The following is a 72,089-nucleotide window of genomic DNA, read 5'->3' as shown; positions in this document are numbered from 1 at the left end:
TTATTATATTTATATTATTATATAATATAATATAATATATACTTAAAATAAATATATATCTATAAAATATATATATATATATATATATATATATAAACATAAGATATCCACACATATAATATATATACATAGTAATAATAATATAATATATAATATAATATAATATATATAAATAATTATATATATATAAACATAAGATATCCACACATATAATATATATATACATAGTAATATAATATATAATATAATATATATAATATAATATATATATATATATATATATATATATATATATATATATATATACATATTTCTCATTCTCTTTGTTTTTTGTTATATAACATATTGGCAATTGCTTCAGTTTTAGATCCAAGGTACAAGATGGACATGTTAGAATATTATTTTTATAAATTGTATGGTAATGATTTTGATCTGAAACTTAGTAGGATTCGTCAAATGTGCTATGATTTGGTTTTGGAATATCAATCAAAAAAGAATGAAACTTCTTCTTATAGAGCTACATCATTGGAGTTGGGAAAGGATGTTGATAATGATGCGAATGAATTTTTAGAGTTTATGGCAAAAAAGAAAAAATCTAGAACTACAGTTATGAAAACAGAGTTGGATTATTACTTGGAAGAAGATAATTTGCCGGTTACACAAGAATTTGATATCCTATCATGGTGGAAAACAAATGGGTTAAAGTTTCCAACCCTTCAAGCAATTGCAAGGGATGTTTTAGCTATTCCAATAACAACTGTAGCTTCTGAATCTGCTTTTAGTACTGGTGGTCAGATATTAACTTCTCACCGTAGTCGACTTCATCATATTACTATAGAGGCTTTGATGTGTACAAGAAGTTGGATATGGAACTCAAACCATCTAGGTAAGTTACTCAAATTTATTAATATTTTTTGTTAGTATTTTTTGTGAATTCTCATCTAATATTCTACATTTGGTGTTTGTAGGTGTTAAAAAATTAAAAGGAAAAGATGTTCTCATGAGTGAAAATGAATCTGATGAAGAAGGTACATTATATTCTAGTAATTAAAATTTTCAATTTCAATTATTATATCATATCTAATTTTTCATTTTTTTTCTATGTGTAGGTGGATCGAATGCAAATGAAACCACTGATCATTTGTAAAATTAATAAATATTTTGGTTATTATAAAATTTTAGTAATGTGTAATTTTTTAGCTTTTATATAATTATTTGAATTTTATTTAGTTGTTATTTGATACTTTAATTTGAGATTTATACTATTATAATATTTTTCTTAATATTTGACATCATGAAAATCAAAAAGAGTATGTTATTTTAATATTGAATATTTTGATAGTATCATGATTCCGTTGGTGTGATTTTTAAATTTTTTTTATAAAAAATATTTAATTGATATATGGAACAATAAAAAAATGGGTATGGGTATGGGTATAAGAAAATACCCGTTACCCGGTGGGGATGGGGATGGGTCAAAAGTTGTATACCCGTTGGGTTTGGGGATGGGGATGGGGATGAATTTTTATTATGGGGATGGGGATGGGATCATGATACCCGTACCCGCCCCGCCCCGTTGCCATCCCTAGTTGTCGCTCCATCTGAACGATCTCCGTCGTGGGCACGACTTGTCATGACAGATAGGGATGGCAACGGGGCGGGGCGGGTACGGGTATCATGATCCCATCCCCATCCCCATAATAAAAATTCATCCCCATCCCCATCCCCAAACCCAACGGGTATACAACTTTTGACCCATCCCCATCCCCACCGGGTAACGGGTATTTTCTTATACCCATACCCATACCCATTTTTTTATTGTTCCATATATCAATTAAATATTTTTTATAAAAAAAATTTAAAAATCACACCAACGGAATCATGATACTATCAAAATATTCACTATTAAAATAACATACTCTTTTTGATTTTCATGATGTCAAATATTAAGAAAAATATTATAATAGTATAAATCTCAAATTAAAGTATCAAAAAACAACTAAATAAAATTCAAATAATTATATAAAAGCTAAAAAATTACACATTACTAAAATTTTATAATAACCAAAATATTTATTAATTTTACAAATGATCAGTGGTTTCATTTGCATTCGATCCACCTACACATAGAAAAAAATGAAAAATTAGATATGATATCCATTTGAACATAACATAACGGAAAAAAAAATGTATAATTAAGATTATGATAAAAGGAAAAGTACCTTGAAGATCTGCTTAAACCTTAAAGAACAAGCCAAACAATTAAAAGAGAGTAAAAAAGTGTATAACTAAAGTAACAAAAAGAAGAGCTACAAAATAAGAGTCAAACATTTTCATGAAAATAAATAAATAAATAAAGATAATCAAATGTGTAACCTAAAAATTATTTCATAGAGTGAAATTGAGGAACACCTATTTGAACATAACCATGTACAGAGAGTAAAAATTATGTAATAAGAAGAAGAAAAATTACCTTCAAAATTAAATCTTGAAAAACAAACCAGATAATTGAGAGAGTAAACAAAGTGTATAACAAAAAACAAAGAGAATGAGAAATATGTTATATATATATATATATATATATATATATATATATATATATATATATATTATATTATATTATATTATATTATATATTATATATTACTATGTATATATATATTATATGTGTGGATATCTTATGTTTATATATATATATAATTATTTATATATATTATATTATATTATATATTATATTATTATTACTATGTATATATATTATATGTGTGGATATCTTATGTTTATATATATATATATATATATATATATATATATATATATATATATATATATATATATATTTATAGATATATATTTATTTTAAGTATATATTATATTATATTATATAATAATATAAATATAATAATATATATTATATTATTATGTATATATATTATATGTATATGCGTAGATATTTTATGCTTTTATATATATATATATATATATATATTTTTTTTAAATTTTTATAAATTTGTAATGTTATAAATTTGTTTATAAAAGATCTCACTGTTAAATGATTAATTTGTTTTATACGTATATATTATATATATTATATTATATTATTATGTATATATATTATATGTATATTATATTATATTATATTATATTATATTACATGTATATGTGTAAATATATATATATATATATATATATATATATATATAGTATATTTTATTTATATGTATATATACTATATTATATTATATTATATTATATTATATTTTATGTGTAAATATATTATTTATTTATATATATTTTTTAGATTATTTAATAAATTATAAATAGTTTAGTAATTTAAGCGGGGACGGGTATTTGGGTGGGTATATATATATCCCCATCCCCATCCCCATCACCAGTTGAAAATTTCGGGTATTACCCATACCCATACCCATACCCAGTCAAAGCGGGGATTCCCCGTCAAAACGGGGACGGGTTCGGGTGATACCCACGGGCACGGGTTTATTTGCCATGACAAAGGACTTGGGCCAACCCCTCTCAAAAAATGAAGGGTCTTTCTTCCTACACCTCCAAGCATTTCTTCTGCACCTCCAATTTTTTTTTAAATTCCCCAAATACCCTTTGACCATTTAAGGAAACTCACGGACATCACACCCCTAAAAATACTTTCGGAAGTCAAAATATATGACTTTCGAAAATCAAAATATATCACCGGAAGTCAACTTCTGAAATCAAAATATATCACCGGAAGTCGACTTCCAAAAATAAAAAATCATTACCGGAAGTCGACTTCCGAAAATAAAAAAATATTACGAAAGTCGACTTTCATAAGTAAAATTAAAACAACTTTAAACATTTTTTATTTTTTTTTAAATTTATATTTTCTAACTTATTTTATTTCAATTTTTAAAAAACACATATTAAAAATTATAAAACATATAAATTAAAAAAATTAATTCAAAAAATAATAAATAAATAAAAATAATTGAAAAATAATTCAATTAAAAAAAAAAAAAAAAAAAAAAAAAATTATATATAAATATATATATATATATGACTTCCATATATATATATATATATATATAAACGGATGTCAAAATCCGTTTATATATATACGAAAGTCGACTTATATATATATATATATTTCTTTTTTCATTTTTTTAACTTTAAAGTTTTGTTATTTTAAATATTTTAAAACTTTTTCAATTATGTATTTTTGTTTATTTTTAAATTTAAATTTATTTTTATATAATTTATTTAAAATTTAATAAAAATAAAAAATAATTAAAAAATCATATTTAAAATAATATATATAAATAATGAAATTTAAAATAAAAAAAACGAATATATATATATATATATATATATATATATATATATATATATATATATATATATATTTGTATATATATTTTCTTTTCTATTTTTTTTAATTTAAAGTTTTATTATTTTAAAATGAATTTAAATATTAAATAAAATTAAATGAAGCAGAATTTTTTTATTTTTTTGTTTTTTTAATTTAAAGTTTAATATTATTTTAATTTTACTTATTTTTATTTTTATATTTATATTTATTTTTTATTATATTAAATAAAAATAAAATTATATATATAGATATTAATATTTTTTATATTTTAAGAAATATGAAAACATAAAAAATAAATATAATAATAAACTAAAAAAATCATTAAAAGTTAAAAAATATAAATTCTAAAATAAATTAAAAATATTGAAAAAAAAATTTTTTTACCTTACGGTTGACTTCCCGGAAGTCAAATATTTTTTTGACTTCCGAAAGTTGACTTCCGGAAATTTTTTTTACTTCCGGAAGTCGACTTCCGGTGATACTTTTTGACTTCCGAAAGTCATTTTTGGCTTCCGAAAATCGACTTCCAGTGATATATTTTTACTTCCGGAAGTCGACATAATTTTGGGGTGTGGTGTTTGCGGATTTTCTTAAATGGTCAAAGGGTTTTTTGGAAATTTAAAAAAGGTTTGGAGGTGTAGAAGAAATTTTGGAGGTGCAGGAAGAAAGACCCAAAAATGAATTAGAGATGATATGTCTCAGCCGGGAACAGATCGTAAACGCAAACTAAATTGTTTCGACCGTCAATTTGGACCGACCCGTCTTAACCGTCGATCCAGACCGTGTCAACTGTTTCCACGGATTAGACCGTCTCTATCCCTTAATTCTAGGACCGGTTGTATTTACTTCCTGTACCGTGTCACAATGCACACCCCATCTTCCTTATTTTATCTTTGGGCCTGTTTATATCTTCTTCGTTGCACCTCCGTGCTCACTACACACACCATACATATATTGCTCACTACACCACTCATTTACTATCGTTCATAACTTTTATGAATTATTGTTTCTGGATTGATTTATTTCATGCACCCATGCACTTACATGTTGCATCCCCATAATTTGTATTCTATTTTTATCCCTATTTTAAATTAAATTATTTTCACATATACACCATTTTCTCTTAAAAATAATAAAATATTTAAAATAAAAAAATTTAAAAATGGTTTTTCATTATTTTAACTTTTACATGCAGTGATTGCTTGCGGTTTTCATGTATCTGTACTTTTAAATGTATTTTAGACTCTAAAATTTTGGAGGCAAAAAACTAATATAAAATGAAATATGCTTGACCAAAATATTTATTTCTAGGAAAAAGGATTGAAATGTAGAATTTGTGTTCAAATAAAGATTAAATAACTAATAAAATATATTATTTTATAGTTTAAACTTGGCTTAATACTAAATTTGGTCCTCTAATCTTATTTAAATTTCTAAAAAGATTTTTAATTTTTTATTTGTTCAATTTCTTAAATATGTTCAATTTAGTCATTGTTAAATTGATGTTAACGCCGTGTCCGTACAGTGTCACATGTCATGTTATTGTCACATGACGGTGTTTGTTTTCAATTTAGTGTCCTTATTTATAATTTTGATCACTTTTTTTTTAAATGAAACAATTTGGTCCTTCTCCAATTTAAGATTAAATTACTAATTAAACTTAATTACAACTTATATAAACATGTTAAAATATTTTTTAAATATTTATATATCAAAATTTCCACCTAAATATTCAAATTATTTTTTTTACATTTTTACATAAAAAAAAATCTCTATTTAAACTTATATTTTTTTAAATATTAAAAATGTAAATGTAAAGTGACAATTGTAATTTTTAAACGTTCAATGTGACAAATATTTTTAAAATATTATAAGTTTAAGTAGGGATTATTTTGATGTAAAAATGTAAAAGTATAATAATTTGAATATTTAGATGGAGTGATTTGATATATAATTTTTTTTTAAATTTAACATGTATATATAAGTTGTAATTAAGTTTATTACTAATTTTGTGTCAAATTTGAGAGGAACCAAATTACTTTATTATAAGAAAAAAGGATGACCAAATTGGATAAAATTATAAATAAGGAGACAAAATTAAAAACAAACATTGTTAGGTGACAATAATATGACACGTGACACTGTATGGACACGACGTTAATGTTAATTTAATAGAAAGAACTAAATTAAACATTTTTTAAAAACTAGAAAACTAAATTGAAGAAATAAAAAAATTAGAGATCTTTCAAACATTCAAATAAAATTAGTGGAGCAATTAAGCCTTTATACTTTTATTTAATTTCTTGTATTTATTGTATTATAGAAACATTTAGGGTCTGTTCGTTTCCCACGATTTGCGAGCAGAGATAGAATTTATACGGAGATTTGCAGAATTTGTCTTTGTTCGTTTTGAAAGATGTAAAATGATATAGAAATATGTGTTTTGGAATGATCATCTCTCCTAAAAAAGAAGATTTGGGGATGGTGATTTAACTTTAACTTTTACATATAATAATAATTATTATTATATATTAAATAAATAATAATATATGAATAATTATATTATTTAAATAATAATATATGAATAATTATATTATTTAAATAATAATATATAATAATTATATTATTTAAATAATAATATATAATAATTACATTATTTAATTAATAATATATAATAATTATTATAATAAATAATGATAATAATAAATAAATATAATACTATATTAATTTTATCTATTATATTAATTAATTTATTTTTAATTTTTTACAAATTTAACTTTTAAATCCATTTTCTTTACCTCCAAATTTATTAAAAGAAATAACTAAAATTAATCGACTCAGATCCATGGACATTCACTCAAATTCATTAGCTTAGTCTCTCTCAATTCGGTATTTCAAGTGAACAAACCCATAAGCTTTGTTATAACTTGTATGATATAAGAGCGCGTTGGGACGTGGACTAGTTGCAGTTCCATGCGTTCAATCTCTCATAACTGGTCTTCTTCTTCTGTTGGTCTTGGTTCAGGCGCGAGCATCACCACCCTTCTTAAGGCGTGCAAGAGCAGTGAACAGCTGAAGCAAGTGCACGCTTCCATCATCTACCGAGGCCTCGAGCAAGACCACTTCCTCATCTCCCTTTTCATTCCCCTCTCACACACCCTCTCCACTCTCTCCTACACCTCCTCCGTCTTCCTCCGTGTCCTCACCCCTTCCACCTTCCTCTGGAACACTCTCATCAAATCCCATTGCCACAACAGCTGCTTCTCCCAAACCCTCTCCTCCTTCACTCGCATGAAGGCGCACGGGGTCCTTCCCGACACCTTCACCTACCCTTCTGTCATTAAGGCCTGTTCCGCCACGTGCAAGCCGCGGGAAGGAAAATCGCTTCATGGGTCCGCGTTCAGGTGTGGAGTCCATCGGGACCTCTACGTGGCCACCAGTTTGGTCGACATGTATGGCAAATGCGGGCTGATTGCTGATGCTCGCAGGGTGTTTGATGGAATGTCTAAGAGGAGTGTCGTTTCCTGGACTGCTATGCTTGTTGGGTACGTTGCCGTTGGGGATGTTATGGAGGCCGAGAAGCTGTTTGGTGAGATGCCGCAGAGAAATGTGGCTTCTTGGAATGCGATGTTGCGGGGTTTTATCAAGGCGGGGGATTTGAGTGGTGCTAGAGACGTGTTTGACGCTATGCCGGAGAAGAATGTTGTTTCTTTCACCACCATGATTGATGGGTATGCTAAAGTGGGTGACATGGTGGCCGCGAGGTTCTTGTTTGATCGTGCTACGGGAAAGGATGTTGTTGCTTGGTCTGCTTTGATATCGGGTTATGTCCAAAATGGGCAGCCTAATCAGGCGTTGAAAGTGTTTTTTGAGATGGAATCGATGAATGTGAAGCCTGATGAGTTCATACTGGTTAGCTTAATGTCCGCCTCGGCGCAGTTGGGACATTTAGAACTCGCTCAATGGGTTGATTCTTACGTAAGCAAGAGCTGTATTGATGTTCAGCAGGACCATGTAATTGCGGCGCTTCTGGATATGAATGCAAAATGTGGAAACATGGATAGAGCTTCGAAATTGTTTGAGGAAAGACCTAAACGAGATCTAGTCTTGTATTGTTCGATGATACAAGGGTTGTCGATTCATGGGCGTGGGGAACAGGCCGTGAATCTGTTTAACAGGATGCTGATGGAAGGGCTGTATCCGGATGAGGTGGCCTTCACAGTCATTCTCACAGCCTGTAGTCATGCTGGGCTTGTTGATGAGGGCTGGAACTACTTCCAATCCATGAAACAAAAATACTACATTAGTCCTTCGCCTGATCACTACGCGTGTATGGTTGATCTTCTAAGCCGGTCAGGACACATAAGGGATGCTTATGAACTTATAAAATTAATGCCTGAGCCTCATGCCGGTGCCTGGGGTGCACTTCTTGGGGCATGTAAACTATATGGTGATTCAAAGCTGGGAGAGATTGTTGCCAATCGACTTTTGCAGATTGATCATCTGAATGCAGCTAACTACGTGCTGTTGTCTGACATCTATGCGACATCAGAGCGATGGATTGATGTTTCCCTTGTGAGAAGTAAGATGAGGGAAAGGAGAGTGCGTAAGATACCTGGTTGCAGTAAAATTTAGTCCAGGGCCGAGTTGTTCTGGTATATGAATTTCTGAAATGGGAAATTTGGTTGCAGAACATGGAAGCCGATATGAATTCATTTTCAGATGATCTGGAAGCTTTAGCTGTTGCCCCATGGTTGTTAAACTGTCAGTGGAGAAATATGAACTGACCCTTCTTTCTTCATACGCTAAACACCAAACCGTATACTGCTTTCTCTCCTCAGTACACTTCACTGCACTATTATTCTAAAGGTTTTCCTCCTTTCTATGCTGTGCATTTTCCGTTTGATGTTTTGCAGTAAATAACACCATTATTTCGTAGATAAGTTTTGTCCTCACTGTAAATTCTGAATTCCTTTGGTAATCTGTTATTTTCTGAACAGAGGGAAGGGTCTATTTATTCATTTATTTTTTCTGATTTTGTACGTATTGTGTTGTGCTTGTAAATTAGTGAAAGTTGATATGTTGGTTGATTAGTGCAATTTCTAATGCAAGTAACTTATGGTTGTCGTTTGGTGATATATTTTTTATGGAATTATCTATTCCTGAAAAAGTTTGGTAATAAACTTCAAATTTTGAAAAAAAGTTTCATTTCATTTGGCCTCCAGTTAGTGCACATTTTAGTTTTTTAAGGCCTAATCTGCATTTTCAATTGCTTAATTAGAGGTTATTGTGCATGGGTACCCAAAGTCTTAAAGCTCAAGAGATTTATTGGTGGCCTGGGAATGGTTTTATGCTTCTCAAGTATCCAGTAGGCATGTGGCTATGTAGGTGTGCTGAATAATACTCCTATATATGTATTATTCAGCAGGTTAAACATCAAATTAATAGGCTGTGCAACAAAATTAATGTATTTGTGTTTAAATCTATGTAGTTTTGATTTCCTACCACTTGAGAAAGTTGTAAATTTTTTCACTAATATGTTAGTATTCGTTATTATTTTGTTTATCTGTTTCCTAGGTAAGTTATGAGACAACTTGCATATAGTTCCTGTCCTTGGTATTCGTGTAGGAGTAGGGGTAGGTAAAGAATGTAAAAATTTAGTTATGTTGTTTGATATATGGTTATATTAGCTGTTTTGTTACACTTTATTCAATTGATTGACAAACACAATTGCAAACTTACAAATAAATGCACGAAGAATCTATTACAGAAAAAAATCTGATGTTAATCCTTTTCAGTTCCCTGGAGCCTCTCAGAAAATGCAAAATATATTCATACAATTTTCTCCTTTAATATTGACTGCCATGAGACTCTTTATATGATCAATTTTCCAGTATCAAATGCAGTCTACTTATGTGCCTCGTTTTGCAATAATTTCACGTATGTTAATTTTCTCGTGCAGTGAGTTATCCTGGTACTAAATGAAGATAGAATGGGTTGGTGATCGATAAAAAAGGTTAGAGAAGCCGCGAAAAGTTTCAACTACAAGGTAATATATACACAGTACCAATATTCACACATTCTTGCAATATGATTGAAAAAATAAGTGTGGGATTGGTGAGTCTCCTTGGACGTGTTGGTTGGAATGAGGAGCTCCATGGAGTGTTTGAGCAGGAGCAAATGAAGGTTGGAGACTTAGATGGTGGCGAATTGATTGGTGATGAAGAAATTCTAAAAATGTGAGACCAACTTTAGAAGAGGAAGGCTAGAGGAGATTCTAAATGAATGTTCTAGCTAGGTGACTCCGAAAGAATATTCGTAGAGTAATCTCAACAGCATATCATTGCACATTCAAGAGTGTCTTACAAGAGGGGAGACCTTCATTTATAGTAGAAAGCAGACTTTCAAATGCAAACGAAATGCTACTTGAAATGAAATGCAAATGTAGCTATGCAATGTGAAACATGTGCGCTTAGATCTAGATCTAAGATCCATGAATTGCGGATCACAATAAGATCCATGAAACATCGGCCTTGGATTTTGGAATTGGGCTTGAGCGAACCCAATTTCAAAAGCTAGGTGAGTTATGATCCAACTACTCTTAGGAATTTTCCAATTTTTTTGGAAAGCATGACCTAAACACTTAACCCTCTTTAAATCTATACTATTGGACCAGGACAAACCCATCATATCTTGGTATCTTCCTTGACCCATGAAAATAACATTTGAAGCCCATGAAGCCCATTGGGCTCATGAAGATCCAGCTCTTCCTGTATCCTTCTGATTGGGCCTATGGTTGGGCTTAGCCATGCATTGCACATTGAACACATGTTGTAGATGAGGGAGGCGTGACCAAACCAGGTGGCATGTGATCCGAAATCCATGGATCTTAGATCTAGATGTTTCACATTGCATAGCCACATTTGCATTCCATTTCAAGTTGCATTTAGCTTGCATTTGGGAGCTTGCTTTCTACTAAAAACAAAGGTTTTTCCTTCCTTGTAAGACACTCTTGAATGTGCAATAGTATGCTGTTGAGATTACTCCGCAAAGTTCACTTAGTTAGAGCATTCTGGTAGAATCTCCTCTATCCTTCCTCTCTAAGTTGGCCTCACCTCTTTAGAGTTTTTTCACCACCACTCAATCTCCCACCACCTAAGCCTCTAATCTTCAATTGTTTCCGCTCAAACACTTCATGGAGCCTCTAATTCCAGCCAACACGTTTAAGGAGGGAGACTCATCAAGTGGTATCAATATGATTGAAAAATAAGTGGGGATGCTTAGTCAATGGTGTAGTTATACTTTTTCCTTCGTTTAGAAGAGAAAAATACTCATTATTTAGTTAGGTTAGACTGGATCATGTAAGTTGTTTATGAAATTAACATAAGTATAGGCGCCAAATAAATATAAGCACATTCAAGATTGCTTTGGACAAATTTATTGAACACCTAGTTTATTCTTCGTATTAAAAAACGAAAGGCTAGTCTTATTGCCGTGTTTTCATTTGCGTGTTATACTCATACATTATGCTAATTATCGGACTCTCTTGCTAGAGGTGCTGTGAATTTTCAATTTCAGTAAGCCTAGATAAATATGGCCAATAAATATGGCCTAGATAAAATGGGAGGTCCAATATCACCTTTATTGTTTATGCCTTTGTAACTCATCCTAAGGATTTTGGAACCATTATCCATTTCATGTTGCCAAACATATCTAAGACATCTTGCAGCATGACAGACTTACGAGGATGTGCTTCTATGTAAAGAACTTTCCAACAACCATAATTTTATTATGAGTATGTTCTTTTAAGATACATTCCTTCCATATCAAATTCCGGGGAATACTTATGGTAAGATGACATGCTGGGTTCTGCATGAGGATTGTAAGTTTTGAAGTTAAAATTTGGCACGAGGAAGGTCTCTATGATTAGAAGGAAGATAATTCTACTTCAATTTTAGTTGAGAATCTCACAGTTTTTTTTTTTTTATGTCTAGATTCCACGGAATCAAGTTGTTTATCTTAGCAGCAATAGTTTTATTTATGAATGAAAGTATAATTAGTTCTCTTAGCTGCACAAATAAACTTCAATAGCAGTTTATGTCTTCAACACTTAAATTTGTTAGGAATTATATGATTGATCTAGTGGTAAAAGTTGAAAGGGAGAGTGAAAGAGGTTTTGAGTTCAATTTTCTCACTAACATTTGAAGATATAAGATTGATTTGAAAGATTTGGAAGATTGGAAAGGTTATGGGTTCAATCCCTAACAAAACTAACTAACGGCTAACATTTGTGGATAAAAAAAAAAATGTCTTAGATTTGTTGGTCAAATTTTAGCTGCTGCAGCAAACATTCATCCGACGAGTTACATTTAACTATTGGAATGCACATCTCACTCAAATTTGTAATAAATTTGGAAAGAAAACGCATTTGTCTTCGAATTGTTCAACAGCTTTCTCGTGTAGTATTGCGAGTTTGAGAAAAAATCGAACTGAGAGATCATTCTGAACCAAACCATAAACTGAATCATTTGTCAAAAATCAAAACCTAACTGTTCTGTAACCGTTCGATTGGATTTAAACTATTTTATAAAGTGGTCTGGTTTGATTTTGTTTCGTATATATGAAAATGCCTGAATCATAAATGAGCTGCATTCATAGAAACCAAACATGTTTTTTAATGAGAAGGAACTCTGTTAATTGTATGATTTGAAATGTATAACTTGTATTATAGATTGTACAATTTAAAATATATTTTAAAATTTATATTTTGGATTGTATGATTTGGAATGTACTGTAAAATTTATATTTTGGAACGTGCATTTATACTTTAGATCGTACAATTTGAAATATATAAATATAACATGTCGCGTTTTAAGTGGTGTAATTTGAGAGATCTACGAATTGCATCAAGTGAAAAGCAAAAAATAATTCACCCACAATGCACCAAAACCACCTTACACTGTCACCACCATGACCATCATTGAACACCACATCTACCTACAAACCACCACCAACACACTGGCATCTGGCCACAACGTTCACACTAGAGGTATTAAAGTGAGTCAATTTGGTTAATCACAAATTGAACTAAAAAATATCAACTCAACTCGATTCATAATTTGGAAAGTCAAAAATTTTGTAACTTGACTTAACTATAATGAATTAGTGGATTAATGGATTGATTCACTTACAAATATTTTGTCTTTATAATTTATTTTATATTTTTATTATAGTACATTAAAAATAGATTGACTCAATTTATTTTGTTTATAGTAGTGGAATAAAGGTGTTTACTTAATTCTCCAAATACTATTATAAAAATAGTAATTGAAAATTAAAATATCAACATATATATTTTAACAAACAAAAAAATTAAATATCTAAACTATTTAAATATTATGGAACAATATTCTAGTACTTAAAAAGATCAAAATGTGGACTTATATAATTAGAAATAGTAAAAGTACTTATAAAAAATGGTAAAAAAAAATACTAATATAGTTTTGTTTTTGATAGACTATCGGTCAACCCAACTTGAATCCATTTATGGATGGATTAAGTGAGTTAGATTCATTTCAACCCACATTAAGAAAAAAGAAAATATAAAATTTCTCAACCCAATCTGATTCGAACTTGTGGTGAGCTAAATTAACTCAGGAATTATAATCCATTTTGACATTTCTATTTCACACCAAACCAAAAAAATATTCAAGAAACTAAACACACTCCATATTTTTATTTCCAGAAGGGTATAATTATTATTTCAAAGAATATGGGGTGCAGGAAAAAAGCATGGGGCTGGAAGCATTGCCCAAATCTTGACCGTGTCTAACCAACTGCAGTTTTGGGCTTGAGAAAGTCCAAATTGTAAAATTGCAATTTTACTATTCGTAATGGGTCCGAAATGCCCAAAATGACATTGATGTTATGCAATAAGAGTGTGTAAGTAAATCAATCCAACTTACATGAATTCTATTATTTCAGGTTGAGCTAAAAATAATCGGTTCAATCTAATTTATTTTTTACGAATAAAAAATTTTGTAACATAATTCAATTTATCACATGTTAATGGGTTATGGTTTAACTTGTTTTTAACTCGATTTAATTAACTTGTGAATTGAGTGAATTAAGTTCAATTTGATTCATATTTTAAAAAATTATATTTTTATTTTCAATTCAATCAGAACATGTGATTAACTAGGTTGATTCAGGAATTAAAATCCATTTTACCATCTCTATTACACAATTATAACTACTGATGTCTTCTGTTACCACTTACCATTTTCCATTGTCAGGAAAAAGCTACAAAGTCATATTTGAGCTTGCATTTTCGGACTGTCTTTTAGTAACGAAAGAATTTAAGTTTTATTAGGTTTTATTACTTGGATTATTTAAATTAAAATAAAGAAACCAACGAGTTTAGTTTAATACAGATTCTTCCAATATTTTTTTATGTCTCTTTATTTTAGGAGTGTTAAATTAATTCTCGCTTTATCTTTCTCTATATCATAAAAATAATAAGTAATATTTTGTCTCACTTATCACCATTAATTTTTCGTTAATCTTCTAACTTGGACATTCGAATATTCTTTGAGCTTTCACAAATCAACGTAGCAATTTAATTGGTCAAATTGCCGTGTGGAATGTCTCGTTGTTTTCCGTATATTCCACCTTTCTCCCCTTTTCCTTGTTTTTGTTTCCCCTTTTCCTTGTGCACCTTTTTTACGACTTGATATAACACTCAAACCTGATTCATTATAATATTTTTCTATTTACTAGGTTGAAAATACTTTTGTTCAACAAAACAAACGAATATGCATATAAGTATATTATGCATGCATTTCCTGTGCATCCGAAAATTGTTCTTAACAGTGTCAAGTAAATTTTACGTAGAAAGAAATTATAAAGCTGTTTTAGGATCAAATAACGGAAAAATATTGATTCTAAATTTTCTACTGATTTTTTGAATACTTATATTAAAAATACATTGTATTAGTATTTTAAATTTTTTTTAATATATTTTAAACATTAAAATTAATCATAATCAATGTGTTATAATAACACAGCAGATGAACAACATAAAAAAAAATTTCTGAGAGAATCCAAATTCAAATATATTAGAAGTTAATACACACAAAATGCGTAAATGTAAGTTATTCATAAAGGAAGAGAAAGAGTATATGAAACACATGTAATAGTTAATAGTTTTACTAAACAAATAAGACAATTAATTGAACTATATTTAAGTTATAAAATATGAGTTTACATCAATGAAAGATGTAAACAAACTTAAATTGTTATAATAAGAAAACCACATACATATGTAAGCTACATTAATTGATTAATTTGTTGTTTTCTTACTTCAAACATTCACTTTAATGTATCAAATATTTTACATGGCGTTATCTTATTTTCTTTGCATATATGTTGACATTTTATTTTTTTTGTTATTAATTGCGAATGTTTTTATTATTAACAACGATGAAACGACAACATTCCGTGTATTTCCTTACGATATAGAAAGGAATATGCCTGATAATAGTAAGAAAAATAAATAAATAAAATATTTCCATTTTTTTGACTAATACTTACAAATATCTTTCCATATTTCATGATCTTTTCCATGACTTGCTTGACAAGAAAAATATTTGCAAATCTCAGTGGTATAATAGAATATTATCCATAGACACGTTTTTTTTTTTACAAAATTCATAGTGATTTGACATTTATAAAGAAATCAAGTACTTGTTTAATTAACACTTATAATTAATTTTGTATCTTTTCTTTCAGTATAAAAGGTGAAAACGTGTAAACTATTCAAACTTCTATTATTAGGTCCAATTTAGAGCATAAAATAAATCTTACAAAACAATTATGGGACAATTCATCAACGCGGGTTACTAAATTAATTTTATAGATATATAAGGGTAAAAATCTCCATCAATAATATAGTTTTTTATACCGGTATTTGTTATCGGATTAAATATGTTTTTTCTTTAAATTTAAGTAAATTTTAGAATTAGTTTCTCTTTAAAAATTTTAACCAATTTATTCATTTATTTATAGACGTGAATTTAGTCTTTTTAACCAAATTTTGTTAAATTTATGTGACGTTTCAAAACATATTTTATGATAATATTTAAATTGTTTACACCGTTTGACACATTTTACTTCAATGTTAACTCAAATATTATCATAAAATGTGTTTAAAATATCAAATAAAAATAAAATTTAGTAAAAAAAATTAAATTCACGTATTTATAAAAATGAAAAATTAAATTTGTATAAAATTTTAAAAATAGACTAATTTTAAGATTTATCGAGAATTGAAGACAAAAACATATTTAACTCTTTATTATTTAATTACAAATTAATGTATAGTTGATTCATTTCTAAAATAATTTTCTCCCTGCAGTTTGAAGAAGAAAAAAAACAAAACAAAAAACTTGGGCTTTAATTGGGGAATATCTTTGCTTTTTTTTTTTTTTTTTGGCAGAAGAGTGTGACTCTGGATCCAGTTCTTGAATTTCGTGGGAGCAGCTACTACTTTTTCCTGCGCTGCGCTGCGCTGAGACAACACAACACACATAGATAAGAAAGAATCCATCCATCGTTGTTTCTGTTTTGTTGTTTTGTTGTATTGAGATTGTGTAGGCTGTTACATCATTCTCACATATCACATAACCAACCAACTAACAGCATTCTGCCAATTCCTCCAAAATATCTCTCATCTCTCACTCCAATCCAACCCTTTTTTGAGAACGCCACAATCGTTCGTTCAATCACTTCTCACCCTTTTCAACTTTCTTCACTCTCGCTCCACCCCTTCTCCAATTCGCTTCAAGGTATCATTTTGACGACAACCCACGTTTGCTTCTCAGAAGACATGTCCATTTTCCTATTTTTTCGGAACCCTTTTGTTCTGATTCAGCTTTGATTGATATTCTCAGGTTTTTCAATATGGAGATCGATAGAGCAATCAGAGAGTGTGACGATCGAAGACTTCAGACCAAGTACAAGAACGCCACCTATGTTGTTCAGAGAGCTTTGACTCTGTATTCGTAAGTTGTTCTTTGTCTCCTCTGAGAAGGGACATGCAATTTGTGGGGTCGATATCTTAAACCTTTGCATGAGATGGGTTTGGATTTTTGTGAAGGATTGGATTCTTTAGTCCCTTTTCTGTTGGTTAGTATGAATCAGAAGAGGAGAAAGTGTTATGTGCTGTTGACTTGATTTTTGTTACTCGGGGCTCATTGCTGAATTGTTGATTTATGTTTGATCTATTTAACGAGAGCATGGGTGTATTGAATTTCCTTCCTTGATTATTATTGTCTTAGGGGCAAACTTTTATAGGTCTGTTCACCTGAAAATGTTGCTGGAAATGTGTTATCTGGAAAGAATGATGTAAAGAGTGACAGTCTGTGGCGATTTGGTCTAAGTTACCCGTGAATACTGAGGATAGAAAACTAGAAATATTGTTTTTTTCTTTTTTCTTTTTATATATATTTGTATCTGAATGAAAGTTTATGAAGAAAGGACGATATGTGGTCGCTGAAATTCGAAACAACTTACTGACTCTTGTAGCTTTAAAGGAAGAACATTGCATTGGATGATGTCGGAATTTGGGATTTGAAATTTGATTTTTAAGGATGAGTCATACATTATAGAGTGATGCCCCCTACATTTTTTCTCTTTTTGCTCATCATTTGCTTTAAGTCATACCTGTTTTAAATTTTGAATTAAAAAATATGATTTTCGGTGACTATCTATCTTTTCAATGCTGATTGTCTGATGTCTGTACTTACAATGTTTTTCTTCCTACAGTATTGAAGAGGTTGCATTCAGCTTCAATGGAGGAAAAGATTCAACAGTATGTTCTAATATTTATTATCTTTTATTACTCATCAGAATCTATGGCCTCATTAATGATGACAGTGAGCTTTGGCATGCAGGTTTTGTTGCACATACTCAGGGCTGGCTATTTCTTGCATAAAAAGGGGCAAAATAGTGTCAATGGGGATTTAAAAGATTTTCCAATTCGAACAATATATTTCGAGAGCCCTTGTGCATTCCCAGAAATAAACTCATTTACCTATGATACTGCCGCTACGTGAGTGAAACTTCTTTCTTCGGACTTTATATATATATATATATATATATATATATATATATATTAATTCGTCACTGCAGTTTAGATATTATGCTGAAGTGATATTGTCCTATATTAATTTTTATAGTTGTTTGTAATTTTCTACGTGGAGACTTGTCCTTTAAAGGTTGAACAATTAATGGTTTTTTCTTGTGCAGATATGGGTTGCAAATTGACACCATTAGCTTAGATTTCAAATCTGGTTTGGAGGCTTTGCTAAAGGAAAAGCCAATTCGGGCTATCTTCCTTGGAGTTCGAATTGGAGACCCTACTGCGGTATCCTTATTTCTTAACCATGAGACAGTTTTTTGTTTTAAATTACATATTCTCTGATCTCCTGTTTGTCCAAAACTCAATGCTGTTTTCTGAATGTGCTTGAGGCTATGTTAAAATCCACTTTTAAAAGCAATACACAATATATGAACATCTTTCTTAAAACTGCACATGTATATAATTATTGATATGTAGATTTTATAAAGTAAAAAGCTAAGCTACATACTCATTACTCAGTAAGTTGCAATCTAGTAAAGATAAAATGGCTTAAACCATCACAAGAATGATGCTTATTATACCATTAAGTTGCACTTGCATTAGCTCATAACTTCCAGTGTTCCTAGAATACCTCAGCATTGTTATTAGTCTCATTATAAATGACCGTTATACATATTATGCATACTTTATGATGTGCCAATACTACAATCATTGAACATTTTTAGCATGCATTAAATATCTAAATGTTAAACCTTCAATTTTCCATGCTATAGCGAGCTCAAAATCACTGGAATTTGCGCATAGAGCAAATTCAACCTAGATTTTGGTTCCTCAATTTCTGTATAATCTTGCTTTTAGTTTGAAAATCACCAGAATTCTACCTACTAGTAATCAGAATATTTATAAAAAGATCACCTCTAAGCTTTTGAGGAAAGGATAATTAGGGCACTTGTGCAAAATCATTTTTTGTTTTGAAGATCTTCTAATGCATGTGAATATTGAAATTAATCAAGAAGTTCGGCAGTGTGCATTGTTTTTTTATTTTTATTGAGGTTCTCTTAATTATTAGTTCTTACAAAATATATCTTTCATATATTGGGCCAAACCTGAAGATGTTTTCAAAAGCCTAACACTAACACATTCCTTAAAAAATGATTCAAATTTCTATTCAATTCAATATGTAAATATGCGTCAAAGTCAAATTACTTACCAGAATCTTGATTGACCACTTTTAGTTCCTCAAGGCTATTCTCAAACATGTCCATTCAGAGTCAATTTTTAACAAAACGTCAAGTGTATGGCCTAAGTAAAAAGTAAAAGCTTAACATGTATGCTTGATTTCAACGAATTTTTTATTACAATATTTTTACAAAAACTGGAATATTAACGTATTATATTCTTACATGTGTGCTCCTACCTTACAGGTTGGTCAAGAACAATTCTCCCCAAGTTCACCTGGGTGGCCACCTTTCATGAGGGTGAATCCCATTTTAGATTGGTCATACAGGTTTGATTCTTTTTTCTCTGCAGTTTCTTCATGCTTTTAATTAAGTATTAAAACCAGTGCTTATATTTAGTGCTTTTCTTTTAAATTCTTACCTGAATGACCAAGCAATATAAAGATCTGAAGGAATAATATTCTCTTGTAAGCTCATTTTGGTTGGAGTCAACTTTGTTATAAATTATTTCTTTTTGTTGTAAATTCCACACTTACAAGGTGACTGGATCTAGGGTCAAGATCATCCCCATCGTATCCATGCTTTTGTCACACTCTTCATGCTCGGCTCACATTGACCTTGCCTTGTCTTTCATATGGGCAAAGGGCTTTTGTTGGGCATGAATTTTACATCACGCTCCTTGCTTCATTGCAACTATTTGGTTGCATCTCCTCGTTCCATTTTGGCTGGATAGGCCCAAGTACAACCTAGGTTAAAATTACTATTTGCATTTGTTCCATAAAGAAAAATAAAGGAAAAGTCATACAATTAATGAGGCCAAGGAATACAAAATAAAGAAACTAACAAACTATTTTGGTGAGCAAGAATATCTTCTCTTGTTATGCTCCTAGTTATCTTCCTCGAAATGATGTGTTATTGTTCTTTTTCTTTTCTTTATCTCCATTTGTGTACTCATCACAAGGCTGCCATCACATATTTGGTAGGGTTGGATGTTTATGTTTATTTTCCCTTAAACATTAGTGAGAAAAAAAAAATGTGTTTATTAGTTGTGTGAGCAGTTGCACCAAGAGATAGACTACCTCATTACCAAATTGATTTATTCTTTTCCTCAGTTATATATCTAAGCTCTCCCCTTTTGTATACAGTCATATCAGTATTGTCCTTAGTACACCATATCTTAGATTTATAGTCTTTTGGAAATACACAGACTTTCGTATTTGGTTAGCCATGTGGATGAATAGTTAGAGAAAACTAGAAAGCCTCTTGTAAACCCTGAGGGTAGCTTGTTAAAACCAGAAAAAGACTTTACTCTAAATGGATTTTCTTGAAAATTAGTACCCATTTTCTTTGTTTTCATTCTCCGTCTTCACTTTCTAATGAATAAATTGAAAACAATGTGACAATTTTGTACTGAAAAGGTCAAACAGAAGAAAAAAACATGAAACCAACACCCAAGTGAAGAGACCCTTATTTTCTTGATATAACTCAATGACATTGCTTGATCCTTGTAGTCAGTCCCATCTAATGGGACAATAATGGTTGTTGTTATAGTTTATAACTTGAAATATAATTTTATTTTAGTAATCTGAATTTTTTGAAAGCGCAATTTTCTTAGCCAAACAACTTGGATATTATTTGGTTTCCTTCCATCTATTGACATATTAATTTAGTAGCACTATCACTTGGAAAATGTACTGTTCGTTTTTTTCCATGATTATTTATGTTGGCGCTTTTGGAATGTGATAATATTAATTGCTTCATTTACTTATGGTGGCTATATTTCTATACAGAGATGTGTGGGCCTTCCTTTTAACTTGCAAGGTGAACTATTGCAGCCTTTACGATCAAGGGTAATACTCAATAAATATGATGAACCTTATTGTTGGATTTTATTATGTCTGCTTGCCATATTTTTCTTTCTTTTTGTTTAATATTTCCCTCCCAAATAGGGGACAATAGGAATATAATTTGATGAATATCTGATAATTTTTCTTTTACATCATTTGTGAACAATTTAAAAGGCTTCAGTAAACATGGTTGACATTTATTGCTGAACGTAATAATTGGTCCGTGATGGTTGACATTAAGTTGTAGTTGTTTGTGATTATTCAGGGAATTTAGGTGTGCAATTTTTCTTTATTATTTGTGCAGTTATACTTCAATTGGGAGTATACACGATACAGTTCCCAACTCATTATTGTCCGTCAGCAATTCTTCCTACAAATTCAAGCCTGCATATTTACTTGCTGATGGAAGATTAGAGAGAGCTGGGAGGGCTAAAAGGCCATCTTCTACTGGTGGACAACTTCCTGTCGATAGCAATGGTTTGACTAGCCTGGATTCACATAAAAATAGCATGCTCACAGCATCGATCATTGCTGTGGGAGATGAGATTTTGTAAGTACCTCGATGTCACATGGATAATTGGATTTTGTGGAATATATTGGAAACTCTATCCTGTAGGAACTGGTATGACCTGCTTTATAATTTTCCATTGGGAGATTTCTTTATTCTATCAGACTATTTAGCCTGTTTTCAAGCTTTGGTGAAAGGATTTGCAAGCGGTTAACCTACTGTTGAATCTCTTGATTGTGTGCCTGATAGGTTCACGAAAACAGAGACAATAATAACACTCAGAGATAAATTAAAGTAGGGAAGGATTTTATTAGGAGCTGAATTTCTAAAGAAAACGAAAGAAAAACACTAAGGGTGTAGTGAATTTTATTAAATTTTTAAAATATATCATGCTGTGTAGTGAATTTTTTTATGATCCTTTTTGCTGTATTGGTGATGTTCTCTTTCTTTACTCTGTTCCATAGCTCAGGTTTGGCATTGTTGAAGATCAGTTGGGCCCTTATTTGTGTAGGAAGCTGCATTCGATTGGTTGGTCTGTGTTTAAACTTTCTGTTGTGCACAACAATGTGAGTTCATTTCTGCAGAAGTCCTACACGATTTTGTATGAATTTTTCTTTGCAGACATCATCACTTAAAGGTGTTATTATGGGTCTGTTGTTAATGACCCATATGCAAACTCTAAGTCAGGCATTCTTCATCTAATATTATAATTTCATGGTTTGTGACTTGTGTCTTCTGTACCAGATAGATTCTGTAGCTGAAGAAGTTGAGCGACAAAAATCTAAGAGTGATATGGTACTATACGCTCACTTGGGAAGTTATATACGTGAATTTCTTGATGATAAATGATGATGCAGCATATTTACCTGTCCTACTTATTGTAGGTATTTATATATGGAGGTGTAGGTCCACTGCATTCAGATGTTACCATAGCAGGCATTGCAAAAGCTTTTGGTGTTCGTTTGGTGCGTTATTTCCTGCAATTGCTGTATTTTTAAATTTGAGGCTACTATAATCATTCCCTAAATATGCCATGTCCATCAATATCTATTAGAGTTATTAATACTTCTTTTGCTAGAAGTTGTAGAAATTGCCTATCATATTGCTGTAAACAGGATTCGGTTATGGGTACTGTTATATTGTAATTGTCATTATATCAGAAAATGAGCAAATAATAACACAATCAGTTCAGATGGCATCTCAATTTCTTTGTTATCTCATCTTCCAAGAATCTCTATATCATTGTCAATTGATTATTTGCGTTTCATGTAGGCTCCTGATGAAGAATTTGAAGAGTATCTCAGGCATATAATCGGTGACCAGTGTACTGGTGACCGGAATGAGGTATGGGACTAATCCTCATTTTCGAAACTGAGACAATCACTCCCCACAATTTCTCTTTATTGGCTCAAGTGCTACATTGTCAGTTCCCTCAACCACTGGTTAATTATTACTTACCAAAATAAGCTAATTATCTATCACAGGTTTAAGTTTCTAATTCTAATTTATGTTGGTCTGGTTGAATTAAGCGCTTGTTTGATTTCAGTTGTCTGGTAAATGGGAGGCGAGGGTGAGACAAAGTGTTTTTTTTAGTAGTTGTACCGTAAGTTAGCAATGTACCCAACAATTACTTCTTTGGTAGGAACATTTGAACCGTGACTTCGTTAGTATGATTTGCATGCTCATGCGTATACAAATGCCAAGATCGTTAACTTTTTAAGGTCTAATCCGTAACAATGCCTCAGCCTAGATCAAGTCTCTCAGGGCTGTTCATTGTTTCCGGCATGTTTTCTGGAAACTCCTTTATTGTGCTTTGCTTTATAAGAGTTGGGTGGGAGGAAACAATGAGAATACACTAAAAGAATCTAAAGGTATAGCCATATATATTTCGATTGCTATATTTCCAACAAGACGTCAATATGCTTTTCATAATGCCCCGCACATTATACTGTCATGATGTTTTTAGTATGTAATTCATTCGTATTGATTTTTCCTTGCCTTTCACCTTTCAGATGGCTCAATTGCCTGAGGGCATAACTGAATTATGGCATCATGACAAATTGTCTGTGCCCTTGGTATGTTTTCAGAACATCGTTAATGAAAATTGTGTCCTTATGTCATTCACCAGAAATTTACTTTCACATTAAGGAAGAACTGAAGGAAAACTTTTGTACTTCTTCTCTTACTTTTGACCACCTCCTATATTGTATATGATGAAAATTTTGAAGTATTACTGGTTTTAATTGTGAGAGATAATTAATGTTTTTTGCAGATCAAGTGCCAAAATGTAATAATTCTTAGTGCAACAAATGTTTCGGAGCTGGAAAAGCAGTGGGACTGTTGGATTGAATTAGCAAAATCTAGTGACCTACTAGCATTGCTGGAACCATATGTATCAAAGAACGCGGCAACCAATTTGTCAGATGTATGTACTCGTACTAACTTTCCTATATAATGATGCATCCGCATGATTTCATTCCCTTGTGCTTTGAAGATTATTTGGAATTTTGTTTTTATTTTCCGTGTGTTGGACACAATTACTACCTTCATTTATATTTCAGTTATAACGTGTTCTGCAGTCTTTGTCTATGCTGCGAGACTCATCATTATGTATAACATCCTTTTTTTTACTTTTTGTGCTGATTGGCCCATGTAAATGCAAGTACGCAACATTCGATTTTGCTTCCTTGCAATAAAAAGATCAGAGATGCATTTGACGTGTACTCATATATCATTGATGAAATTCTTAAAGCATGAGACAATTTATTCTGATGAGTCTTGTTTCTCTGCTACTTTTCTTTCCCGAGCTCATCTGATTTTACGAAACTGCAGGTTGAAATTGCTCAACCTCTGTCAAAGCTTTGCCTTGAATTTCCTGACCTTTATATTGGTATGAAGTTTGTAAGTTGTTGTTGACGTTTACCAGTTATGACTTATTATCTATCTATATTTTTTTATTTTCTTCTTTGTAACATTTAGGTTGTTACCGCAAAGCCAGATATGGATCTCTTATTGTTAGCTTCAAAGGAAAGGTAGAACAAAACTTCCCTATTCTAGTATCTGTTTTAAGAAAACAAGTTTGCCTGCATATTTACCAGTTCTAATTTTATGACAGGACCTAGCTCGCATTGATTCAGCTATAAAAGCATTGCACAAGAAGTTTCAGCCTGGTGCATTCATTGAGATGAACTAAGATGATATTGTAAATGCTATGGTTCATATCTTTTGGATGCCAACAGAATGAAAACCTTTCATGGGATTGAATCTTATCATTCTGATATACTAAGATGCATTGGGATACAGATGGAGCGGGAAGAAAATCAAGGGTGCTGCTGTGTTGGTAGAAGAAAGAACAATGGTACAAGCAGGTGGCTGGAGATTCAATTCTATTGCCATTCACAGCACTTTTAACTTCTTCATGGGGGCATGGACAACCTATTGATTATTGTAGAATTATTATTAAATTATCTCAACTTACAGCACCACCTTTTACAAATATAAAGTTTTCTTCATTGAAAATCCAGCGATTAAACCTTTAAACTAGCAGCTCGAATTGCATGTTAGCTTTGGCTGCTATATACCTGATTTTTATGCTGATTTAAACTACACTTTCTCTATCTGGTGTATGAACCATTTTGATTATTTTAACCATTCAACAGAGGCATAATTTGCCCAATGCTCCAAGGTATATTTAGTGGGAAAGTCAACGTACACTTTTCGTTTTTTGGACATTTTGTTGTGTGCAAGTATACACCTCTCACCAATTCTAGTGTTGTTCAACAGTTAAAATCCCAAGGAGTCGATTTAGATCCTCTCACTGTGGAGGAACATAATATCATTATATTTGATAAACAAAATTGTTGTTTGGTTCATGGGTAATGAGTAATTTAATCCTAATATTTGTAGAGTTTATTTAACCTGGTCACTTAATTTATTTTGTCCTGAATTTAGTTCTAATTTTGTTTAAGGATTCGATGTGGTAGTTAAATTGACATTGTTTGCAAATTACAAAAATCAAAACCGAGGAAGATTATAATTTACTATCTTTTGCAAACCATCCGTCACTAATGATTAAAATTTTTTTGGTTTGTCATAAATATTCATATAAATATTTATAATAAGGCAATGTTTTAGCAAGATCTTGATTATTCACCATATACCAAATAATTTAACTAAGAATGATATGGCATTTTTATGTAAATTTTTTGAACATAACCAAGTTAATTTATTCCAACTGACGTGTTTGAGAAAACATTATCCAATAATTGAGAATATTATTTTTTGAAACTAGAAAAAAAAATCCATATTTCAAATTTCTAGAAATTGGTTACTTCGACTTTTTCGTACGCCTCCTCCTAGTTACCAAAATTAACATATTGTTAAATTTCTTGACCATTAACTTCCATCTTTAAAATATGAGTTTGCGCGATTGTGAAACACATATTTCGTTGGATTGGAAAAGAACCAACAATGGAGGGAAGCTCAAGCATGGTGAGCAACCAGCATGATAAGGCAAAGAAAGGGTTGGAAGGCACTGCCTTAGATATACCCATCAACCGTTATGCCAATTTGAAAAGCGCTACCAGCGACGACGACTTCACCAATGTTCTCGCACACATCAAATCCTCCAAAACCCCCGTAAGCAACAGAATCCCTTTTGTTTCCAACTTTTCAACTTCACTGCATAAATCTGATTCTTCTGTTCTGTCACAAAATTCATTGCAGGCTGTTATCAATTATGGCGCTTCTTGGTATGTTACTGCTTCTCCCTAATAATATGTGGATTCTAATTGTTTTGAGCACCAGGTGTTTGATGTTGGAACTCTCGAAATCATTGGAAAGTCCAAACCTTGTGGTTAAAATTTTGTTTGCATGATATTTGGAAGTTTGTTTTGTTTGGGTTTGGAATAATGAAATTGAACATGATACATAGCACAGGGGATGCGGTTATGACCCAGGTGGCATGCGTTAGTTGTTGCAAATGCTAAAAACTCTGCTTAAAAAGTATAAAATGGAATTTTTTTTATTTGATCGTGTAAAAATGCGTTGTCCAATGTTTTTTTAATCCACTTCCGATGAAACTTTCTCCTTGGGGAGCGGTTACAATCCAGGTGGCTAAGAAATTAAAAAAGAACAGTTATTTATTTGAACGTGTAAGAATGCATGCTTCTATGTTTTTTTATGCACTCCAAATGAAAAACTCTTTCAAGGACAGTGGTTTGGAAGATCAGCCGTTAATGACTATTGTTTCCTGGCTTTTCAGGTGTCGCGTTTGTAGCCAAATTCTGCCTGCATTCTGCAGACTGAGCAATAATTTTCCGAAGCTTACCTTTGTGTACGCAGACATTGATGAATGCCCGGAAACAACTCAACACATTCGCTACACCCCAACCTTCCAATTTTACCGGAATGGGGAAAAGGTGGATGAGATGTATGGTACTGGAGAAGAGAGGCTCCATGATCGCCTGTGGTTGCACTCTTAACTACTCCGCGTAAGAGAAACATTATGTTTGCAATTTCTCTATCCATGTAAGTAGCACTATCATCCATGAATAATTTTTGTGAATTGTAGAACAAAATCTAGTTATTCTATGTCTCCATAAGAAATTTTCTTGGCTTTAATTTCTATTTTAGTTCTTGCAAAATTAACTAGTTTTAACTTTAGTCTCTAGAAAAAAAAAGACTATATGTATCCCTCTTTAAGTTGAAATTTTGCTTCTATCTCAATTATCAAGGGATGCTTATTGTTATGTAATGGGCAAAAGTTCAATTGACTATTCCAAATAACATTTACGAGTGTTATTTTTTTTATTGACAAATGTCAGTATTTTGTTAGTTGAGAAAGTTGAAGGCACAACTTTCTCCTACCTCCCCTCTCAATCTCTTCGAACTAACCTATAACTCTCAAAAGTTAGTGGGAGGAGTTCAACCCACAACTTTTTCCACCCTCCCTTCCCTTCCAACTTTTACTACTAAGTCAACCTTAACTACACGAGTGTTAATGGTATAACATCAATATGTGATACATTCAAAAGAGTTTCAGATTCTTAAAATAAATATTATTTATTACTTTAAAATGAAATTTAGAGATCAAAATCAGTAATTTTGAACTTTAGAAGGATTAAAACCAAAGGAAATTACAATGACTAAAACTAAAATTTGTTCATCATATATAAAAAATTGTTCTATAAGAACAGACTAAAAACATATTAAAGGAAATCTTGGTTTTCACGAAGTAAACAATTAACTAACACCCTCAAAATTCAAATGAACATTATAAGTTTACACCAACTACCCAAAAATGAAGAAAGATATCTCCCTCCTCCCTTTTCTAGTCCAAACTGTGAAACGTATCTTCATTAAGAGATGTACGCAGAGAAGCTTCTTTATTTTCCTTTTACCCAAAATCTGAAAGATGGCTACGATGATAGCCACAAGTAGCAACGAATTCGATCGTGGGTGGCTGACTTAAGCATTAGGCTTGAGGATCTTCACGGTCTCCCAAGTGAAATCAGGATCATCACGTCCAAAATGCCCATAAGCAGCAGTTTTCAGGTACCTGCACTTGCCTCCTCTCATGAGATCAAGATTGATGGCAATCATTCCTGGCCTGAAGTCAAACTTCTCCTTGATCAGAGCCAAGATGTCCTTGTCTGGAATCTTTCCCGTTTGGTATGTGTCTACAAACACTGAAAGGGGCTCTGGGACTCCAATGGCATAAGAAACCTGCACAAGACAACGTCGAGCAAGTCCTGAAGCTACCACACTCTTGGCTGCTTGCCTCACAATGTATGCGCCACTCCTATCAACCTTGGTTGGGTCCTTACCGGAGAAGGCACCGCCGCCATGAGCACCCCAACCGCCATAGGTGTCTATAATGATCTTCCTTCCGGTGAGTCCTGCATCTCCATGTGGTCCACCAATGACAAACCTACCAGAGGGGTTGAGGTGGAAGATAGTTTTGTCATCAATATATTTGGCTGGGATGACGGGTTTGATCACTTTCTCTTTCAAATCTTCAGCAATTTTCTCATTTGTGACAGTTTCATCATGCTGAGTTGAGATGAGAACTGTGTGGACCCTGATAGGGATCATGGCTCCATTATCGTTCTTGTACTCAACTGTCACTTGGGTTTTACCATCCGGCCTCAGCCAGGGACATGTTTTGTTCTTTCTCACTTCAGTGAGCTTGGCACCAAGTTTAGTAGAAAGCACATGAGTGAGTGGCATTAACTCCGGTGTTTCATCTGTGGCATAGCCAAACATGTGGCCTTGGTCACCAGCACCAATTTCCTCTGGCTTTTTGGTCATGTGACCATGAACTCCTTGAGCAATATCTGGACTCTGCTGCTCAATGTTGACCAGAACTTTGCAATTGTCAGCATCAAGACCAACATCTGCCGACACGAACCCAATGCCTCTGCAAGTATCTCGAACTATTTTCTCGTAGTTCACATTGGCCTTGGTTGTTATCTCACCAAACACCATAACCATGTTAGTTTTTGTACAGGTTTCACACGCCACCTTGCTGTCTGGGTCTTGCTCCAAGCATGCATCCAGGATGGCATCTGAAACCTGGTCACACAACTTGTCGGGATGCCCTTCGTTAACAGATTCTGAGGTGAAGAGGAAAGTTTCCATCTCTGGTGTTAAGAAAACAAAAGGGGTTAAATTGTGCTTTAGAGAGAAACTGTGGAAGCAATTAACTTGACAATTAGTGCATATTCTATTCCATGGACCTAAAATACTGATTTTATTACAAGAATCAAGAACTTAAATCAAATGATCAATATTTAATTTTTGCTGCACCTATTCTAATGGACATATTTACTCTTGGTATATATTTGATAGACATGGACTATTAATGTAAAATTTTTGTATTGTCAGCCAATTAAAAAAATCTTATATACAACTTTTCATTAATTATAAAAGTCATTAAATGTATGATGTATGATGATTTTTATTTTCGAGTGGAGGTCAAAATGTATATTATTTATTTATTTATTATGAGATGCTTTTTAAAAGATAAAAAAAAAATCTATCATTTTTCCTTTTTGTATAAAGTTCAGGTGCAAAGAAAATGAAATAAAAGAATATTCAATAACTTTTATTTGAAATCTGAGGATTTTATGCAGGTCCGTGAAAAGAAACAAATTGCAATAACTGTTCTGATGTCCGTGGTTAAATATCCAAGAAGTAAAACTAATGGCGAGAAAGAGAATTAAATATATTTTCGGTTCTTTATTTTTAAGTAAAAAATAGAATTAGTTAAGAAACTTTGGATTGATATAATTTTTTTTACAGAAATACATATATTTAATTATTTTAAATAAATTTTTAAGTTTATTTAAAATTTGAAACATTTTTCTTTATATTAAATTTTGGATCTACAAGAAACTAAATTGAATTAAAGTTTAAAAAAAATATTAATTATAATTTTTATTCAAAACTAAGATATCTAAAACAAATTTAACCCAAAAGAAATGAGCTAGTTGCAGTTCTTTTCTTTTTCTAAAAAAAAATAACACATTTCTAAAGCTACACCTGGTTGCATTATAGACACAAATCCCAAATCACACAACCATTGTTTAATTACTTCATCGTTCAAACCCAAACAGAGAATCATAAAGACAACATCAAGCATGGAATACATGAGCAAACATAGATCTGCGATGCTGCACAAACAACAGCAGTATATCATCGCAGGAATAAACAAATCCAATCAAGTCGACAACGTTAAAAAACTTGCACGCCTTAGCTCTCCATATAAACACATATTTTTAAGAAAACAAATTGATGAAAATTGAACAATCACGTATAAAACTTGAATTATCATAACAGCTAGATCTATAGCAGGATGCCAAATAAACAAATTGTAAGACGCAGACATTGTTTCAAGATCTGAATACTGGTAATGCTGAAAGAATCAATGGATGAAAAGTAAATTGTACGAGGTGAAAGTAGAAGAGATACATACCAATAATGCTCGGTGGTTTAAGAGAAGAAGAAGAAGAAGAAGAAAGGGGAATGAGAAATCAGAAAGGTGAATAAATCAATGCTGAAGGGAAAGCAAAGATTTCAGAAGTTATATGTATTTATACATGGAGACACACGTACTACACTTTCAGAAAATTCTACACTTTCAGAAAATTAAACGACGAATGACTCGCTCACATTTCTCTCCTACTTTTAACTCTCATTCTTTGTATGTCTTTATAATATCACCTTTTTTTTAGGTTGTTACTACTTCTTTCCTAATGTTTATTAACTTCTCATTTTGTATAATATACATGTTAATATCATATTTTTAAACACTTAATAAACATCTACTATTTTTCCCTATCTCTTTGTATAACAGCATAATTAAAGTTATAATATTTAGTATATTTTTTTAATCAATGGAATCTCAAAGACATTAACTGTCTAACTCTACAAATATTGATTTTATTCCCCTGTTTGTGCTGAGAAGTGGAAATGAAATTACTTGTAAACCAGCCTATGGCTTTTGCTCATTAATTTTGAAATAAAATGTAAGAGAACGTAACACTTGATTAAGTTCCAGTTGTATGTGGTAATTGATTCCTAATTGAAGTCCAAATGAAGCATGAATAATGTCTCTGCATTTCTTTTTGTAATAAAATAGTTAATTATAATGTACTGTATGAGAATTGAACAATTATATTCTCTTTAGAGTTAGCTTACTTGAGTCGAGTAAGATTTGATTAGTTCCTGTTGGAAAAAAAAACATACATTTTTAAAATTTGTTATACTTTAAATTAATGTATTAGATTTTTTTTTTTATCGTTTGTCCTCCATAACATTTTGGTCCGAGGACTTGAGTAAAGGCTGCATAAGAAATTATTTTTTGTAATCTTTCCCTTCAATTATAGCAAAATACTAAGGTTCGAATTTTTAATAACTTTGTTTTTATTTAATTAAATTAGTAAAAATAATAAATTTTTGAAATTTAATTTTTAAAATAAGTAGGTTAAAATTTTATAATTTATAATTTTTATGTATAAGTTTCGTAGAAATTATAACTAAAACAATATCAAAAATTAAATTTTAATTAGCTGAAGTTAGAAAATGATGAAATTCCCATGAAAACAAACTTAATTAATAACAAATTCGGTAATACTTATTAGTAAATACATCATAAGCAAGAAACACATTTTGAAGTAAATACCTATAGAATATTTCTTTCTGTACCTCCATAGTTTCTTTTTGCACCTACATGACTAAATTACCCTTAATTAAAAGAATAATAAAAAACCTAACATTGGGAGAGATATTTGGTGCAAATTCTTCGTCTCATATTAGGGTTTGTTATGACTTATTAACTTCCTCTTGTTTTATGATTTTTTGGAGTTTAGATTCATCATCTCCTAATTCTTCGTCTCAAGCGATCTAATTTATGGATTTATCAAATTCTACTTCAAATGAATAATTATCATTGTCAATTTTATTATTTGAATTCCTGAATGTTTATCTTTGAATTCCACTTTTTTTGTTTAATATTTTTAAAATAGAGAGAAGAGACATCACTGTTTGAAACAAGATAAAGGAGGAAAGAGTTAAAGGCAAGGTGACACATGACATGAGTCGCATCATATTGAAATGTCACCACATCTAGAAAGTACGTAAAAATATAAATTTAGAAGAAAAAAAAAACATTTCATTGTTCCTTGTTAATTTTCAAAAATCAGAGGTTTTTTCCTATACTTGAAAATGAAAACGATGTTTCAAACACTTTTTTTTTTCATTTTTAATCATGCATAAATGAAAAATATGAAATATTCGAATCAAACAATCATAACATTTTGTACATCGATCTGTTATTCTCTAATTTTTTATACAAATTCAGAAAATATAAAAATGATGTTATTTTGAGCTTTAAAAATGAAAAATAAACAAAAAACAAATATTTGCTTCCAAATGTTAATAAAAAAAAATTATAAAACGAATAAGATCTTAGAGGGGGAAAAACAACTTCCTATTGACTTAACAACGACGGCGTCAAAATCTAGCTTATGAATTCAAACGTTTAATTAGCTTAATCATATATAGTATAATTAATTTGCTTATATGTTGGAAAGTTAATAAAGGTTTTAATTCTTTGTAAGTGAGTGATGTAAAATTTGGTATCTTCATAAATAGAAATATACGTGTTGTGTAAGTTACACATTTAACAACCATTTACAATTACATAGGTTTCGGTTACACCAAAAGATAAAATTTCCAGACTTCATCCATGATTATTTCAAAAGTTAAATACGATTTTAGTTCATAAATTTTATTGTGAAATTAAAATTGTCATTATCTTAAATTTTTAAACATTTTAGTTTCAAACTTCAAATAAATGGATAAGTTATTTTAATTCAATGAAGTCAAGTTTTTTTTGTGTATTAAATAATGTTCTAGGCTAATATTTGAGCTAAAATGTGTAATGCTGTAAATAACTCAAATGTTAACTTAAAATATCATTTAATACGTCAAAATAAATTTACATAATTGGGTTATAAGGAATATATTTATTCATTTTTTAAATTTTATAACCAAATTATATTGAAGTTTAGAATAAGAACGAATTTTAATTTTGTGTTCAAGTTTAGGGACTAAAAACATATTCAATTTATATTTTAAAAGTGTTAACCTAAATAGTTAAACTAAGGTTAACAATTTACTTTCCACCAAAAGATCAAGAGAATGGTTAGAAATTCGACTAAAAAAACGGTTCAGAAATGTATAAGAAAAAATGATAAGTTAAATTATTGATGAAATTTCATTGACAAAAAAAAAATATTATCAACAAATATTTCTATTAGTAATGAATATGTCGGTACAATTTGTTAGTAATATCCATTGATAAATTAAATTTTTTATCATCGACAAAAATATTTGTTGGTAGTGAATTTGTCGATAACATCAATTGGTGAAATCCATTTGTAACTATAATGTTTATTATCAATGAATTTTGCTAGTAAAATGGTACCAAAGTTTCCATTATAGGGTTTGACCATGTCATGGTAAAATTCACCGGTAAAATAGGCGTTAAATGTTGCGATTGCGATGACGAACACGATAATAGTGGTAGAGGAGGAAGAAAATGAAGAAGTGTACAACAAGAAAATACCATATTGTTAACAAAGTTTTACTTATAGAAAAAAATCGTCAGTAAATACCGTTTTACCGACGAATTTTACTAATAGAACAAAGTTATGGGTAAAACGGAAATATTCATGGATAATTATCGATGAATTTTAGAATTTTAATTATTGACAAATATTTATCAATTATGACAAATTTCGTTAGTAATTCAAAATTTGTATTCATGACAAATGTTTGTTACTAAATTCCATTTGTAAAGTGGGCGTCAAAGATATTTTTTAACAAATAATTATAGATGGTTTAGGTTGTCGGTAATTATTGATGAATTTTTTGTTATCAGTAATTACTGACAATTTTTCTTATATGGTTGTAAAATTTATCAATGAGTATTTTACCAACAGTTTTTTGACCGTTGGTAATATTAGCAATTATGTTTTATCAACAATTTTTTGTAATTTTTGACAAATTTTTGTTGTTATCGATGAATTTTATCCATCAATAAATCTGTGTTTTATTGTAGTGAAGAAAGAATAAATATAAAAAAAGAGAAAAAAAGAAAAAGAGAAGGAAGAAGAACACCAAATCTTAATATTTATCAATAACCAAAATTCATCAGTAATTACTAATAAAAAATTATCAAAATTTTTTTGTTATTGATAAGCAAATTTTACTAATGAACATTATATTGATGATTATCGATATTATTTTCTTGTAGCATATATAAATTGAATGAGAAGACATTAATTTAAGAAAAAAACTACTAATCACACTTCACATGGAGACATAAGAATTTTGGAAGGAAGTAGGCAGAAGACTTTTGAATCCTCCTTACATTGAATATTGTAATGAAGAAGATGAATGGATGAAGAAACATAACGGTGATGAATTTGAAGGTCCCGTAGTTCCGTCACATCATTCTCTACCAGAAAGTAGAACGTGAATTTTATTATATTTTGGTGACTCAAGATTTATTTTGGTTGCCTAACACACCTAAGACTCATTCTAAGGACACCAACCCCAAAACCAATCTCACAACCACAACAAGACACAACCTATTTAGTTTTTCTTTTCCAATTATTTGTTTTCATTGCTTTATTAACTATTTAGAAAGAGTATACATTTTTTATCATTATCATGTTTAAATTTATATTAAGGAATTTTGGTTTCGTTACGAGCGTCCTACATGTCGGATAATTTGCTTAAACTAAATTAAATCAGTCATTGAATTAAATTATAAAAATTAAAATAGATTAGTTTATGCGTTGTAAAATGTGTATCATATGTACATGAAGGAAACATTTAAATATACACTATCTTATCATTTAAGTTTATATTTGAGTAGTTATGGATCTTAAAATAGCTTCTAAGCTATGAGTCAACCCAGCTTATTACAGGTATAAGACGAGTTGGGTTAAAGAAAATTTAATTTTTTTAAAAGTGGGTTGAACTGAGTTCATCTCATTTAGCTCACAGGTTAAACAGGTTCGAATCAAGTTGAAGGTGAATTGATCCACTTAATCCACTAACATTTTTTTACATTTTTTAATTTTTTTTGTTATAATTATTTAGCTAACTATATGGATTCACATTTTCATATTTTTAATTACAAGGATGTTGCTCAATAATATTTTAATAGTTTGATGTATAATTAATTTGTTTGACACGTTATATATGTTGATACTTTAATTTTTAACTATTATCTTTATAACAATATTTCAAGAATTAGATGAACACTTTGATTCCACTATTATAAAAAAATAAATTAAGTCAATTCACTTTCATTGTAATGTAATAAATAAATATAATAAATTGTAAAAAAAACATTTTTAAGTGAGTCAAAATTGGATTGCAAAATTTTTGGTTCACCAAGAGAGTGTGTCGGGTTGAACATACTCCTTTTTAGCTCAATATGGATGAGTCGGGTTGACTCAGTTTGATATTTTTAGTTGTAGCTGGATATTAAATTTTTATTTGTATTATAAATAATTTTGTTAAAAGTTGAAAAAATAAATCAAACCAATAAATATGGGTTTCATACCTGTTTAATTGATTCTTTTTATTTTTATGGTTAAATTCCTATATCCATTCTAAATTTCATTACAAGAGATCCACTATGATGGATCAAGGTAGACTATATATTTAAACTTGACATCGGTCAAAGTAATGCTATTTCATTCATTAGGCTTTAACATTGGCTTGACCAAAGCTAAAACGTAATTAATGAACTGAATTACTTTAAATCCTCTTTCAATTAATTTAAGCGTTAATTTTAGTTGTTATTAAGACTATAATGTCATCACTAATATTAGGTTGGACCAACACAATAATGTCAATTTAAAATTAATAATGCTTTAATGTTGCGCTAAAGGGTTGTAGGATAAAAAATTGAACCTTTGCGGAGGAGTAACATAGATGACAAGCCTAGCAATATTATTTGCATGTTAATTTTGTAGAGAAGTTAAAAGTGATTTTGTAGTATGAAAAAAAGCTAATAAATAAACACAGATTTGCAATAGTATTTGCAGATGTGATTAATTATATTTATATTTAGAGATTAAGAAGATACAAATATTTATAATAAATTTATCGTCATTCTCCTATGGGATTCAAAATTACTATTTATTTAAATTCAATTTAAAATTTAAATTGAAAGTCCCACGTCAATTAAAAAGAAAATAATTTTATAATAAATAAGTGATGTATTACAAGCTTGAAAATTTCATATCAATTAAAGATAAGATAATTTAATAATAGATAAGTGAAGGATAAAGTCACCTTCCGTATATATTATTGATTTTACATAACCTGGCATATAAAAAATTAGAGGTTAAGCATAGTTTTGTTGTTGGTGTTCTAGAACTATTGCAGAAAGGATCGTGGCTTTTTTCCGACCTCTAACGAGTGGTCCCCATGCAGAAGAATATTTGTAGAACACAGAAGATGACAAGCAACTTTTGATTTTGTCGTTCCTTGATGGATTATTAGAAGCGAAGAATCCAAGAAGAAGAAGAAAAACACCCAGAGTTTGTTCCGTGGTGGAACCTACCCATCATAGACTTCTGAACCAACCTTTTCATCTTTTGCCATCTACTCATTTGTTCTTCTCCATTACAATACTTTACTATAATATCTTCCAAACACCAAATATGCTTTTTTGGATTCTTAGCTACCTATTCATGCATCATTAGTCTTCATGTGTACTCAGATAAACTTCACGTCTATAACAGTACCGTTCCATCATTTTAATATAACAAATTTTGTAGTTTATATACACTCACACTCGTCTCGCGTCTCTGTAATTATCAATACATCCCAAAATTAAAAGGCTTTGTACTTGTTTTTCTTTTCATTTTATTCACCAAACACTATCCGTTACCACCACCACTACCTATACAGCAATTAAGATTAATCATCTGGTCTTTTCTATGTTCCTTTTAATATTCATCACTTTGTCAATTCAATACTATTTTTAAACAGCATCTTATGGCGTAAAATATTTATAGTTCTTTGCTATATAGTTTATGTACAATTACATAAGTATGTATGTAAGATACTATATGTTGTACAACATGCCAAATTACTTGGATATTGTTAGCAAAAAACATTAATGGCACCGGTCGCACGTAGTAAATAATAAATATCATTTTCTTCGCAATGATTTGTGCAACACATGACAATTCTCGTAATTCACAATTCAATTAGACAACAAAGTTCACAAAAACACTAAGAAACTATTTTTGGTATTTTATCAAATAATTGATGTGCAATATAAATTTAACATATAGTGCATACAATTGTCAAAACTATATTTCATTCACTTCATTCTCATGTGTTTACAAACATCTCAATTTCATATTCAAGTTAAAATCAACTCACTAATTTAGTCAAATCCTATTCCTAGTGACTTTGAGCCTATGATAACTCATCAAAGTCCAATCCCTTAGATCATTAACAAGCAATCATGCATTAAGTTCAAGAGTTTTAAGATTACTAATGAAATCATGTTCTATCCCTAAATACAAGCTTCATTAGGTAGTCAATTTCATTTTTAGGTTCAAACCATGGGAGATCAAGGGCACACAACATTCTAACTTGAATTGGAATATATATATATATATATATATATATATATATATATATATATATATATATATATATATTAATAATACAAATTACACAAAAATTTATTCCATTACATTTAATCTCAACAAATAAGATCAACTCTCTATGGTGGAGGACCTAGGGTTTACAAATAGAAGAGAAAGGGAAGAAATGGAAACCAAAGAGAAGATGTAAGACCTCTCCCAAGGGTTTTTGCTTTCACTTCATGTTTTAATTGTGCCTCTCATTCACGTTTTCATACTCCAAATCGCAACTCATCTTCCTCTCCAACTCGAAAAGAGAGAAAGCCATCATGAAGAGAGAAGTGGGAGAACTTCTCAACACTCTTAACAACCTCCACAATGTACTATATATTGAACAAAGTTTTAATAAATCAGTAAGCAAACTCTCTTTGAATTGTTTCCACCAAACACCTTTTGTGTACACATTCTTCCTTCTCATGATTTATACATATCCAACAAATTTTGGCACATCAACATCATCACTGTTCAGTCCTGTGGCGCTCAACTCCAGACAATTTAACAACATGCTATATTTGAAGTACTGGAAGTGATCCCGGTGACGTCTGACATGAATATTTACTTCAAATTTATCCTTTAAGAACGTTATCAAAAATGATAAATAAAAACTAACAAGGTCAAACCACTTAGAATATTTTCTGATGAAGAGAAAATATGAATTTTAAACCAATTAATATTTAAAACTATATATTTCTCATTATCATAAAGGTATTCTATCATAAAAAAAAAATAGCATTTACTTGTTTTATAAGATTGGTGTTTTTTTTAATATGATATTATTCCATCATAAAAAATAGCATTTACTTGTTTAAGCTCATACATATAATCTTATTTAAAAGCCAATAAACTGGCTTAGTATGACACATAAATAAAGTTCACTAATAATAAATATTTTTTTATAATATTAGTTCATAAACAATACATTATCTTTATCCGTTTTTATACAAATTTATGGTATAGTTTACCCCGAAAGATTAGTCATGCACTCAACCATTTATTAGAAACTTGTAAGTTTTGATAGTAAGGGAAAGAGAAAAATTCTTTGATGAAAAAAAATAAATCATTTGACAATCTATTGTAAAGGTAAAAATGTCAACTTTTGTACTTGTAAAAAAAAAAAAAAAGAGAGCGTCAAATAAGTATAAAATAAAAATTTGTGACAAAAATTGTCCAGAAAAAACAGCCCTATTATAGCGGCTACAGATGGAAATGGGTTGCATGAAAAACCACTGACATATCATATCATGCAAAGTCACACATACAACTGTTAGAGTAGATGAAGTTTTATAAAGTTTGTGGATTCAAATTTTGCATTAAGTTTAATTTGTTTATCCACAATAAAAGTATATAATAACTTTTACGTTTAATTACTTTATTGGATTCATGGTTTATTTATTTTTATCAAATTTTATACCACTATTAATGTAATGTTAAATTTTTATTTGTTATTTTTCAAAAAAAAAAAATCTTTTTTTGTTAATAACAAAGAAAATAAAATAAGCAATGAGAAAATAAAGATAGTTAAACCTAATTTATGACGAAGAAGCCCAATTGTGGACAATATTGTTTTGTTTTCTCTTCCTTGTACCAGACTATAACTTTATCTAATATCAACAGTTAGTAGTAGACACTGTTTATGTTATCTTTTGTTTTTTTAATCTAGTATTAACTCTTTTTCTTTGATTTAACAAAAAACCAACACTAGCAATTAATTTTAATTGTTTTAAAGTGTGTGACAAATTAATCAACTTGAATACTAAATGACAATTTCCTTATGGTGAAAGTTGTGTCTATTAGGCAAGCCAGTATTGACTAGGCCATTATAAAGTTTCAATTTTCAACAATTTTGTTCTAGCTTTTTCCCTTCAATATATTCTGAATAATGTTTAGGTCACAAATAATTATTACCTATAAAATGTATGAACCTTAATCCAGTCAAACTGAAATTAATGTGGGTTGAAAGTCCAGAAAATTTTGGTTTGTCGAAATGAAAAAATTGAAATTGTGAAGAGACTTGTGCAACACCCCAAGCTAGGGCATTAATAACATGATGTGGATGCTAAACATTGACAAGTTTATCGTTTTGGAACGGTCCATTGTGAAATTTTCCCTTTCCGATCATGCCACTGTCAAGAGATTAAAATTGAAAGGATAAACTTTTGCAACATTCCGATCACTGATATTTAATCCATTTTCATATGAGAAAAAAAAATAGTACTCACTGTTTTTCTAAATGTTGTTAAAGTTTTTTTTTTTGGAGGAAAAATATAATGATTTTTTTTACTTTAATAAATGAATATATATATATATATATATATATATATATATATATATATATATATATTTATTATGGTTGTTGAAACTTAGGTAAATAAAGACTATCTTTGAACAATGAAAAAAGTATGAAAAAACCAATATTTTTAAGTTAACATTAGTGTATATAAAAGTTAAAAAATTGATTAAATAATATGGGAAAAAATCAACAAACTAATTTATATTTAAAGTGAATTTTAGTTTCTGGTGATACTAATTTCATCCGTTCTTTTCTTTTTCCTCTTAAAGTCGACTGGAAAATGTGCAGAAGAAGCAAATCCAAAATCTTTACCATTAGCGGTCAAGAAATATTTGGACTCATTATTAATATTTTTTATGAAAAAGTTAATGATTATCAAATAAAAAATATTAACTTTGTTAAGTTTCATTAAATATTTTTCTCGTAAAAGTTTCTTATATTATTATGTTAGTATTTAATTACTTTATATTTTTTTGAAGAGAAAAACATTTTAAAAACTATTTTGGTTCTTTCACTAATCTCCTTTTGAATCTTTGTTCCAATTTAATTCTCAATAAATTCATTTCTTTTAATCAATTGTGATTTGATATTTAAAATAAAAAAGTAGTTTATTTAAAATGTATTGTTTTATTCAAGTAAATAAAATCTATTCTATATAACTTGTAGAGTTTAGATTTAACAGGGTTAAATATGTTTTTAATCTATTAACTCTCAATCAAAATTGAAATTAATTCCTCTTTGAAACTCTAGTCCAATTTAGTCACCAAACCTAAAAAATGCGTAAATTTAGTTATTTCAACCAAATTTTGTTAAGTTTATGTAACATTTGATATGTATTTCACGATAGTATTTAAGTTGTTTATACCTTTTGACATATTTTCACTTTGATGCTAACTAAAAAGATAGTATTTGAGTTGTTTACACCGTTATATAATTTCTTAAATATCCCGATCTAAAAAAATTATCATGCATAGGTATCGAATTTTTGTATGAAAAATGTCATTCTATCATATTTAAAAATATATTATTTTATATTTATAAGTATGTTTTCAAGAAGTTTTATTTTTTATTTTCACAAAAAATTACGATAATGTTTTACATTGATTTTCAATAACACGACATAGAAGTGATGAGATTAAATTCATCATAATCAAGTGTGTATCAAAAGAACAAAATACATTTATATAAATTGAAAAAAGAAGTTTTTTTTTTAACATGAACAATTTATGTAATTTTTGATATTAAGTGGATGGTATGGAATATTAGAGATAATTTGAATCCACTCTTCATGAAAACAAAATTTTTACAGCATCTAGTGAAGAAACGGTGGAGTACTTTTTAGTTATACCTCTCCTCAACTCTATCATTCTTTACATCTTATTTTATCTCTAAACATGGGACAAACTATGTGCGTTTGCGGGAATCATCACAACTTTGTCTTCTATATAGGACTATATTTTTATTAAAATTCAATTCTCACCCGTAATTTTTGGATACGGTCGTAATATATTATATCTTTAATGCCAACTTTTTGGAAATAATATTTAATTATCAAATCTTGAACATAAATAAAAAAGTGAATAGTACAAATACATAATATATATATATATATATATATATATATATATATATATATATATATTAAAAGTATTATTTTTGTCCATCTATTTTTTAATATTATCTATTGAAAAATGTAGAAAAACACTTTTTTTTATTATAGACTTATATTTAATAAGAAAGCTTATTATGTTTTTAACTATTTTGTAAATTTAAGTATTTTCTATTTTTTATTTTAAGGAGTTCTTACCATTATCATATATATATATATATATATATATATATATATATATATATATATATATATATATATATATATATATATATTTGTTAAAAAATCCTGTTGTTTGATTTTGTAATAATGAGATTAAATAATTGTTTGTCTCGTCTTTTCATTTATTTCTAACTTGTTGATCAACAAGCGTAGTGTCTTTTTTGTTTATTTTTATCTCATTGGTTAACTCGCTATTAAAAAGGAAAAGGATGAACTGATCGACAGATTCAAAATAATCAAAGAAAAAATGCATGAGTTTGAGAAGTGATTTGAAAATGAAAACAAGAAAGAAGTATTTATATAAAATAAAAAATATTTTAAACATAGAAAAAAACTTTTTAATAAAAACTTAATTCAATACAAATATTTTTTTTTTCAGAAACAGTCCTTTGCGAGATGTATAATTTTCAATAGATTTTAACTGACAATATAAAAGTATATATTACAGAGTAATGAATTAATGTCTCTCACTCGCTCTCGTGGTCCCTTATTATTTCCAAACTTTTCTCTTTTAATGTGTTAAACACATTTGGGTGTCTAACAAACTTTTCCCAAAATTCTGATAGGAAAGAACGATATTGTTTTTAATTGGTTGGTGAGACCATGTGATCCTATAATAATAAATGAAAATAATAAAAGAGAAATATTAAAAATTATGCCAGTTTTTCGATTTGAAGAAATTACAGCATGAATTGATAATGATCCGAAGTTACATGATTGAAGAATTATTAAAAAAAAAGATGGAGTCTAAAGAGGTAGGAGCAGTGGAAGGAAGCAGCATATAATTGAAGCTTCAACTTGACAATAGTTTACTCATGACTTGGCCCATTGCTTGAAATTGTGTATCACTAGACCATCGTTTTCAAGGGAAAAAATCATACACGTTATAACTTAGAGCAGACTTTGGATACTTTAAATTGTGACCAAGTTAAACTCCTTCTTACAAAAGGGTCCTTGTAAAAGGCTGATAGAACCTTCTATAGGCTAATCAATGATATATAATTTTGGAAACTGACAAGACAATTGAAGTTACAGAGGCTGTTCCCTTTGACTTGTGCCATTTCTTATCTGAATAAACTTCTATTCATGCCCCTCTCCCACGTTCCATTCTTCACTATCCTTCTACTTCATACCTTTCTCACAATCCCAGAGAAACATCCATGGGTAGAGCTCCTTGCTGTGACAAGGCAAATGTAAAGAAAGGGCCATGGTCACCAGAAGAAGATGCAAAGCTAAAGGACTACATAGACCAACATGGCACCGGAGGGAATTGGATTGCGCTCCCCCAAAAAGTTGGTAAGTGCATACATACTACAAACATCATCACTCATCTCATCATGATACCCCTTTGTGTTTCTGTTCCTGTTCCTGATTTTGTTTCTTTATCGCAGGTTTGAAAAGATGTGGCAAGAGCTGTCGATTAAGGTGGCTTAATTATCTTAGACCCAACATTAAGCACGGTCAATTTTCTGATGCAGAAGATAAAATAATCTGTAGCCTCTTCGCTAGCATTGGAAGCAGGTACACTCAATTTCTCACTTGTCAGAGGCTTTATCTTTACCAAACCGTACAAATAATTTCCTTACCAAGAAACAGTGGGAAGCATTTTTTAAGGTTGTTTATGTTTTTGGTTTTCAGTTTTGGGAAATAGAACATGTTAAGTACGATAGAGAGAGATACGATGTGTACTTTGATTTTAGATGTTGTGCATCGGTTGATGCATTCGAATTTAGATCTGGTGTGAGTAAGATTCTTATGGTGGGAAGACATTTTGACTGAGTGCAGGTGGTCCATAATAGCATCTCAGCTGCCAGGGAGGACTGACAATGATATCAAGAACTACTGGAACACGAAGCTTAAGAAGAAAATGATGGCCATGAATGCTTCTCCCCAGAAGAAGCCTCTTCAAATCACCCTTTTATCCATCCTTGAAAGCTCAACACCATCTTCATCACCATTGTCATTCAGAGACACCACCAACTCATACTACCATCCCCACGCTTCTTTCACAGGCGTTGCCTCCTTTTCCTACTCTTCTGCTTCTGCTGATTCCTTCTTTCAAGCACAAGAGAGTTTCATGGACCCAACCCAGAAGTGCCAATTCAAAGATAGCACCAACAACACCATGTTTGTGTTCGGTGGTGAAGCCACGGCCACTAGTTGCAGCTCTTCTGATGCGAGCTGCAACAACCAGATCAGCCAAATCATGGAGCCAGAATTTGGCGAGGCTAGCTTTGTGGAGCAGATAGGTGTTGCTGCTGATAATCCCCTCTACAGTGGTGGCAGTGCTAGTGTTAGTGGGTGGACAGACAAACAAAATGGATTGTGGGAACAAAATCCGTTGGATTATTATGGTCTAGAGGAAATTAAACAGCTAATTAGCACTAATAACAGTTTTAACAACTTTTTGTTTGATGATAAGAAGACACAAGAAAGGGTCACGTATTACTGATGCTGACTCTGGTTACAACAACATCTCAGACTTGTGCCTTTGTGGGGTGGGTTTTTAGTTTTTACTATCTAGTATTCATCAATATAACCACTTTCTTTGTTTCATACTACATTGTAAAAGCTTCCTTTTTTTTCTTTCTGCAGTTCCCTTTGCCAAGGCAACCTTATAATTAACGATGTCCTAAAACACCAACCATGTTATCCCTTTATCTTCGAAACATCATAGTTCAGTAATATATTTATCGTGTATCGATCGCATGCATTATCTATTATTATAAAGTCAATCAAGCACCTAAAAGCACAAACACCGATGTGCTTAATGCTCAATTATTGAAGTGTTGATTATTATGAGATTACGATCGCAACATAAAGTTGGCTAGAGTTTGTAAAATTGAGCATGTTACAGTGACCTACGTTCCTTTTATTTGTCACTAGTACTGTTTGTATAATTGAGTGAGGGTCCTAGGTAGCTGATTAGGACAAGAGAGGGAAGGAGTACAGGTGGGACAAGAAGTATACAAATGAAATACGAAAAGTGCTTAATGAAGAGTGTCGTATGAATTCAATTTGACATGTAGTGTACGTTGATGGAGGATTGTGATGTGTTGGACACGACAATGATCATGCCAAAACCATATATATGATGAGAAGAAAATCACTTCACTGGTGTTATTATAAACATGTGAAACTTGCTTCAGTATAATCACCATGATTGTGATACAGAAGAGATCCCATAATTGAGGTAATTAAACATGGCCAATCTAGGGATAACATTAATTAGTTAATTACGTTTCTTAGCACTTTTGCATATGGATTAACCATCATCAATATAAGAAAACACAGGATTAGGATTAGTTTTGGAATGAAAGTGAGTTATGTATAAAGAAATCCAACTGGGAGAACAGAGATATTAAAGATTAATTAAAGTATATATATATATGCATTATTCAAGTGATAAAAGAATGGGTGTGGGATAGTGATACTTTGGGTGTGGCATTTGGTAAATATTTATAAGATGATAGATTAGTTTAATTTTTGCAATGGAAATGTAGAAGACAATAAGCATTGACCTCTTCCACCATTTTTGTTTGGTTCCATCTCTGAGATAATAAAGAGGGATTAAAAAAATGATATAAGTGGGATAAATAAAGTAATAAAAGAAAGAGGGTTTGCTAGAAGGATATTTTGTAGTGGAGTGTGCAAAAATGTCAAATTATATAGCCAATATCTTTGTCACAAAAAGTTCCACTCTCAATACTATATTCTTACTTTCATGTGAACTGGTTTTCCCAGTTGCTTTAAATTTTTCTATTTCTTAATACACGAGGATACACAACTTTTCAAAGACTTGGACTTTCAGATGTTTCCTTAAAACGAGTGTTACCCAATCAACAAGTGGCAATATCATTATCCACAAATTTATTAATTCTACCTAGTGATTTTAAATTATTACACTTCTCACTAATCCTTAAATTATTATTCATTTTCAACTTCTTCTTTTTGTTTGGATTACAACTTTTAGTTGAATCCTTCTCTTTTTTTGCATTGAAGTCCGTAAAATTAGTATTTTTCTACAGTTTTTTTTGTCAGAGTCTTTTCTTACATATATAAATTTTAAAATATAATTAATTGAATAATAAACTTTGAACTATTAATAATTGTTCTCTCTCTTGCAATAACTCTCCAAAGGAAAATGATTCATACTTAATAGTATGGTTATTGACCGCAACCAATGATTTGATCGTCCTAATATATATATAGTTGGTGGTGCATGTCAAATATTGCATTTTTCATCGTTAATTTACAGTAATGAATCTTGGAAGATCTTAGAAGAAAATTATACTTGTTGGTGTGAACGATAAATTATTGACCTTGGGAAGGCATAATAAACGTATACCAAAATTCAAAGGATAGCATATATAAATAATAATTAAGAGAACATTTATTGCAAAGCATCATATCATTTTTAAAATCTTTTGACAAATTTTATTCTTATATAAGAGTAAACTTACACTTTGATTAACATTTCATTTGGTTGTTTTTAAAATCGAAAACAATATTTTTTATTCATATAAGCTAGAAATTTGTTTAAGACTCCCAATCTTGTCAACGTATTTTAATAGAAAGAATTTATAAAACCTTATGACCTAATACACGATTCATGCTATAAACCCTAAAACATTGAATTATAAGCTTATGAAAATAGAAGAGAAGCTTTTCTTATGGTTGAACAATTCCAAATCATTAGAGTTTACAAGCCAAGCCACATTTTTTCTTTTGTTTTGGCGAAGACGTTAAATAAAATGAAATTGTGCTTGATGGAGTAGCAAATAGTAATACCAAAGTTTTCTCTTTGTCGGGGACTGTGTCTAAACTAAAGATTTTACTTAATATTTTTTTTTGGATTGTTAAATTATTTATCAATATTTTATAGTAAGTTAGTTATAATAATTCATTAAATAGACAAGAATATTAACTTGTTTAGTTTATTATGTAACATGATATTAGACAAGTTTTTAAGTTATTAAAATTTTAAAGTATTCATTTATAAATTGTAATCGCTACAATATTATTAATTATATTTTAGAAATGATATATTACTTAAATGTAATCAATTAATATAGTTTAGTATTTCTATTGTAATCTTAATTTCTTTTAGCAGTAATCTTCTCAATACTTTAATTTATTGATTTAATAATAAATGAATAATTTTATATTTTGAATTCAAATAAAAAGAAAATAATTTCATGTTATAATATTTATCTAATCAATACTCAATAAAGTTAAAAATGTAATTAAATCACCTTAAAAACAATATGTTCAATTATTATTTTTTTCAACAAAGAATCAATAAATTAAGGTAGAGCATCTCTTGGGGTGCTCTAACCCTTCTACAAAAGGATCAATAATTTGTATAAAAAGATGGAAAAACTTGACATCGAAATCTTTCAAGACATGATAGTCAATAACTAGATATTCATCAAAGATTAAAAAGACCCTAAAGAATATGCACATGGGACTAAAACAGTAGCCACAAACTTGTTCTGCTACTCCAAAATACACAACCAAAAACAGAGACAGAAAAATCTTACACACGAATAGGTATAGACAAATGCAATGATAATATATAACTAAGTACACAAATTAGTTCTAGCATTTTGGTTTAGCCTTGTGCAATAAAACATGCCTACATTATAGTTCTCATAATGTTTCTATCTTTTTAGTAGAAATATATATATATATATATATATATATATATATATATAATAAAAATAAATAATATAACATTCGTATTATATATTACTTGTTTATGTTGATTGTTATATAATATTTTGGTTTTTAAATGTTACTGTTTTTATTTAATTATTATTTTCAAAGTTTAAGATAATGTTAGTTATTCTTTGATACTCTTACATTGGCTTAATTTTTAATTAGTTTACGGTGTAGATGAAAAGAGTAAACTAAAAAAATCTTATAGACAATATTTTGTTAAAATTAAGGAAGTGTATTATATTTTTTACCTTTATTTTTAAAGTTTAAACTAAATGTTTAGAAGGAACTCAAAAAGTTATTAATTAATGACTAAGGATGATTATATGCCTATAATAATATACAAAAACCTATATCAAAACAATAAAAAATGTTTGAATCAAAGTCTTTCTATAAACAGGTTTTATTAAACATAAGCATTATAACAGTGAATTGTGTTCTAGAAATTGGGTTTCCGAACATCGTAGTCTTCAATAATTTTAATGGGTAGCTAAGAAATTAAATTTGGAATGACCAATTCATTCATATTTTGAGTATTGATTCTTGTGACGGTGGCGACGTGGTCCAAAAATGCTAAAACTTACATTCACACCAATTTCTCTACATAAAAAATATATTAAGGGAAAAAGAATGGAGAAAAAAAGTTAGTGAGATTGCTCTTTGGGATTAAGAAAAGATAATTATTCCATATTATTTAATACGTATAAAAGAGAAACACAAATTTGTCTATACTACCTTGTTATTTATGAAAAATGCACAATAGTAACTTGTACGGAAATTATATATTAAAATATATTATTTCAACCATAAAATTATTAGTTAATATCCACAACATATTTACATATACAGAGTATAATAAACACTACCTATTTTTAATACTTATTAACGATTTTAATCGATTTTAACTTTTTCCTAAATTTTCAAATAAAATAGTGAGAAAATGAGTATGACTAGCACGAGTTTACAGGGAGAAGATTTCAAATTTCTCAAATTTTATGTTTTGAAAAAGAAAAAAAAGGTTAACATTTATCTCTCTTTTTAAAAAAAAAAATCCATATTTTGACCCCTATAAAACTAATACATCTGTAGTTATCTATAATATATATATATATATATATATATATATATATATATATATATATATATATATATATATATATATATATATATAAACAGATAAATATTCTAAAAGTACGAATATAAACCAAAATTATTAAAATAACTGAAAGACTACAAATAGCAATAAGTTAACCCATTTTTTGTATTATTATGTTTTTTATGAGAATAAATTTCAATTTACAACGGAAAAAAAGTTATATTTTTTCTTTTAAGTTCAGATTAGGTTTCCATATTTGGCCATCTATTTGTTTTTTTTTTCAAAATTTTCCTCTAACCTTTTAATCCAGTTCAATATTCTGACTTTTCATGTTTATAATTTTCTCTAAATTTTACTTTTGTCTAAAGTTAACTTAGAGACTTCTTACAAATCACCACTAACAACAGTTTTAATAGGTTGTCACAAACTACGATGTCAACACACCATCATCCTCCTTTTCCTTTTTTCTCTTCAAAAACCTAACAATTGTAGGAAAGTCACTAGTATTGACCAAATCTTATATCTGTCATTAATAACAATCTTTATCATCAAATGTGAAAACGTTTTTGGAGTCAATAGCAAAAGGTAAATGGAGTAAACTTAAAGTAATGAAGAATAAATAAGTTAAATCCTTTAACAATGAGCCTTCGCCACCATGCATATATAGCATATGTGTTATAGTTTATAACAAAAGCAACGTGGGTAATGTCAACATAGAAATAAGGTTATATGTGAGAGGATAGAGGATAGTAGGGAAGAAGTAATTAAAATATCTAACGAGGTTAAAAAATATTTTTTTTAAATTATTTAAATAGGGCGTGAAATGAAATTTGAATAATAATTTTAAAAAATAAAAAAATGTTTTATTTTATATTATAGTAATTTTAAACAAATAAAAAATACTTAAAAAAAACATTAAACACTTTCTGAAGCGAAGTTCTCCTGCAATTTGTGGATTTGGTGTTTTTTGTTTGGTTGTAAACAATGGAAGTTTTCTAAATGGGCTCACATAATTTTTGAATCGGGCTTTTTTGTTTGATTGGTGTATCTGCATTGGACTTTATTTTGGCACGATCTTGTACCAGACTCAACAACAGACTTTTAGCGTTTAGCTGTTTATAACTGTATATAGTTTCTACACTTCTTTTTTTAAACTCCTACAATTCAGAACTTTTAATTTAAATGTAAAATTAAGCGTGTATAAATACAATTTACTTTTATTTTTCTTATTCTTTTTGTGGGATTTTGTACTTTGCTCGGTTAAATCTTGCTTTATTGGGCTTTCTTTGTTATTTTGCATTCAAGAACATTGTCAATCATACTGGCCACTTACAAAATCGCCTCATGTTTCTTTAAATTTTGGAACCATGTTGGAACATCTTCAGCCAACTTTGTTTCCACTAACGTTTTTATTTCATTAAGGAAAATGTAGATAAGTTTACACAGATTGAATATTATTATTTAAAAAAAAATGATGTTGTTTCCCGACAAAAAGGTAAAAAGAGCAGAAATTGTTGGGAATATATAGTGAGTGTTGATGATGTAAAAGGAAACAACATTCCTTGATTGACGACCTAAGAAAGGTTGAGAGGGAAAGAAAAAGAAGGAGTGGGAGGAAAGTAAAAAGAGTGTTCTTTACCACCCACCATTCTCTGACAACTTCTTGCTTCAACTCACACACTCTCCATTATGGAACATTCTCCCTGTCCTTACCAATCCTCCATGTAACACTGAGAAATGGGCTTCACCCAAATTGCACCTTGTTGTCCAAGCCCAGATCCTTCACTTAATTCATTCTTTCAAGAACTGGGCTGCAATACCTTACTTATCACTTGTATTCAAACAAGAAAAAGAAAAAGCTTTAGGTCGGAAATGACTTTGTTTTGTCGAGAAGTGTAGGGACCAGTGAAGGTGATACCTACGTTGACGTGAAAAAAAGATATGATAGATCTTTTCATCGAGAATTCTTGCAATAGACATATTGAATCGTGAGTGTGAGACTAAATATTAATGAGTAGTCTGATAGTGGTATAATAGGTACAATAAATAACAGATCTCTATAATATATATTTTAATTTAGGGTTTTAGTGGTATATTAAGAACTGGATTTTAAGTCTTATTTAATTTCATAAAATAGATAAAGTGTTAGAAATTCAAGTGTGAGTCTAAGTCACACATGTGTTAGAAATGAGAAAATAGTACATTATATAAGAATAAAGATCTATAAACCTATGATCTTAAGATTTTTGATTAAGAGTGGCGTGAATGTTTTATATGGTTGAACTTAGATCTCATTAGATGTTCTATCTCTTCCATGAAACCTCTTCCGGATATAGGGAGTTAGATGATGTAGTTGATTTGTGAAGGTAGCATTGAGGTGAGAAGTGGTGTAAAATGATTGTGGCACTTTTCCCCACCCACCTTCAAGATTTAGACATGAGATGCTATTAGGCCACGACCCTGTGCTTCAATAATTCAGTTCAGCACATGGCACCTTCTTTTCATTCTGCTTTTTTTTCTTTCTTTACCCAATTGGCTTACATAGTCCACGCCATGACCCTAAACTTTTCAGCTTTTCAAGTCTTGGCCCCGCCAATTTATTGTCAATCCCATCCCACTTTATAACTAACTTCTTCCGATTCACATCTCTGCCTCACGGTATATCCTTCCCCACACCACCAAATTTCAGACACATTTCTCAATAAATACGTTTTATGCTCTCATTTTTATGGCTAATTACAACGATATCTCTGCTTTCCTTTTTCTGTTTTCAGCCATATCATACACAAAATACCCAAAAGCTACTACTTTCATCATTTTCTTATTTCAGAACAACAAACAAAGATATCACTTACGATGTATTGTTTCTGCAGTTACTGACAAACACAGATCAAAAACAAAACTTTCTTATCTTATCCCTTCATGCAGTAACTCCTTAACCACTCTACCAGAAAAACGCCTAACTCCTTTCGTCTCTGACCAACCAAACATGCTATATTTTATGATTGCGATGTAAAAAGAATAGAAAAAACAAAAACAAAAAATGACCAGGATTTGCCTAATCTGAGTTGTTGGTGAAACCTAACATATAAGAATTTGGTAAATAGGCCATTCCTTTTGGGTCAAAGCATGGTTTGGTGTAACAGAGTTTTCCATTTTCCACTTAATGAAGCTTCCCCCATGGTGGAGTTTTCACATGGTTTGAATCTGTTATGGTGGATTTGAGTTGCCATCAGAAAGTGACTCCGAAACGCAAGTGTGGAGACAAGGGTCTGTGCATCATAAGGATCCATTTGTGCTAATAAACACAAAGTACCAGAGTTGTCGATTTGCGCATGAATTATGTTGTGTGTTTTAAAACATCATTTTCAAATGAAAAATGTATATGATCCTGAGAGATGTGAATCTTAACGAAATCATGGGTTGTTTGTGGGTGGCACATGTCTAGTAGCATAGCACATTGAAGGGCCACACTTTGTTTTGTTCATTGAATGATGTAGATAGGTGGCTGGGTAGCTAGTAATGTTACATCTTCCAACCTTTATGTGACCATCTACACTCTTGCTTAAATGCAAGAAAGGAAATGCCACAAACCAACCAAAATTATCAATCTCATCGTCATTTTCAAGCTACTATGCTACTCTTTATTATGAATCATGCATAAAGTGATTCGATTCAAGTGTGTGATCACGACATCACTTCTAAAAGAGATCGGGAATAAATTATATATAGGCAACACATTCAAAAGGAACTTCAAACAAAATCATATGCTTCCGAGAACCGATTCTTCCGAATTGGTTTGATTAGATGGATTTAAAAGAAAGGATAAGAGAGGTTCTGAATTCAATTTTCCACTAATAAATACTAACGATTAGCATTATCATTAAATAAAAAAAAAGTCATTTTTTTTTTTGCCTTTTATTTTATGCAACACTTTTCAAATTTATGACCTTTACATATTAAGGATTGTGTATCTAAATATCTTCATTGTATTATCCCATTATATAATATATTGGTATAATTATTCTTTTGGTCCATATTTTTATAAAAAAAATGTCAAATTGGTTCTCAAATTCTTTCCAGTTTCAATTTGATCATAATTTTTAAAAGTTGTGCAATTTGATCACTTTTATTAAATTTCTTGAAACAGGTTAATAATTTATTATCAAAATCGAAACGGTTATAATAAGGATGGTTTGCTTTGTTAAAAAATTTTTTGTCTGTCTAAAAAAATTTAACAAAAATTATCAAAATACATTAATTTTTCAAAATTCGATATCAAATTGAAACTAAAAAAATTGGATAACGAATTTGAAATTTTTGAATGCAATTAAGTAATTAAACCTACAATATTTCGATTGTGTATAATAACTATATTTAAATTATAAAAATATACATTAAATAATGTTTAGGACACATATTTAGTGAAATAAAGTATTAATTAAAAAATAAAAAATATAATAAATTTAAAAATCATAACAGAACATTATTTTATGGCGTGCACACTCACTCACAGAGTATATTATATATGCATAGATATTTGTTGTAATGTGCAAATCTAATAATCAATTATTATTTAAACTGATATTATTTGTGATTTTCAATTTTTTTATGATGAACGAATAACATGGGTATTATTTTATATGGTATTTAACTTTATTATTCTTATTTAATGTGAGATTTAGAATTGCATTTGAACTATTTCCAACAAATCTCTCCTAAAAAGGGTACAACGGTCTAAATCATTCACCAAGATGAACTTGAACTTGATTATGATATCACTTATGATATTGATATCACTTTTAATCCAAAATCTTGAGACATTGAGTTTATGATACTTTTTTCTTATATGATATTTAACTTTCTCATTTATACACAATATGAGATTTAGACTCAATCTTAAATTATTATAAACAAATAGATTACAAGAAAAAAAATGCCTAGATTTTGAAAAATAATTTAAACAAAATTAGCATCGTTGTGAGGATAATTATCATCTATTTAAAATATGATGATAATTGCACTTATTATTAAAAGCATTTGATTTTCAATAAATGATTATGCCAAATGTTGAATTATCTTTAATAAGAGTTTTAGTAAGGTAGTTAAAATAGAAATTATACTTAATATAAAATCGAGCTTGTACTTAAGATAATGAAGAGTAATATAATCATTCGTAGGATCGTAATACAGATAATATATTTTACTTTTAATATAAATATAATATATATATATATATATATATATATATATATATAAATGTTTTGAGATGAAAATTCTAGCATTATAACTAACCTTTATATTAATTGTCGTAGCATAGGAGGACACATGTTGTACGGAACTCAAGTTTGTGCTTGTTGTATGGTTTGATGAGGTAATTAATAGACACAACCAAAGTATTAAAGAGCACTATGTCACAGTTCTTTATTGAAGAACAAATAGTAACTGATGCCATGTTATTCAAAACTGTGATTTGTTCATTATTCACGCACACCTTTGTTAGTAAAACCACTACTACATCTACATTCATGATGCACAAGAAATAAAATATTTTTTTTATTAATGGTTAATTTGAGTTAATATTTATGATATTTTTCAAGCATGTAATTAAAAAAATTACAATTTTTTATTTGAAGTGCATACAACGAAATGGGACACATGAACACCAATGAAACAAATAGTTTTTGATGATTAAAACGAACAACAGCACCCCATTCACACCTCCACTATGCCATCTTGGATCACACCCAACCCTTTTGCCTACCTTTTCTCATCTTCAAAAATCATTTTGTCCCTTTGCCCTCACTTCACCGATCAATGCCACCAATTATATATATACCTTTTTAACCTTCTTCACCACATTTCAATAACTCTCTTTTTCATCTCAACTATCTTACCTCATTTTGTTTTTTTTTATTTCATTCAAAACTTTCCAAGAGAAGATTCTCCTTCCCTCAACCTTTTTTCCACCAAACATATATAAAGTATGGGATTTCAAAACCAACTCTTTAATTAATTATTTTCCCATGCATATAAACTACTATATTATTCGTCACTTAATCCGGGTTTTATTTGAGTCAACATCTTAAACATCAAAACTTTATTCTCGTGTTCAACTATTCAAATTAATTAATGAAACTTGCATCTAGAAAAATAGAACTTGTACATTACCACCTACAAAGTCCAAATTAATTATCATATTTGAAATTAGACAACCTTAAATTAGAAGGACAGACATGTGCAGCAATAAAGCAATTTAAATTTTAAACATCCGTTAAAATCAAACACCTGTACTTGCAGGAATTAAATAAGATACCTGATGAGCCATGTGGCTACGCCCTTCTTCTGTCCCAACTCACCTTATGAGAGAAAAATATGTACATGTATATATCGTGGACACATAGGAAGAATCAAATATCTTATGTAGGATTTTTCTCTATTACACAAAAAGGAAGACCTTTGTTTGATTCTTAACTATAGGAATCCACAAAAGGTTTCTGAATTATTTCAAAATGGATGAAAAAGCCTAGTGGCGAGAGAGTGGAGATTTTTTTTTTCTTGATTGGAAGCAAATGATGGAGTGAGGTATCATACAAGCTGGAAAAATATGTTGTTACAGACACTAAAGAGAAGGTTGAGGTACTTTAAGATGAAGCATTTGTATATGCTGACAAATGGAGGGAATGAGTTGGTAATAATGTGTTGTGTTTTTTTGTTAATCAAATTTCTTTGATCATTGTATCTGCTTTATTGTGTTTTTGGCATGGAAGTTTGAATATTTTAGTGAGATGAAGATCTTCGATTTGTATCGTAGTCTGAATCACTTTTTTTTTCAGTGTTTATAACTTTTGATGCAGCTCAGAACAAGCTGGAATATTCTTCTGCTTCCTTCATTAATTAATTAATTATTAATTAATTAATGGTTTTTTGCTTGTGATAGTGAAACCAACTTACATTGCATTACTTTCAAGTTTTTAATACCAGGATTCAATTATATATTCTCATTATTGGTAAAAAGTAGCTCATTCACCAATGAGTTTACTACCCTTTCTCTTTTTCATCGATATTTTTACCTTATCCAATTGGACTAGTTTATGATTTCTCACAGTTCTACTTTTTGTATTGTTTCGTATTTTACAAGAATATCTTTACGTTATTTTCAAAGATTTCTTTTTTAATTTAACTATAAATATTTATTTAACTGTAATCTTTGAAAGTCAACGGAATATTAATTATTCTTTTGCATCTATACACTTATTTTTTACCTAATTTATAATTAATATTGGTATAGTTAATTACTGTGATATAGAAATAAAAAAAAGTAAAATAGAAAATCTTATACATATTTCATTAAAGAAAAAAATTACTATATTTCTTGCTTTCTAAAATGAACTTTAAACGACAGAAAAAAAAAAGAGAATCCATAATTTATTTGATTTGGATGAAAAAACCTATAATAAAAAAGAGTATGTATAGTATTTAAATGATGAGTTATTTCACTTTCAAGTAAAAATGAAAATAAAATATTTATTTCCATATTGATTAAAAATTCTGTTTAAATTTCTCTATCTTATATGAAAAAACTATATTTTGTAACAATACTTGATCGTGTTCATTGGAAATAATGCTCAAATTTGGATTAACCTAACCTCGTTTTTTTAGAAGGTATTTTGATTTGTTAAGAAAATAAAAAATCTCAAATATATATGTTTATATTAATTAAAAATTACTTATATTCTAATTCATTAGACTTGGATACATAGAAACTTTAAGTTAGTTTGAGTGAAAAACAAATAAAAATTATATTATAAATATTATTAATCAATAAAGGCAATATATATTTCAAATCAATAGCATTTAGTAAACAAAGAAAATGATAAGATGCTTCCAATCTTAGAGAAAACAAACAAACATTTTAAAGTTTTTCTTGATATTCACCTTTAAAATGACTACTCAACCACTAAGTAAGTGCCCAGAGATTTCTTCAGATAAAGATGTGGACTACCTAGAAGCACTCGTTTAAAGAGAAACTCAAATGCATGCATATACAAATGTGACCCTATCTCGATTATTTCACCTTCTTAAACACACCAACGTTATATTCTAAGAACATGCTATTCTTTAGAAAAGTGTAATCATTCATGCACGGATCATTTATATCCATACAACTTTAGAGACTTAAAAATTATGAACACAATATTCTTAATTAGTTGTAACATGAGCTCAGTTTCCTACTTGTGTAGCTAGGGAATATATGTACTCAAAGTTTTCATCTATTTTACAATAAGATATTATAGTAGTGTATATTTATTAGTATCATTATTTTATATAATAAAATTAAGAAGAACTAAGATATCACCTTGTCACAAGGTTGTCCATGCATATCTGTTGGTAGAAATTTGGCTACAAAATCCAAGTGTTGATGACAAGATTTGGCACTGATAATTGCAGGGATTTTGACATTATTTGCCATTATTAGGTAGAACTTTAATCAAAGAAAAGGTTGAAAAGAAATTCTAAAACCAAAAGTGGGTTCTGATCTGAGAGAAGTTACAAAAATGAGGGGTTTGGAAAGTCATGCATGGTTGTTGAGGTTTGGGACTTGGGATTTTCAAACACCTCTCTGCTTGTCAACTCTTGAGAAAATCTTTGCCAATAATTTCAATTGGAACAACAACATGAGAGGACAGCACAAAATATATTACACCACAAACGAGGTTATTGTCTGGTCTCACTTCAAAATCATAAACAAACTATTTAAATGGTCTATGTTATGGTGGGAACACCTTCTTGTTAAACACAAATCAACCAAATTCGCATTCCTAGGCAGAAAAAAATATCACAATTTGGACGAAAAACAAAACCAAATATCAGAATTTTGACTTGGTTGCGTACGTCTAGATTCAAGTGGTATTAAAATATGTTATGCAGCATTGAATGAGAAAGGGTAAATATTGTGAACCAAGAAAATTGTAGACTCGAATTACATAATAATATAATGAATAATAATATTTTGACTACTAAATTTTAACAACTTTCTCTCACAATATGAGATGATATTTTTTTTAAATAATTTTGAAATATTAAAAATAATAAAATAAAAAATTATTTAAAAAATGACACCTAAAATTATAAGAAAAATATTGTCAAAATTGAGTAATAAAAAATTATTTTCTTAATGACACTTGTAGCGGAAGCCACGTTGGCATCCATATGATTGATACTTTGTTATAAGGAATTGTCAAATTTTATCAACAAACTTTATTGAAAGAAATGGAACCTCCTAAACAATGGTTGATAAATATGTTTTAATAATACTGTGCAAAAGTTTCGTTTTAACTGTGAATATCGATTTTAAATTTGTAATTTTAAGAGACTCTTTTCGTAAGGAAAGCCATAGTTCTTAAACAGTAAACTTTTTATGTTTATATTTTATTTTCCTTTTTGTTGCAATTTAATGGAGCTGTTACTCAGGAAAAATATATAACATCAACTGGAATTTCAACTGAGTAGCTACGAAAAAAAAGAATAGAGTTCTTACCATTTTCCAATTATATTATATATATATATATATATATATATATATATACTTTTTTCTTTTAAGTATATATAGGCTGCTTGTTTCATAATCTTAAAATATAAAAAAAATCTGTTTAATAAAACATTTTAATAATTATTGAAAATAGTCTAAGTGTGAGTCAAAAAATCTCATATTGAATAGAATAGAAAAAATTAAACACTATATAAGAATAAAGACTCATACTAAATAAAAAATAATTAAAACCGAAAAAAAAACTATTCCCAAAAAAAGGAATGAAAAACACTCAAAGACAATAATTCTCTAATTTTAGTGGTAAGTATAAGCATTAAATTTATAAATTATATTTTTTTTGTTAAGTATGTTTTTGTACTTGCATACAATATTATAATTTGTTATTCTCACACACACTTCCATACATTTTAATTCTCAAACTTTAAATTATTTTTGAGACTTTTTAAATATTGTCCCAATATGACATTTGTGCCGAAACGTGTCAAAATGGTACAAACAACTCAAACGTCATATCTTAACAAAATTTAATATAATTGAGTGAGGAGGACTATATCCATTCATTTATAAAGTTTGACAACCAAAATAAATCAAAACTTGAGATAAAGAAGGATTCTAATTTTGCATCCAAAGACTATATTTAAGCCATTTTAAAGTACATTTCACTCTTTTTAGAGAGATAAAGATGAATTTTTAAGTATTTTCCACTCATATTTATTCCTAATCCCATACTTAAATCTTTTTAAATCTCTCTCTTAAATGTAACTCTTTATGTTGAAAAATCAATCTAAATCTTATGTCAAGTAAAATTAAAAAAATTAAATTTTATAAAAAAAAATACACATAATTTAATTATCTTGAAATTTCTAATTAAAAACATCAATATTATATATAAATTAGAAAGGTTAAAGTTAATATCAATTTCATCTGCAAATTAGACTTATGTTGTATTTAGTGTAGCTCCTATAATTTTTTCAAGATACCTATTATCTTTACCTTTGAAATTTAATGTGAAATATATTGAAGCATTCCAGAGAGTGCATGGAGATGTTGATTACTCATCCCTAAACATATAATTGCGAACACATATTATCCCTTTTCAGACATTATGTTTAATTTGAACATTAATGAGATTCAACCTGAATCAAGCCTTCCACTCTGCTTTGCACTGCTCAAGAAATGGAAAAAGTTCTGCAAAAGTTGTTGCCTTCTGCTATACTCCTCTTCTTTCTCAACTTCGCATACTATTCATGAAATAAATAATACACATATCCCTTACAATCATGATTCCTTCAATTCATAAACCTTAAGAATTTCTTAATCAAAATTGTTTTTATTTGCCAAAACAAAAACATTTCAGGAGATTATTACAAATTACAAGAGATAAAAAGTTGTCCAGAAAGGTTAAGAAAATGGTAGAATTGGGTGTGGGGCCAGGAACTGTTGTGACAAGTTCAGTATGCATCTTGTGAGAGAAGTTGTGTATGGAAGGGTTGGAATGAAGAAAACTTAATAATTAAGATCACATGATCTCTTTTTGATGGTTTAAATATACACAATTTGTGCACAACTAGTCACAAGAAAGACAATGGAATGACATAATTAGTGTCACAAAACACCACTTTTGAGAGAAGTATTTGAGTGGATACTTGAGTATTTGTTGTATTTGAAAAACTTTAATGGTCTAAGCTATGGCACAAGTATGCAAAAACCCATTATGGACATCACCCTTAGGTTTTCATGCCATCATAGTTTACCTCTCTCTCTCTCTCTCTCTTCAAACTTGGCTCATTATGAGAGAATAAAATATGATTGTGGTGTGTTAATTAGTTTACTTTTTTTATGGAAGTTTGATCACCGACCCCTTTTTCTTTTCACCTAATCTTTTAACAAACAATGGGGAAATTTATTTGACTTTTCCCTCTTTATTTTATTACATTCTCATTGGATGTTGGACTTGTTGTGTGAATGGGAGGGCCATACCTCTATCATCAAACCCTATTTTATTTCTTATGTAACGCTCAAGACAAGGAATTGATTGATCAAATTGTTCTCAAAGTGGAATTCTTCACCATACATTATTAATATGTGTTTCCCTCTCTTTTCTGTGTCCTACAAATCCTACCTCTTAACAATCTTCATCCTCTCTATTAGTGGGGCCATATCACATAATCCTCAATTCAAAGTTCGAACACCTTATATATAATATCTTGCATTTTCTGATTTCCCATTAGCCTCTGATTTGGGGCAATCAAATCATATATTTTATGAAGCCTATGCCATTTGAGATTTAGGGCGATCATTGAAAATGTAACCCAATTTTGGTTTGCATTGCTAAACCGAAGTATTTTATCGAAAGGCAATGGTAAGAGAAAAGTTATTAGAAAGAGTAATTTTAAAACATACATCCAATTGTGGATCGTAACGGTAAGAGCTGTGTTGAGTACAAATAATAAAGATAACTAATACAAAAGTAAAAATATTTATAAATTTATTTTCTTTGAGGTTTTGGATTGGAAGTAATATCTAGAGGTGTTAAAACGGATTATTCGATCCAGTTTGACTTAACCCACGACGGGTTGGCTACTTAGTGAGTCAATCCAACCCGGCTTACTTATTAGGTAGCCAAAAAAATTCAAACCTGGCCTAATCCATCACAGGTTGGTGGGTTAAACGAGTTGGCTCCCTGACTCAATTAAAAAAAAGACAATTTTTTATTTTTATTTTCAATCAAATCTAAATTATATTTTTTATTAAAATCTAAAAAAACTTTAATGCAATCCAAAAATACATTCCAAAAGAATGTTAAACTCCAAATACAAACTAACATCACAAAAATACAAATTATTAAGTTGTTAGCAAAAAAAAAACTAACCTTATCCAAATGTAAAGCACAACTTAATAAAAAAATATTTGTTTAATCATTTATTTGCGAGTCGGTGAGTCAACCCGAATGAACCAGGTCAAAAATCAACCCATATAGAAATTTGTAAAAAAATTTCAATCCAGCCCAGTCTACCACAGGTTCGGGTCGGGTTGACTCACAGGTTCCAACACATTTTAATCGCTCTAGTAATATCTTAATACCTTATGTAGACTTGTTTATAACTCATTGGTGACCAATATTTTAGTATATTCTCTCATAAAAAACCTCACAATGATATCAACAAATTCTAATAATTTTTGCAAGAAGGTTAGACATTAAAATTATATTTAATTTAAATAATTATTTTAATTTCTCAAAATTTATTTATCAATATCACTTCCTACATATGCATCCACATAAAAGAAAATCAATGTATCGAAAAATTTCAAAATAAAATATTGAACTAACTAACTTTCATTCTTCTTTATGATTACCATAATTCATAGTCAAAACAGATAACCACCTAAAATCTCCCAAGTCATAAAAATGTAGGAGAAAATGGCAGGTGAATCGTATAAATATTATTTAAAACATTGAAAGTGTCCTTTTGAAAAATTTCTATCTCATGATTGAGTAAAATATGGAATTGATTATTTGTTATGATCTAAAGTTATTAAAATTTATTTTGGGACAAGAGGTTACCAACTCAGTGCATAGTACTCTTTCATTCATGAAAGTGAGTTACTACCATCCAACATCATCCAATTATTAAAGTCATTACTTAATAAGTAATAAAAAAGATGGTGGCTATATTTTTCTTATGGAGAATAAAAATATGGAAGATATAAGAGGGAAAAGGAGAAGTGTAAAGGATCCAATATATAATTAACATGATTAAAGAAAGATTAAAAAAAATCTAATTATGTTATGGTTTCACGGGTCCGGTCAATCCAACAGACTGAATTAAATTAAAAGAGGAAATTCAAGCTACTTTGAACTATTATTAGTTTAATTTACTTTCTAAAGTTGTAAATTTGATGATGACAACAATTCAAGCATCAAATTTGAACTTGACTTGAAAATATATCAACATATATCATTTTAAATAATTTTAAGTGTTTATATAATACACTCTCGTAATTATAACATTTGAAACTTTAGAACAAAATTTTATGGTTTTTATGATTTCATTAATATACGTGATAACCACACTTAAACTAATTTAATTAGAGATAACAACGAGTCGGGTCATACATGGATAGTGTCTACCTTCTACCTGATCTAAAAAAAAAAAATTACATGTTACCCACCCATTTATCTGTTGGGTATTTGTTTAAAAGATGTTTGTGAACTTTTTTAAAATTCACGGGTATTCGTGGATATTTGTGCTCGCAAATATTTAAAAATTATATATTTTTTAAAAATTTTAAATAAAATAATAAAAAATACAAAATATAATATTAACTAAATTTTAATTTTAATTAAATTTAATCTAATAAAATATAAATTAAATTTCAATTTTAATTAAATTCAACTCAATAAAATAAAATAAATTTTTAATTTTTTTTTGTAGGTAATAGATACCCGTAAGTACGGATAGTATGATATCGCATCTGATCTGTTTATGAACGATTAATATAATAGTCGTTACCCACTATCCACGGATAATAAATACTCGCAGATACTAACTATATGTACGGATTTTATCCGCACACCATACCTTCGGACACAAGTATTTTTATCATTCTAAATTTAATCATTATATTTAGATTAAATTTGTTATCCAAAATATGTTTTGTATAATTAATGTACGTAGATATGCAATTTGAGGAAACGAAAAAGTTGTGGAGTGTAATTAATTTTTAGTGAATAATAAATTATGATGAGGAAGTAAATAAGTTGGAGCAGATAGAGGGTTTATGCATGCAGTGCATGGCGTTGGGAAGAAGTTAAAAAAAAAAGAAAAGCAAAGCAGAAACTCACTTTTTCTACTTGCATTTTACGACTTTCCGATTTCAGTTGCAGCCTTCCATATTCCATTTATACACACATAGCTGTTACATCTCTGTGTACGTAATATTACTACTCACATTCATACATTTTTTCAACTCACACTCTATCACTCTGCTCATTGCCATATCCATCTTATCGAAACCTTTCACACTTTTTCTTTTCTCATCATAACTCTTTATTAAACACATTTAATATCAAACAAATATGAGAGCTCAATTCATATAAAAAATCGATATTGAAAATAGTAAATTTATTATTTTTTTATGGGTTAAATATATTTTTGGTCCTTCAAGTTTAAGTGAATTTTGGAATTAGTTTCTCTTAGAAACTTTATACCAATCCAGTTCTTTATCTTTAGAAATACATGAATTTAGTCCTTCTTATCAAATTTGTTAAATTTATTTGACATTATGTCAAATGGTGTAAACAATTCAAATATTATCATAAAATGTGCTTGAATTTTCAGATAAACTTAACAAAATTTAATTAAAAGATTAAATTCATGCATTTTTAAAGATGAATGACTAAATTGGTCAAAAAATTTGAAGAGAAACTAATTCCAAATTTCACTGAAATTTGAGGTACCAAGAACATATTTAACCTTTTTTATTTTGTAAAATACTCAACTTTTTTATTATATCTAATGCAGAAGTTACACTGACACTTAAATTTTCTCAAGTCTAGTAACCTTACATATGCATGTCACTACTGATACGTGAATAGATTTTCTTTCAAGTTTACTAAACAAATTTTATAACCCTTAACCTTAGGGAAAGAGTTAAACTCATAAACTTTTATATCTTCTCTTTCAACTTTATCGCTAAACTATCTTATAACTTTTAATTTAGTATATTTCAGATCGAATTATAACGTAAAACTTACGATTTAAGTGGAACTAATTTTCTCACTACCTTTTGAACTTTTTTCTTGTAATTCCGTTTATATTATGACGATTTTATATTTTAATCTTTGATTATAAGGTTTTTCTCGTACATTAATTAACATAACGTTTAAGTTTGTGAACTTAATTTTATGAATATTTTACTATCAAATAATAGTGTATAATTTTCAGTGTTATTGATAGTCCTATCTTATGCTTTGGTTTAGTGGGTGATGTGAAAAAAAGAATTATGAAAATATATATATTATATTAACAATATATAAACTAAAGGCTTACCTTTTTTTTCCTTATTGTTTATTATATTAAATTGTCACGATATTAAGATCAAAGTAATTTAATCTATATTTTTTAAATCAATTTAATTTTATATTTTCTGTGTAAATTGATTGCTAATTAACTTCACAAACTTACATCAATTTTAACACAAAAAATAAATTACATATATTTAAAAATGTGAGACAAAATTGAACCATTTATTAATAATTTGTACGAAATCGAATAAAATAAACAGTGAAAAAGGCAATAAAGTGTGAAATAAATGTTATTGTTTTATTTCATTCACTGGGAATGTTTATTTTCATTAAGAAATCAAAATTAAATATCTGAATTAAATAAGTCAGATTAATAAATGACAAGCTTTTGATTAGTACAACCAAAATTAATCACATAATGCATTGACTACAATTGCAGTATAGTATAGCACAGTAGTAAATAGGAACTGTTTTGAGGCAAACACAAGGAAAAATGAATTACCATTAATATTTTTGTAAAATCATCAATTTTAAATTCCTCACTCTTTTTTCTGGTTCCACCACAAACAACACTGTACGGTAAGCGTGAAAAAGAAGAAAACAGAGAAATCCAACATACCCCTTTCTATTTTTTTCCCTTTTCTTTCACAATAATACCAATATGTTCAACCATTCTTCATCACTGGTTTTTGGTTCCTTCGGTTTCACGTCAATCTTAAAAAAATAGCAAAAGAAATTCTGTTATTGTGTATATTAATATTATATTGGTCTAATTATTGCCTTGTCAAAATGTCATGTCACTAATTGCAATTGGGAAAAAAAGGAAAAAGAGTCTCAAAAGCTAAAAGGAATTTTAACAGTGTCAGAAGTTCAGACACGTTATTGTTTTTAAGCTAAAAAGAGAAGCTGACCCTGCTCTTTCTGCTGCGGCTCATCTTAATCAAACTCAGATGCTGCTTTACTTTACAGTCTCTGATGGAGTAGACGTTAATTTTGCTATTTCAAGATTCAAAATCTGAAAAATAATCATCCTAAATTCCTAATATTTTAATTAAACCCTAGTAGGAGATAGTAGTTGCCACTTAAAAAATCATTATTTGCTGTCTTTTTCACTATACAATTCAGAAAAAATGGAGGAATCCCCAGATACGTTGAGGATTGCCTGACAAATGTGGTGCAAGTACTTGGCTTTCTTCATCTTCAGTACATAAGATTCCTAAAATGTTTCATGGTTTTAATGTTACTGCAAATATTGGTGTCCACGTTTAGGTTTTCAGCCTAAGAACAAACACGTTTCTGGGTTAACCATAATGTTTTTTTTTTTAACAGGTTTTGAAACCGCAACACCCTTTTACAATTATTTATCAAGGTAGAAAGCATAAAAATAATTGGTGGTAGATCATGTGCATAAATGCTTTATTTTTGAAAAAAAAAATGGCTGTTCTTTTATGTGACGTGCTTTTTTTTTTAGGTTTTGTGGGTTGGAGTAGAGAAAAGTGGCGCACAAAGAGGAGGGGATGTGACAAAGGTGCAAAGCAGAGTCCTGGGTTGTGATTGGGACAAGTAGCTATAAATTTCTTTGTGACATTTTTTATTTGTTTTAATTTTTGTAAATTATTAACTTCAAGTTGAAGCCGAGGCTGAAGAATAAATTGGGCATCCTGCTAATTATTTTTTTGACTAACAAATGATTCCATTAAAAAAGGAACCATGTTAAAAAAAACTATTTTTACTTTTAAAATGAAAAGGGAGAAATATAAAATAACACGAAAAGGGATAAAAGTGGAATTTGACAAACATGCACTACACAACACAACAAGTCATTAAATTTGAAAAAAAGATAATAATTGAATATTGGAGTTAAACTATAATGCAGTTTAAAATCGTTAGAATTATCTGCGGCGGTTTTATTAAGTTGAAACATCAGAAAAATAGAAAAGATGATAAGATTTTAAATTTACAGATGTAATAAAAAGGTTTAAACAGTGAGGGACTTTAACGTGTGAAACCTATTCTTATTCTAAAAGTGAAAATGAAGAAAATACGTACAAGAAGAATACTATAATCCTGTTCTGTATTGCATATGATAGAGTCAAAAATTGATCTCGAAGTTTAGTGAGAACAGTGTAGATTGTCGGGTGGAAATTCAAAACTCTCTCTCTCTATCTCATCATCTCAATGAATGTCTCCAAACTTTTCTCTGTCTAGGTTCTCACCATGTGTCACTTTCGGTGTTTTTTACAGAAAAACTCCACATTAACCCACTTAACTTAACACTCACTAAACTCAACTCAAGAAGAAGATAATCTAGGAAGGAAGGAATGTGCCCACAACTCCCTGGGACGAAGAACGAGAAGAATGAAGAATAAAAAGAGTGAAATTAAGAAGCTTTAGCCAGATCAAAATAGTTCCACCAATAATAATAATAAATAATAGAGAAAGAGAGATTACGAGAGAGCAGAAGAGTTGGTTAGCAGTACTAGCATGAGTTAGGAGTGGTAGAGTGAGACAATAAAGTAGAGAGGGGAGGGTGGGAAGTGTGCATAAACAATTCTGCAAATGTCAAAAGATTCTGAGGAGATAAAAACCATAGAGCAGTGGAAATGGTCAGAAATGCAAGGCCTTGAGCTTGTTCCTGATGCTGCAACTTCACCACAGCAACAACAACAAGGCCAGGTTCCAAGGGAAATGGAGACAACTCGTGAACAACCCAACAAAGATGTTGCTGCTGCTCCTGCGGCTACCATGAACGGTGGTTCCATTAGTGGGGAGAAGGCAGAGAGTGTTCCCTCTGTTGGGTTTGGAGAGCTTTTCAGATTCGCTGATGGGTTGGATTATGTTCTCATGGGAATTGGAACGGTTGGAGCAGTTGTGCACGGTTGTTCACTGCCTCTCTTTCTTCGCTTCTTTGCGGATCTTGTCAATTCCTTTGGCTCCAATGCTAATGATGTCGACAAGATGACTCAGGAAGTGGTTAAGGTAACAATTAAACACAACAAACATCACAGACGAAACTCAGGTGCTTTTTTTGTTGTTGGAGTTTATGTGAATGAGTCGTGTTGTGTGATATTTTTGCAGTATGCATTTTACTTCCTGGTGGTGGGGGCTGCTATATGGGCATCATCCTGGGCAGGTGAGTGAGTTGAATTGAATTGCGTCTCTACGTCTCTACGCTTTGTTTCTGTTTTTCGGCTTTGAATTTTCATTGATGGGTTTGGAGCTGTCGCAGAGATTTCGTGTTGGATGTGGAGTGGGGAGCGTCAATCCACCAAGATGAGAATCAAGTATCTGGAGGCTGCGTTGAATCAGGACATTCAGTTCTTCGACACTGATGTTCGGACTTCCGATGTTGTCTTCGCCATCAACACCGATGCTGTCATGGTGCAGGATGCCATTAGTGAGAAGGTGCAGTAGCAAGTTGAAGAATTTTTTATTTATTTTTTACTTTGTTTGGCTGTGCTATTAGATTTGAACTAGTTTTTTTGTTTTTTTTTTCTTTTGTTGATAATTGGTGGTTGGTGTGCAGTTGGGGAATTTCATTCACTACATGGCTACGTTTGTTTCTGGCTTTGTGGTGGGTTTCACTGCTGTGTGGCAATTGGCTCTGGTCACTCTCGCTGTCGTTCCTATGATAGCTGTGATCGGAGGCATTCACACCACCACCTTGGCCAAGCTCTCTGGCAAGAGCCAGGAAGCTCTCTCTCAAGCTGGCAACATTGTGGAACAGGTAAGAAACTTTGTTTAATGCATTTGATTTGAATCAGCATTACATTACTTCTCTCACTGTTTTCTCATTGCAGACTGTTGCACAAATCCGAGTGGTGCTGGCCTTCGTTGGGGAGTCCAGAGCATTACAGGCCTATTCATCAGCCTTGAGGGTTGCACAGAAGCTTGGCTACAAAACTGGGTTTGCAAAGGGAATGGGGTTGGGGGCCACCTACTTTGTTGTTTTCTGCTGTTACGCGCTTCTGCTGTGGTATGGAGGCTATCTTGTCAGGCACCATGCCACCAATGGAGGACTTGCCATTGCAACCATGTTTGCTGTTATGATCGGTGGATTGTGAGTTCTTTTAGTGTGCATTTTCGTGTTATAGCCATTGAACAATTATTCATGTAAGGTTTATTTTAGTAACATGTTTAAGGATTTGATTGTTGTACACACAGGGGTTTGGGGCAATCTGCACCGAGCATGGCTGCATTTACAAAGGCCAGAGTAGCTGCTGCAAAGATTTTCCGAATAATTGATCACAAGCCGAGTATTGATAGAAATAGCGAATCTGGCATTGAACTAGAGACTGTTACTGGACTTGTGGAACTGAAAAATGTAGACTTTTCTTACCCATCTAGGCCAGAGGTTCGGATCCTCAATGATTTCTCCTTGAATGTGCCTGCTGGTAAAACCATAGCTCTGGTGGGTAGCAGCGGCTCTGGTAAGAGCACTGTTGTCTCCCTCATTGAGAGATTCTATGACCCAACTTCAGGTAAACTTTCAAAATTAGAGTTTCACTGTGCTGTGCAAAGTTTGACTGGTTTGTTTGATGTTTTAACATTGAGAAAAAAAAAAACTGTGTGCAGGACAAGTCCTATTAGATGGGCATGACATTAAAACTTTGAAGCTTAGATGGTTGAGGCAGCAGATAGGATTAGTGAGCCAAGAGCCAGCTTTGTTTGCAACCACAATACGAGAAAATATACTGTTGGGTAGGCCTGATGCAAACCAGGTTGAGATTGAAGAAGCTGCTAGAGTTGCTAATGCGCATTCCTTCATCATTAAACTTCCCGAAGGCTATGAAACCCAGGTTAGCCATCTGTGTTTTATGAAAATGGCTTCAGGAATTGCATGTGCAGTGATGTTTGATGATGCCTCTTTTTAACTAGTCATATCATTGGATTTTTGAATATTTGGCGTGATTATAAGTTATAAAAGAAAATATAAATTGCAAAATAGAAAAAGTGGATAAAATATAAATTACAAATGTTCAGAAGTCAAAGCCAAGAAGTGCATGTTCATGCGTTGCATATGAAAAAGGCAAAGAGGGTAACATGCTTCTGTCAACGTGCATGTTCATTCTTAAATAAGGACATGACAACCGACCAACCTGGAAATGCTCAGGATATATAACAAAAAATGAAGACCATGAAAATTCTTCTCAATTAGACTCCATTAGAGTATATATAATTTATGGATAGGACTCTTAATAAACTAATTATCATTGACAGAAAGAAGGAATCATATAGTATAACTTCAAGATGATGAGGCAGAAAGAGGTAGTATATTCACAATTTTAGTCCTGGACTTTCTCATTGAGAGTAACCTTATTCCGCACCAAGGAACAAGAGTCTTAACCTCTGTTTGGATATCAAATGATGAGTGGAGTAGATACAACTAAATTGCTTGATTATTTTATGATAGATAGATAGATCCAGGTAAAGTTTTCCTTCACCTCTTCTGGAAGTGGATGAATGTGATATATCGTTTCATTTGTTTTATTTCACTCCACCTTTTCTAATCAATCTGAACATAGGCTTTGGAAATGAAAAATTGTTAGAATGAAGTCTGATGAAGTTAAAATGTATTGTGTTGGCAGGTCGGAGAAAGAGGGCTGCAACTTTCTGGAGGGCAAAAGCAGAGAATAGCAATAGCAAGGGCAATGCTGAAAAACCCTGCAATTCTTCTCCTAGATGAGGCAACAAGTGCATTGGACTCAGAGTCAGAAAAGCTGGTGCAGAAGCCCTTGACCGGTTCATGATTGGCAGAACAACTCTTGTCATTGCGCATCGCCTCTCCACAATTCGCAAAGCTGATCTTGTGCTGTTCTTCAGCAAGGAAGTGTCTGAAATTGGAACTCATGATGAGCTGTTCTCAAAGGTGAAAATGGAGTCTATGCTAAGCTTATCCGATGCAGGAGATGGCTCATGAAACTTCCATGAGTAATGCCAGAAAGAGCAGTGCAAGGTAGCTTTTCACTAATATTCAGCATTGGCATTCTTTTAATGCTCGTATTACATATTAATTTTCATAGTTTTGAAAGATTATTTCATTTGGCCACTTTTTCATTTTGCAGGCCTTCAAGTGCCAGAAACTCTGTCAGCTCGCCAATAATTGCTAGGAATTCTTCTTATGGGCGATCACCATACTCACGCAGACTATCTGACTTTTCTACATCTGATTTTAGTCTGTCCCTTGATGCATCACATGCAAATTACAGGCCAGAAAAGCTTGCCTTCAAAGATCAAGCTAGTTCCTTCTGGCGACTTGCAAAAATGAACTCTCCCGAATGGCTATATGCCTTAATTGGTTCTATAGGATCTGTTGTTTGTGGATCCCTCAGTGCATTTTTTGCTTATGTTCTTAGTGCTGTCCTCAGCGTTTATTACAATCCAAACCACAGACACATGATCCAAGAAATTGAAAAGTACTGTTACTTGTTGATTGGGCTATCATCTGCTGCTCTCCTCTTCAACACATTGCAGCACTCCTTCTGGGATATTGTTGGTGAAAATCTTACGAAACGAGTGAGGGAGAAAATGCTTACTGCAGTGCTTAAAAATGAAATGGCGTGGTTTGATCAGGAGGAAAATGAAAGTGCTCGAATTGCAGCAAGGCTATCTCTTGATGCCAACAATGTCAGATCAGCCATTGGAGATCGGATTTCAGTAATTGTGCAGAACACTGCACTTATGCTAGTTGCCTGTACTGCAGGGTTTGTATTGCAATGGCGCCTTGCCCTTGTTCTTGTAGCCGTATTCCCGGTTGTTGTTGCAGCCACTGTTTTGCAGGTTTGCCTTCTCACATTTCTTTTTGGCATGCTTTAATCCAATTTTGCACTACCACTTATTCTTTGCACTAAATTTCTAGCAGAAAATGTTCATGACTGGTTTCTCTGGCGACCTGGAAGCTGCTCATGCCAAGGCCACTCAACTAGCAGGAGAGGCTATAGCCAATGTAAGGACAGTTGCTGCTTTTAATTCAGAAAGGAAAATTGTTGGCCTTTTCACATCCAACCTTGAAACTCCACTGCGGCGCTGTTTTTGGAAGGGACAGATTTCAGGAAGTGGATATGGAATAGCTCAGTTTGCACTCTATGCTTCCTATGCACTTGGTCTTTGGTATGCTTCTTGGCTTGTGAAGCACGGTATATCTGATTTTTCTAAAACAATCCAAGTTTTTATGGTTCTCATGGTCTCAGCTAATGGTGCTGCTGAAACTTTAACCCTGGCTCCTGACTTCATAAAGGGTGCGTGCCATGAGATCGTGTTTGATCTCTTGACCGAAGAACT

At 30.3% G+C, this 72,089-nt stretch overlaps 6 protein-coding genes across 7 annotated transcripts in view; 5 read left to right on the top strand and 1 right to left on the bottom strand.

Annotated features, from left to right (window-relative positions):
- Nucleotides 1-7,283: 7,283 nt before the first annotated feature.
- On the top strand, nt 7,284-12,639 carry LOC114182684 (putative pentatricopeptide repeat-containing protein At5g37570). Of its 2 annotated transcripts, XM_028069699.1 has the most exons (3): nt 7,284-8,945; nt 9,055-9,232; nt 10,326-12,637. In XM_028069699.1, exons 1-2 carry the CDS (start codon nt 7,337-7,339, stop codon nt 9,087-9,089), a joined length of 1,644 nt encoding a protein of 547 aa, XP_027925500.1. In that variant the 5' UTR covers nt 7,284-7,336; the 3' UTR covers nt 9,090-9,232; nt 10,326-12,637. The 2 variants fall into 2 exon arrangements, with proteins under 2 accessions (XP_027925500.1, XP_027925440.1); XM_028069639.1 differs by having other exon boundaries at nt 7,284-9,232; nt 10,326-12,639.
- Nucleotides 12,640-16,860: 4,221 nt separating this feature from the next.
- Nucleotides 16,861-25,738, top strand: LOC114163706 (FAD synthase). The gene is made up of 17 exons (XM_028048003.1): nt 16,861-17,208; nt 17,314-17,424; nt 18,188-18,233; nt 18,316-18,473; nt 18,671-18,788; nt 19,928-20,010; nt 21,472-21,531; nt 21,833-22,078; nt 22,506-22,602; nt 22,781-22,831; nt 22,921-23,001; nt 23,309-23,380; nt 24,049-24,111; nt 24,309-24,461; nt 24,869-24,926; nt 25,016-25,068; nt 25,152-25,738. The coding sequence occupies exons 2-17, from the start codon at nt 17,324-17,326 to the stop codon at nt 25,227-25,229; spliced, it is 1,518 nt and encodes a 505-aa protein (XP_027903804.1). The 5' UTR covers nt 16,861-17,208; nt 17,314-17,323; the 3' UTR covers nt 25,230-25,738.
- A 705-nt stretch (nt 25,739-26,443) lies between these two features.
- LOC114163723 (thioredoxin-like 3-3) lies at nt 26,444-27,658 on the top strand. The gene is made up of 3 exons (XM_028048021.1): nt 26,444-26,674; nt 26,762-26,787; nt 27,300-27,658. Exons 1-3 carry the CDS (start codon nt 26,507-26,509, stop codon nt 27,517-27,519), a joined length of 414 nt encoding a protein of 137 aa, XP_027903822.1. The 5' UTR covers nt 26,444-26,506; the 3' UTR covers nt 27,520-27,658.
- A 521-nt stretch (nt 27,659-28,179) lies between these two features.
- Nucleotides 28,180-29,921, bottom strand: LOC114163714 (S-adenosylmethionine synthase 3). Its single transcript, XM_028048011.1, has one exon. The coding sequence runs from the start codon at nt 29,675-29,677 to the stop codon at nt 28,505-28,507; it is 1,173 nt and encodes a 390-aa protein (XP_027903812.1). The 5' UTR covers nt 29,678-29,921; the 3' UTR covers nt 28,180-28,504.
- Nucleotides 29,922-43,348: 13,427 nt separating this feature from the next.
- On the top strand, nt 43,349-45,108 carry LOC114173857 (transcription factor RAX2-like). Its single transcript, XM_028058512.1, has 3 exons — nt 43,349-43,706; nt 43,802-43,931; nt 44,196-45,108. Exons 1-3 carry the CDS (start codon nt 43,571-43,573, stop codon nt 44,860-44,862), a joined length of 933 nt encoding a protein of 310 aa, XP_027914313.1. The 5' UTR covers nt 43,349-43,570; the 3' UTR covers nt 44,863-45,108.
- Nucleotides 45,109-66,914: 21,806 nt separating this feature from the next.
- The window catches only part of LOC114185412 (ABC transporter B family member 1-like), a 6,032-nt gene continuing 857 nt past the window's right edge, over nt 66,915-72,089 (top strand). Inside the window, 14 exon segments of the mRNA XM_028073127.1 lie at nt 66,915-67,787; nt 67,887-67,941; nt 68,038-68,213; nt 68,335-68,535; nt 68,609-68,868; nt 68,973-69,289; nt 69,384-69,607; nt 70,397-70,532; nt 70,535-70,669; nt 70,672-70,704; nt 70,707-70,764; nt 70,874-71,588; nt 71,671-72,070; nt 72,073-72,089. The exon segment at nt 72,073-72,089 is cut by the window's right edge and continues 467 nt beyond it. Of these exon segments, the coding sequence (XP_027928928.1) occupies nt 67,368-67,787; nt 67,887-67,941; nt 68,038-68,213; nt 68,335-68,535; nt 68,609-68,868; nt 68,973-69,289; nt 69,384-69,607; nt 70,397-70,532; nt 70,535-70,669; nt 70,672-70,704; nt 70,707-70,764; nt 70,874-71,588; nt 71,671-72,070; nt 72,073-72,089 (3,147 nt within the window). The 5' untranslated portion in view covers nt 66,915-67,367.

The sequence above is a fragment of the Vigna unguiculata genome, chromosome 1 (genome assembly GCF_004118075.2).
Source record: "Vigna unguiculata cultivar IT97K-499-35 chromosome 1, ASM411807v1, whole genome shotgun sequence".
In the NCBI taxonomy this organism is placed as follows: domain Eukaryota; kingdom Viridiplantae; phylum Streptophyta; class Magnoliopsida; order Fabales; family Fabaceae; genus Vigna; species Vigna unguiculata.
The sequence above is the reverse complement of the archived record's forward strand: the minus strand, read 5'-3'. Positions and strand labels throughout refer to the sequence as shown.

Excerpts from the sequence above, each read along its gene's own strand:
- LOC114182684 (XM_028069639.1), top strand. The coding sequence starts at position 7,337 with ATGCGTTCAATCTCTCATAACTGGTCTTCTTCTTCTGTTGGTCTTGGT.
- LOC114163706 (XM_028048003.1), top strand. The coding sequence starts at position 17,324 with ATGGAGATCGATAGAGCAATCAGAGAGTGTGACGATCGAAGACTTCAG. Across the intron at positions 22,603-22,780 it reads TTTCTGTTGTGCACAACAAT|ATAGATTCTGTAGCTGAAGA; the intron begins GTGAGTTCATTT and ends CTTCTGTACCAG. Across the intron at positions 24,927-25,015 it reads ATTTCCTGACCTTTATATTG|GTTGTTACCGCAAAGCCAGA; the intron begins GTATGAAGTTTG and ends TGTAACATTTAG.
- LOC114163723 (XM_028048021.1), top strand. The coding sequence starts at position 26,507 with ATGGAGGGAAGCTCAAGCATGGTGAGCAACCAGCATGATAAGGCAAAG. Across the intron at positions 26,675-26,761 it reads TCAAATCCTCCAAAACCCCC|GCTGTTATCAATTATGGCGC; the intron begins GTAAGCAACAGA and ends AATTCATTGCAG. Across the intron at positions 26,788-27,299 it reads ATCAATTATGGCGCTTCTTG|GTGTCGCGTTTGTAGCCAAA; the intron begins GTATGTTACTGC and ends CTGGCTTTTCAG.
- LOC114163714 (XM_028048011.1), bottom strand. The coding sequence starts at position 29,677 with ATGGAAACTTTCCTCTTCACCTCAGAATCTGTTAACGAAGGGCATCCC.
- LOC114173857 (XM_028058512.1), top strand. The coding sequence starts at position 43,571 with ATGGGTAGAGCTCCTTGCTGTGACAAGGCAAATGTAAAGAAAGGGCCA. Across the intron at positions 43,707-43,801 it reads TGCGCTCCCCCAAAAAGTTG|GTTTGAAAAGATGTGGCAAG; the intron begins GTAAGTGCATAC and ends TCTTTATCGCAG. Across the intron at positions 43,932-44,195 it reads TTCGCTAGCATTGGAAGCAG|GTGGTCCATAATAGCATCTC; the intron begins GTACACTCAATT and ends GACTGAGTGCAG.